The 72,089-nt window shown below is 39.9% G+C and overlaps 2 protein-coding genes across 4 annotated transcripts; both read left to right on the top strand.

The window, feature by feature from the left end:
• The first annotated feature begins 20,296 nt into the window (after positions 1–20,296).
• Positions 20,297–40,244, top strand: Snrk (SNF related kinase). Its single transcript, XM_071595306.1, has 9 exons — positions 20,297–20,594; positions 22,352–22,531; positions 28,269–28,491; positions 29,336–29,477; positions 31,583–31,816; positions 35,389–35,721; positions 36,361–36,487; positions 38,262–39,216; positions 39,259–40,244. Exons 1-9 carry the CDS (start codon positions 20,325–20,327, stop codon positions 40,242–40,244), a joined length of 3,450 nt encoding a protein of 1,149 aa, XP_071451407.1. The 5' UTR covers positions 20,297–20,324.
• Positions 40,245–47,670: 7,426 nt separating this feature from the next.
• Positions 47,671–50,060, top strand: LOC139696290 (uncharacterized). Of its 3 annotated transcripts, none has more exons than XM_071594988.1 (3): positions 47,671–47,882; positions 48,326–48,396; positions 48,479–50,060. In XM_071594988.1, exon 3 carries the CDS (start codon positions 48,500–48,502, stop codon positions 49,538–49,540), a length of 1,041 nt encoding a protein of 346 aa, XP_071451089.1. In that variant the 5' UTR covers positions 47,671–47,882; positions 48,326–48,396; positions 48,479–48,499; the 3' UTR covers positions 49,541–50,060. The 3 variants fall into 3 exon arrangements, with proteins under 3 accessions (XP_071451089.1, XP_071451090.1, XP_071451091.1); XM_071594989.1 differs by lacking the exon at positions 47,671–47,882 and adding an exon at positions 48,031–48,221; XM_071594990.1 differs by lacking the exon at positions 47,671–47,882 and adding an exon at positions 48,035–48,151.
• The last annotated feature ends 22,029 nt before the right edge of the window (positions 50,061–72,089 follow it).

Raw genomic sequence — 72,089 nt, 5'->3', positions numbered from 1 at the left:
TAAGATGAATGTTAATATTTTTAAAGTTTTTCTTTTACTCTTTAAATGGAGAAAACTTATTGGCTGGCACACCTTACGAGTGCGTCGTCCAAACGAAACTGTTGCCCTAAGAACCCTCTTGTCTATCAATTGTGTCAGCCTTGAATGTTTCTCTTAAATGTTGATAAATGGTTCATATTTTTAATGAATTACAATTTATTTTATCAATATTGGTCCATCGATGCCTGAGCAAAGACCTCCGGTAACGATTTTGTTGCTTCATTTTACTCTAAAATTTACGTTTTCGCGACGGGTAACGGATGTTGAGTGAAATACGGGTGTAAAAAAATGTTGTAAAAATCGTAAATATCCTTCCGGTATTTCACAAATAAAATTTGGAATATTTTTTTGTTAAACAGTTGTGGGTTATTGTACATAAAGCATTTGGTGCCCAGAAATGCATTCCTCAAATGGAGGTTGATTTAAGTGAAGTGCGACCGATAAAAAATGGAAAATTGGCCGCGAAGCTCAGTTAACCTCTGCCCTCTCGGATTCTAATCTCCGCATTCGAAATGCACAGATAGTCTTTTGTTTTCCTCGCCTTCCCTCCGCGGTGCGAATAGAGTGTTCTTGTTTTTTTTTCTTTTAAATCCCCGAGATCCTTTAATCCGATCGTTCGTGTTCCCCTCGCTTTCGGCGCGCGAGCGTCCATTGTTTCTCCCCGCCACTCCCTCTTTTTTAGTCTGGCCCGCGTCGACCTCGCGATCGGCGATAACCCATATTTCCATGCCCCCTCCTTCGCCCGCCCCCTCCTACTCCTCCTCCCCGCCCCCTCGCCGTTTAAAGCGAGCAGCACGGCAGGCTGTCTTCCCCCGCCCCCTTCGCCCCCGCCCACTTCTTCCCTCCCGTGGAATAAATCGCCATTGCAGCCTCGGATTCCGATGCCTCTGCTTCCCGAGGCCGCCGCCCGGAGGCGCTGACTGCTGTGGACGGGTTAAGTGTTTGGTCGGTTCCGATGCGATTCCTGATTGGTTGCACCATTGCGAAGTGGACCCGCAAGTGAGTCAATTTCGATTGGCGAATGGATACACGAATCACTTACGAATACCATTTTGGAAACTAGGGCATTCATCATGCGTGGAAAATTCGAGACCTATCCTGAAAGTAACTTGCGTTTTGAATTAAAATATGAACTTACATCTACTTAAGACCCTGCAAGCCGCCGCAAGGGCGTGTGGCGGGGGGTATTAGGGCACCACCCTTAATTAAGAAAAAAAACCGCTTGCAAAAGCCACAAATTTATGCAATCCACAAACAAAACATGGCATGCATTCATGCAAAAACCCATACAACCCACACACATGCAAACACTCAGACTACCAACTTACATCCGCATACACCTACAAATACAACTGATGTCTCTGTAATGTTTAATTTTGTCCCGACTTGAAAATTCAATGTTTTTAATATTCCTAAAGTGATTTCGGTTTCTTACTATTATGATTCCTGATTGTTCGGGGAAAGAATGAGTATTTGTTTCTATCTGTACTGGAATCTATCTCCCTTATTTTATCTTTGTGGTCTGATCTACCTAAGTAGTGTGGGGCCATTATAATTCCTTTAGTGTCATCGTTAAACTCGTTTGTTCTGAACCTTTGCAAAAGTCTAAGCCTCGCTTTTCCCAGCCTAAATCCACTAAGACACCTGTCACACTTGTATTCTTATCATAACAATTTTTAACGAATCTGGCGGATTTTCTTTGGCCTTTATCTACTTCTTTTTGCCATATTTTCTCCCAGGAATCCCAAATACTTGCGACCTAACGTAGTGGCAAGATCAGGTTTCTTTGTGTACCTATGAAAGGGACATTTTTAAGCTTTTTTTCTACATACGAGGGTCATCCGGAAAGTAGTACCCGTTCGTGAAATAAAGACACAAAAGTAAATATTAACAAACATAAAAAATTTTATTTGAAAGAGGATACTTTAAACTACTTCTCAACATAATCTCCAAGCAAATTAAGGCATTTGTCATAACGTGTGACAAGTTTCTGTATTCCTGCTGCATAGTCCTTCGCCGCCAGCTCATTGAGATACGCGAGGGACCCATCTTGCACAAATTTTTGCATAATGCAGATGGTGTTTAACAATTTCATGAACAATTGTTCGAGAAACATTGGGAAAATGCTCACAGATGTCATCAATTGTGACGCGCCGATCGTTCCTCACGAATTCGTCAACTGAGCTCACCAGTTGGTCTGTAATGACAGACGGTCTCTCCGAACGCTCATCGTCGTGTGTGTTCCCCCTCCCCATGTTGAAGTTGCGACACCACCGCCGAACAGACGACTCGTCCATTACATTGTCTCCATACACCTCCTTTAATTGGCGATGAATATCACATGGGCGAACGTTTCTTGCATTGAGGAATTTAATCACTGCCCTCACTTCACAACTGGCGGCGTTCTCAATTTTTTTAAACATTGTAAACAATCACAGAAACAACACAGGCAATGCTAGCGTCACGCAACTTGGCTCAGAGAAGGCAGACAAGCCACTGAAGCTATCTGACCTCGTCCAGCGGCTACTCGCGTCGTCAGCACTTCATGCGGCACGAACGGGTACTACTTTCCGGATGACCCTCGTAGTTGCCATTCAAATTGAGGCATTAATCATTCAGATACGCTAGCGTTTCAATTCCGCCTCTGAAGAAATCGGTCTGCGGTCTACCGCATACGATCAGTTCATCTGCCGCACACGGCTAGGTCGATCATCCCCGGTTCTCGTTTTCAGTGAGCAAAGTTGAAGATCCACAGTCTACACGATACTACCACTTTAGGATGCGTGCACTGAGTGGTAGGGACGTTTAGACATCAAGATGGTGGCACTAGCACTACCCACCGCCACGCTAGGCCGAAACATAAGTTACTTTCTGAACAGCTGTCGTAATAAAAATAAATGTTTCGATTTTCACCAGCAATAAAAGTATTCCTCTTAACCTGTCTGTAGGTTTATGGCCGTTCGTTCGATGTGTGCGTATTTACGGATGGAGTAAGGGCCTGGCCCCCCTATTAATGGCCCATTGGTGTTTGGATTTCACACGCCATATAACGTATACGGGGTGAGCTCAACCTCACCAGTAAAACCGTCCTAGAGCCGATGACTGTTTTTTCGGAATGGCATGTCCTTTAGGGACTCATAGAAGCGGCTCTTGAGAAGGATGATTGGTTTACAGCCTGATCCATGAATTAAACGAAAATATCTATTTGAGGAATAGCAATAGTATACATCATTATTGATGGATTAATATGTACTTTCCAAGCGAGGCTTTCGCGGTGCCGAGGATGGCCTTTTGCTTCCGGGTATTTCTCGGTGCCCATACCGCTCGGCAAAATTTCTCATGACTACGTGGTCTGTACAATTAATGCGCGAACTGGTGCAATCTGGTGGCTATGACGTGGAATATATCCCCGCCCACCCCAGCGGCGCTAGTTGCCTGAGACCCAATGAGCCGTCGGAGCTTGGCGGATCGTCGAGCTGTGCGTATGGTGCCAGTTATGTTAATTTCTGTTGTCCTTGTTTTTACTGTTCATCGAAAATGGAAATTGAAGAAATCACGGAGCAATCATCATTAAGTTTTTTGTGAAGTGCGGTAAAAATTATCGAGAAATTACTGAAATGTTGACAGCTGTTTACGGTGATAATGCTCAGAAGAAAACATGCGTTTTAAAGTGGATTAGGTGTTTTAAATATGGCCGTCAAGACGCCACGGATGATGCAAGGCTGGGACAACGTTCAACCACATGCGTTGATGACAACATTGATCGTGTGCGGTCCATTGTCCTTACCGATCGTCGAACAACTGTTTGAATGATAGCTGATGAACTGAATTTAGGAAAATCAACAGTGCACACTATTTCAGCCGAACATATGGGATTTTAAAACATGTGTGCAAAGATCTTGCCCAAACTGCATTGATTGTTCTCCAGTTTCTGGCAAAAAATTCAATCACCATCCTCCTTATTCGGCAGATCGTGCTCCCTGCGACTTCCTCCTATTCCTCAAAATGCCAAAATGTGATGAGGGGACATCACTGGGAAGATGTGGAAGACACAATAAAGCAAGAAACGAGGAGAAAACTATAAAGCCTAATCGCCGAGGACTTCCAAGGGTGCTTTAATCAGTGGAAAAGAAGATGGAATAAGTGCATACCCTATGAATGGAGAGTACTTCGATTGGGACAAAATCGATGTAGACTAAATTTCGCTAAATTAAGTTTTTATGGCCTCGGTTCGCGTATTTATTGGACAGAGCAGCATGTTTATGACGTAGCATGGGGTGGGTTAGAGGTGCATGGGAAGGGTGAAGGGCTTGAAGGGTTGGATTTTTTGTTTGCTCCCTCTAGATTAGTTTCTCGGAAAAGAGTGAGGGGAGGGTTGCGGATACCGTTGCTCGTTACAAAGGATCGTTTTTGGGTCTGCCAAGTTCCTTCTTATCTCGATTTGCTCGAGGGCGTCGATTTTTAATCCTTTCGGGAGGATGTGCAGGGTAAAAATTGCTCTTGTTGCAGTATTCTATGGGGTGATGTTCAAAATGGAAGTTGGAATTCTGATTTTTGTGGCACCTGGCGTGTTTTTAGGTTACCCACCCGCATGTCAGGCCATAGCCAGGGTGGAACCGCCTCTTCCCCTACACCTAGTATCACTCCGACCACCTCCTTCCCCCCATCCATAGCAACCCACCCTTCCCTCTTCCCCAAGCGCAAATATTCCAGTGCTGTGTGTAAATTAAAATTTTGTCTGATGATGCCACGTCGGTGAACCGCGTTCTATCTTAAATATAATGTCTGTGGAAAAGTACAAAATGTTATAATGTATCGAATATCTCACCCACAACGCATCCGTCTAGTTCCGCGCCAACATGGTGCGCAATCACAAAACAGGCCAACGTGAAAGCTCGTGATTGCAAATTAAGACCAACGTGTGTCCGAACGCATAATTCGGCCAAACGGTTCTTGTTATTAATGCTGTTAAAGCGGTAAGAATTAGAAAATACGTTTGATGTTATCTCGGTCACCGTTATACATGGTTTGCATGAAGGGTATCGGGAACATTTTCGGAAAAATAGATTTATTTCAGATATTCCTGCAATGCCTCGAAGTTCTTCATTCTGTACATCCCTTTGATCGTCGACGCACTTTTGCCAGCGGCTTCTCCACAACTCGAAGGCTCCCTGGTGGGCGGATTCCGGAAGGTCCTTAAGGGTTCGCGTACAAGGTTCTTTGACGGCACTTAGGTAGGGTCCCACGGTGGTGTCCATTGAGGTAGGATTCCATTCTGCTCTTTTGGTCGCCCGTCCAAAGGCATTCTAGACGAGTTAAGCGCAGATCGTCGTTCGTATCATGAATAACTGATCGTAGCACTTTTCCACTGGATAAAATTTATTTTACGACCGGGTCTCGATCTATTACAATGACGATGTTAGTTATGTCAGTTATTCATTGGTAGATGTCAGTTATTCATCGCGATGATCTGAATGCAGCATTTCACGCACGAGTCTGGAGAATATTTTTACCGATACTTATCATGAAAGCCTTGTAAGCTTACCGGACCGAGAATTTTTCCCGAGTTAAACCTAGGTAAAGCAATAACAAAAGCAACCTATCCTTACGCCGACAATGGCGTCTCGCTCTCGATTGTGGCGTGCTTGGACCGGTGGAAAGAACATGGCCGACACGCGCAACGGAGGAGCAGCCCCCTCGAGGGTGTGCGAAGAGATGGCGTGCTTGGCTTGTGATGGATCGGTGGTTTAGGTGTGTGTGTGTGTGCCCTCTGGTCCCCGTTGTCGTGTTTACTTACGACTGTGTGTGTGTGTGTGTATTTGAGAAGCTAGATGGCGGGCGAGACTTTTAAAATATTCAGAGCCGCAGCAGCGCCTCGAGCTGTATCTGCGGTTGACGGCGTCGCGTCTCCTTTCCACGCCGTCAAACCTCTATTCGCCCTCTTCGCTTCCGGCGAGGCACGCTCCGGTGATTCCGGAGCCGTCCCACTGTGTTTGCCGGGAGGAAGGGCTTGGAAGTGTGCGGGAAAGGCCTGTCGCCAGGAATTATAAGGGGAATGTTGCATTCTGCGTGCCAATTATTCATAGATTTCATTGACGCTGGAAATGTACGTATTTGGGACGTGCGTGCTTGTGTTGGTGGAGAAGAATGGAGGAAATGAATGGGAGAGAAAGGAAAACAAACGAAGAAATGTTTGGCCTATTAAGGGGGAAGAGGTGGTCGTCGGGTGACATTCGTAGAAAGTGGATGGAGGACTTATAGAGCGGTAAAAACCTTGGTATAGACGGGATGGGAGACGAGGTGGAGGGAGAAACCCTGAATTGACATTTTATAAGGGATGAAGAAAGGTGGAATTTATGTGGATGAAAATACCAATAGTGATTTGTAGTTATAAAGTATATAAGGCCGTTTAAGGCGAATCTTAAGACGTATTGCTGTTCTAATTCAACGAATCCATCAAAATCTACCCTTGATCGAGATACAGCAGATATCAATAATAATACGAGTAGATGCTTGAATAGCCTCGACTGGACCGATAATGGCCATCGGAAGAGCTTGGAGTAGTCTGTGGAAACTCTTCTTCCTTTGAAAAGAACTTGTGCGGGCCATTTCGGTATTTTCATTTCAGCTTAAGAAACGGCGGCGTAAGTGGGGATCGAGATATCGCCGAAAAATATTCAACATCGGCGGTTTTGAACTCGGGTCCTCTGGGTGGGAAGCCAGTACGATAGCCACCGCAACATCTCGATTCACATAAAAAATAAATAAGTAAATACATAACTATATGTATATATACTTTCCAACTTGAGAGGCGTTCTCAGAGGGACGATCTGAATACTTATGGGTCCGATTACAAAGTGATGTTGCCTTCGTCATTACCGTGTGTAATAAAAAGTAATTTTCGTGCAACAATTTCTGAGTGTAAAAATCATTCGCGTAAAAATCATTCGCCTTGACTATTGATATTCATTGGAGAAAGTCTCATGAAAAACACTTATAGTAAAAAAAACATAAGCATAAAAAACCAATTCAAGAAGTTCTCTTGGGTTTCCCACCGGGTCAGGTTGCAGTACACCGACGTTTCGAAGGCTGACTCTGCCATCGTCTTCAGGGTGAAGTGACTTCACCCTGAAGACGATGGCAGAGTCAGCCTTCGAAACGTCGGTGTACTGCAACCTGACCCGGTGGGAAACCCAAGAGAACTTCTTGAATACCATACGCCAGGAAAACCTGAGATCCTTCATAAAAAACCAATGTATTTTACCGTTAATTTTTTCACTAGGTACAATGGTCGATGTGTCGGCGTCATCGTCAGTTCCTGAGGATGACGCCGATGCGTCGAAACTAGTTGTGCCGAATAAAAAAAATAGTGGAATGTATTGGTATTTTCCAATTCAATGACAATTGTTTTCCCCAAAGTTAAGCCTGGAAACGTCGAATATAACAGTAATCAACCCGAAGGTCGGTTTAGTAAGTGATGGTAGAGTTCACCCAGTACTAAGCCCTATACGGCGTGTGAAATTCACTGGTCAGGATATTAAAGGGGGGGCAGTTACATATTCCCTGCGCTGGCTATGGTTTCCCAGGAAGATCTGGTACACAAAAAAATCACTCAGCTGGGGTGAAGATGATGTTTGAAGGAGCCCAACACTGACCCTCGGTCCAACGCTCTACCACTTGACTACACCATCCCTATGAGCTCTATTATTTTTCATTTAAAAGTCCCCATTAATGTAATACTTTTTCAAAACCTGGTTAGGTATTTTGCTTTAGGGAGCATGTAGGCATCTTTGAGGCATTGATGTGGAACAAAAAAGGTCAGGGAACACTTTAAGTTCATAAATGGTGGATATATTTGAGTCTGCGTGCGGTCACTTTACGCCGAGTGTTGTTGGCCAGACCGATGAGCAAGGCCGCCAGGGTAATTTTCAAGTTAAGTGCCGTTGTCATGGTGACTGGGATGGCTGTGTTCATTTCTGTGAATCATGACTCATTTCGTAAGAAATGAGCCATATTTATTACGAAATAAGTCATTTATTAGGAAATGAGTCAAATTAATTATGAAATGAGCCATATTTATTGTAACATCACCCATATTTATTACGAAATGTGCCATATTTATTACGAAATGAGTCATATATTACCAAATGAGTCGTATATTACAAAATGAGTCGCATTAATTATTAAATGAGCCATATTTATTACGAAATGAGTCATTTATTAGGAAATGAGCCATATTTATAACGAAATCACCTATATTTATTACGAAATGAGTCATATTTATCACGAAATGAGTATTATTAATTATGAAATCAGCCATATTTATTACTAAATCACCAGTATTTATTACGAAATGAGTCCTCTTTATCATGAAATGAGTCATTCATTACGAAATGAGCTACAACGTAACAATGTCAGAATGTAAAAATTCTTTCGCCTTGATCTCGGTCAAGGCGAATGACTTTTGCACTCTGAAAGTGTTGCATTGTAATGAATATTTGGGGATGACTTCATCAGAAGTCACTGTCGCGGCATCTCCCGCAGTTTCTTGGAATACGAAATGAGCCATATTTCACAGAAATAGTCTAAGAAATAATCATTTGCGATGGATTGTATCATCAGCACCATCAGGAAGCGGTAAAGGGGTATTTCATCGATGACCGCATGCCTTACTCAATAAATACGCGAGTACTGAACGTACTTCGGCGGTTTCACAGTTTCAATTCCTAAAATTCCTATCTTCTCTGATGGATTTCGCTAATATTAATTGCTCATGCACCTCTTTAGGTCACGTGTTTTTGCGGCGGTGCGCTTATTAATCACGGAGAGGTATGCGAGTGATGCTGATCGAACAGAAGAACAACGCAACCCGGATTATCCTCCCCCCTCCTCCCTTCCACTCTTATTTTGCTTTCTCCGGTGCGCTCCCATTCATTCGCGTATGTGCGCTTCCATGACTTCAGAACGCTCTCCATTAGCGTCCCACGAAGAACTGCGCGTATCCCCCGTCCTCTTTTTTTATTTCTTTCCCGCCTTTTGTGTCCAACCGCGAGGGAAGTTCTGATCAAATAACCCCCCCCCCCTTCGCCGCTTCACTTCTTTTGTCTCTCTCGTTTCGCTTTTCATCCGCCAGAGGCGCACGGGGTGGTGACATTTCCGATCTGCGCTCTTTTTTTTCCACCGCTCCTTCCGCGTCTTTTGTTCCGCTGACGCCACCGGATCGTGTTTTGTCTTCTGAACGGAAGGAATAAAAGGGAGGAATTTCTCGACTGGCGCTCGCGAATAACCGCCGACCTTCGCCTTGAAACAAGAGAATCGCGTAGTGACTGGAAGAGAGGAGGCTGCGAAAATGTGTGGCGGGGGGGGGGTTTGAGGTATTGTAGTATGTGTCTCTTTCGTGAGGGCGCCATTTCGTGTGCTCCCACGTGACGCGTGAGCGGAGCTGTGATTGGCCTTCTAAGGATGGACACGTGCAGCCGTTTCGAGTGTCCGTTGAAGTAGGAGAGCGTATGTGATGTCGAGATGATGGGTCTACGGACCCACATACGTGCTTCGGAATGTCGCTGCGCGGTAAGGTTTCCTTTTGTTTTTTCGCTTCACCGTACCACGGTCTAATAGACTTAAACTGAATGGAACGGCATTTGACTTGAAGAGAAGAAAGGAAGAATAATTATAACTAGGAAACGAAATACTGACTGGAAAGTGGTTTCAAAGGCAACCGTCACAGTTCCATTTGCTTCCACATAATTTCCCGATAGGCTTCCTCAGTGGTGTACGGCGGTGGGTGCTACGCGCGTAATTATAGGGATAACCCTTTAATGGGGAGTTTGGCATTAATTTGGGTGTGCGTCACTCTCTAGAAACTCGTGTAAAAGTGAAAAGCCTATACGGACTTCAGGCGTTTTATTTAAAAAAAATATTAAATGATATCAAGTTTCCTCCCATCCTCTGTACGGTAATCCAACAAACTGAGCCGAAGAAATTGTGTAAATGTGGAAGGTATAATATCACTATCAAAATATTCTCCACCTTTCTGACATGTCTTACGAACCGATGTGGTTATGTACTATATGTTATGTTGATTGGAATTTTTCCTGTGTTGATAGATAGATGGAACTGTAGTTTTAGTAAAACATTGAGAGTAGCAAATTTACCTATGTACAAAGTAAGTTTGTCAAAGTGTAGAAAAACGATTTAAATGGGTATTTTATAATAATAATTCAGTTTCTGCTCCCGGGATAATTATTAGTTTTCTCATCGTCTTTTTCGAATAAAAATGCGTTATCCGTAAATAGTTTCTACCTAAGGGGGAGGCGAATGAACTGTAAGTTTTTCGCGTAAGTCTTCGAAAGTCTGCGGAGAAGAGTGCAACACATCATGAATGAGATCTTTGCAAAATGGAGGCTATGATACCATGACAACGTATCGTCCCACGCCACCTTCCTCGTGACCAAATACCCGGCCAAGGCCAAGGTGGCAACGCTGCCCCAGCCGATCTACATCCCCGATGTGGCACCGTTGGTTTTCTTTTTGTTTTCAAGAATAAAAAGGAGCTTGAAAGGTGACCATTTTGGAACGCTGGATAACGTCAAATAGGCCGTGACGAGGTACCTTAATGAAGTTCCCGTCGACACCTTCCAAGAAGCGTACCGCGACTGGCTGAGGCGCTGGGACCAGCGTGATCGATGCACAAGGGTGCCATTTTGAAGAATTTTAGTAATTTGTACATTAATCTGCGATAGATGTTCGTCCGGGATTTATTTTGCCAATTTTTGGGACAGACCACGTAATTTGAGTCCTACCCATCCGAGGTGAAATTTTTATTTTGATAACGACTACTGATAATTTGCCTCAAGTTTTGAGGTTAGGGTATATGAGCCGTCGAAATGTCGTATTAATTGTGTTCGTTCGTCACTTGAACAATGTGGCCATCGTAGCAACAACCAAATGACACATGTCTCTATCCTCTCATCGCATTTTAATCAGCTCATTTCGTCTACTTCAAATCGTCCGCGTTCATAGTATATTGGAGGGCATCTGGGAACGCGGAAAGAATGCAGGCGAAGGGATTTTAGTGAGCCAATCTACATTTACGTGCGATTGCAGACGCGTCGCCTACTGTATGTGCATCATTCCTTCGATTTTATGCGAAACAACGGGATTTTTCTGAATCATAGCTTTCATCAAGAAGTCGCGTTGAGCACCGTTGTAAGTAGACAATGAAAATGGAGCAGCACCGTGTAAATGTGCGCTAAAATTTGAAGAAATGCGAGAAAGTAGCTGCAGGCATTCGAGAGTTGTGAAACTGCTTTGCGATGGTGCTATATCCCAAATTATTCAATTAACATTTTCGATTTTTTCCTAAGGATGAGGCGTATTGACGATAAATTTGAAGAAATATTGCATATACTGCACTGAACTCTAATATGAATTAATAATTAACTCATACGTGATTTAACAATGGCGGCACTTTTATGCGAAAAATGTGGATAAACATTTCTCGTGTTAAGTTGTGTATATATTTAATCACATTTTCGAAGATATACATAAACCCTTATCACCGTCACATTTCAATTAAGTCCACTTTCATAGGCAAGCAATCACATGTTACGAAATACAGTGAAATTGTACTTTCGGGGAAGTTCATAATTTTTGAAATTCTATTTTCACAAACACGGAAATTACGGCACTGTTCGAGTTTCGTCCAGTTTCGTTCGGTCCTGAACTTTTAGTTCAGCCGACAGGTAGAATGATTGACGATGAAATGTTGAACAATTTGGTATTCCGCGATAACTCTTTCTCCGAAAGTATATATATATATAAATATATATATATATAAATATATATATATATATATATCTACATATATATATATATCTACATATATATATATATATCTACATATATATATATATATATCTACATATATATATATATATACATATATACACACACACGCACGCACACGCACATCCGAAATCGAAATGCTCCTTCTCCGCTGATCACATCCCACCTCAGCATCCCTGTTGACGTTGGACCTAGGGCAGACGTCCTTCAGTTCCTTCCTCCATTTCACTTATCTACTTTGCTACTACGAGATATCTTATTATTTTCGGATACATACTTTGGTTTGTCCACCAATTCATGTATTGATCTATTTTCCAAGTTGGTGAAGACACGAGACATTTATTTATTTCATCCTCTCCATAATATTTCTCTTTGTTTAATTTCGTCGTTTAAAAGTTGTTAACAATGTTAAGAGTTGATAATAAATCATTAAATTCTATGCAGCGCATTGTTCTGCGAATGATTGCTAAGTCTCTCTCTTTCTCAAATGCCCTCTTTCCATAGGTATCGATGCCCTCCCGAACGCCTCCTGCATCAGAAATGTCGACATGGAAAGTATGCGTAAGACTCCATTAAATACTTGGGCGCTACTCGCATTCGCCGTCTCTCCTTGGTGACACGTGGTCAGGGAAAATTTGGACAAGCTGACGGGAAAATGAGGATTGATTCGAAGATTATAGGAGAAATGTGACGAGAAGGTAAAAAAGAAATGTTATATTTCGCTGGTTAGGGCTCATTTTACGTACGAGAATATGTTTCTTAAATAAGGGATCCTCACGAAGTTCAATTGATTGCCGGATCGGATCGCGTGCAGCGAAGAGAAGTCAGATTTGTAAAACGTTACTATGATACACTTAGTAGCGTATAAGAAATATTAGAGGTGCTAGGCTGGGAATCGCTCACGTAGCGAAGGTTGAAGTGCAGATTAAATCTCTTGCACAAATTGGAAGGACATCTCTTAAGCAGTGATGTTGAAAATGTATTAGTACCCCCATCGTACTTACGGTAGGCGAGATCGTGTCTATAAAGTTAGAAAGATTAAGTGTAGAGTGGATAGATAGAAAGGATTCCGTGCTGTGTGTGCATGCACCGCTAGGGCGGCCTCTTCCCCAATACCCGAGTCCGAATTGACGGGCGATGCCCGAATTCCATTTCCGTGGGTGACATCCTTGACGGGCGATGATTTCCAATCGACCTTCGCGCTGATCGGGACGCCTCGCCGTGGCGGCGGACGGCGACGACGCACGCATTGTAGTGTGACGATTGCGATAATCTGCCATCATGCGTCGGTAATATGGCGGGGAAGAAGTCAGGGAGGGGATTATGTGTGAAAATAGTAGGAACAGTGTGATACCTATTGTAGTGCAATTATTAATTTTATTATGAAGTAATCTACCGGTTAAATAAGGTTTTTGGATGGACACAACTACCAAATAAATATTTTATTACTCCGAACAAAACACAAAATCCAGCAACTTAATCTACATCAGCTCCCTCTTCATCTCTGGGTACTTTCTTCCTCCCTTCATCCCGTCCCTCATCCCTATCTTGTTCCTTCCCTTTCCTCTTTTGCCCAACATTCTACCCTCTATCACAGTCTTCAACATCCCACTGCCGGTCAATACCCCCTTCATCCACTTTTCCTGCCTCCATAGGATTTCTCCCAACAAACCCCTCTCTTCGCCCACCATACCAAGTACTTCCTCATTTGTTTTCTTCTCTGTCCATTTCACCTTCTCCATTCTTCTCCACACCCACATTTCAAAAGCCTCCAGTCTACGTCTATCCTCCTGCTTCAATGACTACGTTTCCGCACCGTACATAGCTACGCTCCATTTCAAAGTTTTTAAGAGTCTTTTCTTAACAAGCTTACTCAACGTCCCTGTCATCAACTCCCTCCTCCTTGTGAAAGCCTCTTTGCCTAATTGCGCAACTCTTCTCCTTACATATCTACCACCTTGACCGTGCTGGTCCAAAACACTTCTGAGGTACTTTCAACTGTTCTACCTGCTTTAGTTTTTCCCCTCCGTGTAGTGCAATAACGGTTGGAATTTGAGATTCCAAATTTTTTCCCTTTAGGTGGGTCATTTTAATGTATTCCGCCTACTAATTGATATACTACAATCATTTCTCCCCATCGCATGCGATAACTAAATGAATATGTGATGTTTTTAGAACTGTTTGCTTTACATTAGGCATGATTGTGATTTCGATGATATAATAGGTTTACATGGTCATGGAAGATATTTCTGGCTGAGTTGGTTGATATTTTGGAATATGTTTTCCATTGATTAAAAGGTAAGAAGTCTAGTCTCATATAAGAAATTCAACTGTAATTTTTGCTCATAGATACATACGTACATGTGGTAGCAATTATTTGAAAAATTTTTAAAGAAGCACAAACCTACGAGGGTCATCCGGAAAGTAGTACCCGTTCGTGCCGCATGAAGTGCTGACGACGCGAGTAGCCGCTGGACGAGGTCAGATAGCTTCAGTGGCTTGTCTGCCTTCTCTGAGCCAAGTTGCGTGACGCTAGCATTGCCTGTGTTGTTTCTGTGATTGTTTACAATGTTTAAAAAAATTGAGAACGCCGCCAGTTGTGAAGTGAGGGCAGTGATTAAATTCCTCAATGCAAGAAACGTTCGCCCATGTGATATTCATCGCCAATTAAAGGAGGTGTATGGAGACAATGTAATGGACGAGTCGTCTGTTCGGCGGTGGTGTCGCAACTTCAACATGGGGAGGGGGAACACACACGACGATGAGCGTTCGGGGAGACCGTCTGCCATTACAGACCAACTGGTGAGCTCAGTTGACGAATTCGTGAGGAACGATCGGCGCGTCACAATTGATGACATCTGTGAGCATTTTCCCAATGTTTCTCGAACAATTGTTCATGAAATTGTTAAACACCATCTGCATTATGCAAAAATTTGTGCAAGATGGGTCCCTCGCGTATCTCAATGAGCTGGCGGCGAAGGACTATGCAGCAGGAATACAGAAACTTGTCACACGTTATGACAAATGCCTTAATTTGCTTGGAGATTATGTTGAGAAGTAGTTTAAAGTATCCTCTTTCAAATAAAATTTTTTATGTTTGTTAATATTTACTTTTGTGTCTTTATTTCACGAACGGGTACTACTTTCCGGATGACCCTCGTATTTGTTATTATCCGCAAAACTTATTGAATGATTACATTCATTTGGTCGCATTATTGCGTCATAAAATGCTGGCTGGGCCTTGTCCTACCTCTTGATAACTTATCTGTGCTTCTAAACGCGTTGTAATACAATGTAAGATTTTTTCTGTAGGACTAGTGAGACATCCCTGTGGAAAATTACTAATTCAGTTACTTCGCGCGATTCTTTTCCAAAGATTGCAACCTTACAACTTAATATTTTTGTGTAATTACCGCAGTCTTTTGCTCGCTCGAATTTGTTTGAGCGTGTCGAAATGCGTTCCAGTTCCAATAAACGCTTTTATCGTATTATTCTGTAAAACTCGCTGTGCGAAGGATGAAAAAAATGGGCTGTTACCTTAAAAATATTTTCCGTGAGGATTTCGAGTTTCACGTAAATGCCGGGAAAATAGTTGATTTTAGTTTTTTCGTGCCATTGTTGCGTGGGTGCACCACAACAGGTGGCTTCGAGCATTGACGTTCGGATGGAACGTGCGCGTAGCTCGGATTAATTCTGAAATAAAATCAAGTGCTCCATTTTCCAAGCCGTATTTTCTATTTAAAAGATTCGGACTCTTAACATTCATCGCTTGGTTATTCAAGATGGTGGAAAAAATTCGTTTAATACGAGTTGTTTGGAACTCGTTATTGTTTGGGCTCGGCCGCCATTGGCACTGTCGCTCGCCACGTGACTCCCTTTGTCGCTACTGACGTAACAATCCTCTTCTGCCTCCCCTACTCTCTCTCTCCCTCCCTCTACTCATCCTTTTCCCGCGTCTTTGTTCTTGTTCGTATGTGCTCTTGAGGTTTAATCTGCGAATTAACGACAGCCACGGCACCTAATCTGCGTGCTCGGGGCGTGTGCAAGCATAATCCGTTTAATTGCGTATAATGATGGTGATGATGCTCGCCTTATCTAGCGGTTCAATTCTCCACGCCCGATTGCTGGTAGGTTCGCGGGGAAATTAATCCTTCGCGTTAAAGACGATGCGTGTCGTAGGCATGTTACTGTCGCCGTCATCCTGGACAGCACACTCATTTGCAGGTAGAATGTTCGTCCAAATAGATGAGTCAAGGTTGTAACATGGATAGAAGCTATATTTCGTCCAGTCTGACCTAATGTTTTTTAAAATTCCATTCCATAGTCTTAGGAGTTGCCAATTTAAAAAGAGTGTTAGTTGACGCGAAATATCGGGATTTATATATGTTTATAACATTCTGTTAGCATCTCCCTGGCGAAATTTTCAGTTTGAGGAATTTGAAAATTTGGCACATGAAATGGAACGACGAAATTCCTCGCAGTTTCCGTTGTCTGATTTCTATTTTTTTACTGAATGATATTAAAATAATGTTTTCTCTGTATTATTTGTGATTGCTGATCAAAAATTTGAATCTTTAAATACTCCCCAACACTGAGATCCAGTCTGGCCTCGGATATTTCCTCAAATTGCCAAAGGAAGTATCTTTCAGCAACTAATATCGTGAATAAACGAACGCTTTTACATCCAATATGCACGCAATCCCATGACTTATGCTATTGGTAAGTCCTTGAGACTTAAGGGAGGATTAAGGGAGAGTAGAGGTGATCCCCAAGTATTAGCAGTAAGAAATATGAAAGAAATAAGCAGAAAGAGGTACATATGTTTCGGAAATGTCGAGGAGAAGTATCACATGGAGTATCGTCGAAATATATTTTATTACATGTGGAAAAGGGCATTATTAATTGCTACGAATCGAAAGATGGACAAAAAAACTTAAGCGCGCTTACTCTTAAGACAAATGTTGGAATATTGAACTTTTCAAAGCTTGTTACTGTGAAAAGGAAATGAAAAGCCCTCTACGGCGTGTGAAATTCACACATTAGGGTAGGGGGGCCAGTTCCTTTCCCTGTGCCAACTATGGTTTCCCAGGAAGATCTGGTTCCCGAAAAATCACATAGCTTGGGTGGAACTGCAGGTGACCAGAGTGCCTTGCCCGGGACTCGAACCCGGTCCCCTCTGGTCAGCAGTGGCTCTGGACTACCGTGACCCACATATTTTATACATATATATATATGCATTCAGTATATATATATATATATATATATATATATATATATATATATATATATATATAGATGCATTCAGTGGGCTTGGTTCAGCCCGCCCGGGCTGAACCAAGCCCACTGAATGCATCAATTGGCTGCCTACATATCCCCCCCACCCCCTTGTTCATTTCCTATTGGTCCCTTTACCTCTCCCTCCCCCACCTCTCCCCCGCACATCCTCTCCGCTCTTCCCCGAGAACGCCATTCTGAAGACGACAGCCGTGCTGTCGAAACGTCAAATAACAAATTGTGAGTGTCCTTTCTTTGTGTTTCTATAATCTAATAATCTAAATCTGTTTTTTAAATATTTGTGCGTCGCCGAAGAGCGTTCCATTTCGAAGATATTATATATATATATATATATATATATATATATATATATATATATATATATATATACAGAAACATATATAAGGAAAAGGGATAGGAACACGTATAAAGGACGAACACAATAGAGGTGGGGAAGGCGGAATCGAACGGATCACAAGAGTAAAAATATTTCCTCAACCGGGACTCGAACACCGGATCTTTCCACTTGCCGGGCGGATGCTCTTAACCACTTGAGCTATCGAGGATATGTAATTTACCCTGAGATCCGTGGGTCTTATATGTCGCCAAGCGCCCCGATTCTTTAGCCAAGAGATGGCGTCAGGGGGCTGTTTCACCCACCAAAGGAGAAAATAGACAATACACAAGAGGAAAGGAGTAGTGGTTAGAATTCATACAACATCATACAGGAAAAGAACAGTGCGTTTCGTGGCACGCATAGCCAGAAGAAAGAGATGAGCCACATTGGCCAAATACACATTCAAACACGAAATCCCGCCAAACGGCGAATAAATACTCATGTATACAGAAACATATATAAGGAAAAGGGATAGGAACACGTATAAAGGACGAACACAATAGAGGTGGGGAAGGCGGAATCGAACGGATCACAAGAGTAAAAATATTTCCTCAACCGGGACTCGAACACCGGATCTTTCCACTTGCCGGGCGGATGCTCTTAACCATATACGGGCGACATATAAGACCCACGGATCTCAGGGTAAATTACATATCCTCGATAGCTCAAGTGGTTAAGAGCATCCGCCCGGCAAGTGGAAAGATCCGGTGTTCGAGTCCCGGTTGAGGAAATATTTTTACTCTTGTGATCCGTTCGATTCCGCCTTCCCCACCTCTATTGTGTTCGTCCTTTATACGTGTTCCTATCCCTTTTCCTTATATATGTTTCTGTATACATGAGTATTTATTCGCCGTTTGGCGGGATTTCGTGTTTGAATGTGTATATATATATATATATATATATATATATATATATATATATATAAACGCACATGCATGGATATGTAAATACACATACATACATGGAAAATTCCAGGTGACTCAGAAAGGTATCAGTTTATATTATGTTATGGTAAGGCATAGGTTTAGGAACGGTGTGATAAATTCTTGCGGCGGGTTAGGAAATTGAATGTAGAAGAATTAACTGAATTGACAAGAAAGGTGTATCAGCCGGGAGCAGAGGAAATCATCGATGAGGTTAAAGAGCTTAGTACTATCGAGGAAAAATGGGAATGTATCTAGAAAGGGATATCGAAAGCCGCGGAGGAAACTATAGGACCCGTTAATGGGTAATGGACAAGGAAACCATGGATCACGGATGAGAGAAGAAGGTGGAAGAATGTAAACGCGGAGTTGGGCAGAAGGAAGTACAAAGGGTTAAATAATAAATTGAGACGATATAATAAATTGGAAATGTACAAGAAGTTCAGTATTCAGCTTCCGCCTTACCTTCTGTAAATATTTGCGACACAACCATTCAAATCGGAAAATTCATCATTTGGAGATTAAACGTACACTTTTTCCTTTTTGCATTTCCAAACCTGTCGTAAGTTCTTCCTTACGTTGTTGCAGTCGGCAATCTTCACGTCCAAATGTCTCTAAACACTCCTGTTTTGCAACTTTTACTTAATATGCATTATGCCGCGACGATTCCGGCCATTTATTTCTTATTACATGCGTGTCGTGTGTTGTTGTCAATCCTCAAGTTCACCTTAATTTTCAAATTAGAAGCGTGCTACTGTCCATTCACACAACGGCAGTAATTTGCCAAAATTGCTCGGAGAATTTCACTGAGTTATTTAATATTTTCCCATAGTAAATACTTCTGCACTCCACATTATTTATTCTATTTTAGAAAGAAGTTGTGAAAATTGTTAAGCACTATTTTCTAAGTCAATTGCATGCGATGTGATGTTGGATATCATTAGTGAATATTATCCTATTAAGGCCAATACACCATTCTTCAGTTGTGAACCCTTTTACAAAATATTTGAAATTTTACGATTGCCAAGCAGAAATCATTCAGGCAAAAATAGGCGATGTAATGTTTATTCGATTCCCATCGCTACAAAAATAAGATCAAGGATTAGGACAAGTATACTTCGGGAAACGCATAGAAATATACCTACATGCGCGGTTGTGTTCTTCATCAAACCCTGTCGCAGATGGTAAACAGCATCAATTGTGGGAGTACTTCCGTTATCACCTTCTTAAACTTACCCATCCCCTTAACATGACGTTCGTATTAATTTTACTACCAATCGCAGCGAATGAAAAGCATTAAAATTCCGGTCTGCTTACTCGAGAAATCACCCTTCTGATTCCCCTCGTACGTTGCCATTACATGAGCTGATGTGAAGTGGCTTTAACAAATAAGTGCACCCGAGTCCCGCCAATTGCTCCCGAGTGTATCTATGAAAAACAATGGAAATACGGTTTGCGCCCTGTCTTAGTTTTGCTTTTGTTTCTCTCTCTTTAGGGCGGAGAGGGGCGAGGGCGGTGGGGAGGGCGGGAGGGGCAGGCGGCGGAGGGCCGGGGAGGGGATGCCTCGCGGAGGGCCCACGACGACCATGGGGGCCTCCGGGACCCCCGGGGGCGGCGGTAGCGGGACTCCCGCGGCTCCCATGGGAGGCGGCGGCGGCCACCACCACCTGCACCACCTGCTGCACCGCCACCTCGCGGCCCCCCCCGCGCTTGGGACCTCCGGGGCCCCCAGGGGCGGCGGCGGAAGCGGTGGCGGGGCTCCCGCGACCCCCGTGGGAGGCGGAGGTCACCACCACCATCACCTGCACCACCTGCTTCACCGCCACCTCGCGGGGCCCCCCGCCATGGGGGGCCACAGGGGAGGGCCCCAACCGCCGCACGGGGCCACCGCGGCGACGGTGGCCCCCGGGGGTCCGGGCGGTGGAGGTAGTGGGGGCCTCATAGCGTCGTACGACGGCAAGATAGCGGGTCTCTATGACCTGGAGGAAACTCTGGGGCGCGGTCACTTCGCGGTGGTCAAGCTGGCGCGGCACGTGTTCACGGGGGAGAAGGTGGCCGTGAAGGTGATTGACAAGGGGAAGCTGGACGAGGTGTCCAGGGCGCATCTATTCCAGGTGAGTGGCAGGGGTTGGCGGTCGCTGGATGGATCTTGTCGTCCATTCGCCTCACCTCCCCTTTGCTAAGCAGCCAAGTCACTAACTACTGTAGTAATAACACGCTGTTTACAGGAACATAAAATAGGATTAATGTTCCAACTGAATGTCTTCTTGGGGATCGGGATGGTGCGGTGGCTAATGAACAGGCTTCCCACCAAGGGTCCAAATACTTGGAGACAATAAATATTTTTCCAGTGGTATCCCGATCCCTACTCGAGGTGCTTTGTGGAGAGCACTTTGAGTGAGTACACCATCCATCGGAAGGGACTTTAAACTGTGCACCCCTTGGCGCCTTTCGTAAAGAGTAGGCTAATGCCGACGCCAGGTTTCTCTCCACCCCTCATTTCCCAACCATCTCTAATGGCGCAAATGACCTTAGCTGTCGGTTGCCTCCCACAAAAACAACTACCACTGAATGTCTTCATCTTTGATCTTGTCCTTTGTTGTGAATAGCGAAAGTGGTCTAAGATGGACAGGGGAGCAACATATGCCATCATCATTGTTTTGATGTGATGAAACATGACTTTGTCTGGTTGCTTGGTTGTCTTGATTACTTCTATCCTAGTTATTTAATATGTCATTTGAATGGATAATATTATTGGTAGGGCCCCCAAAAAATACCACACCATGATCATGACTTAAATGGAGTCGGCCTTGGCCTTGTGAAAAGTAATAATCCATCTGGTCTCTTTCATGTAAAGATAACACGTGGGGATGGGAGTAATGGCGAAAATAATGATTCTGTTTCTCTAATGAAATGGCCTCCGTCAGTTGCACATAAATTGTGCTTACAAATTGGACATTCACCCGAGATCTGAAAACAACCACGGTGATATTTCAAAACTCATTAATGCTAGCGTCATGTGCTTTTTGAACAAACTGCTGCACCGTTCAACTGGCCCCCTTCTCCTTTCCAATCAGTGGATTCTCACTTTTTGAGTGCTTACTCAGTGTGTTTACTAGTATTTCCCATAAATTCAGCCCAATTCAAGGACATTTTTACTAATAATGGCAGGATCAAAAGATATTGTGCCCCGATTCAGCCAAATTGACGCACCTCTTTGTTGACTGACTAAACCCCGTCACACTCTCACCACTTACGTAATAGTGAAAATATTGTTGGCTGTCAGTTAACTCCCTTGACATGTTCCCCTATTAAAACTGCTCTATTGCTTATCGGAGAAATTTATAAGTTCATGAAACAAAAATTTGCTGAATTTTTGACGAGTTATAGTTATTAATGTTAAATGTCTATTTTTCTGATTGATTGGGTGAATAACTTTGTATTATCATTAACTAATGCTTATTATGGTAACCCATGAAGGTTTGCCCTTATTTTTATCTAGTGACATATTGAAATGCCCATCTTTTTAATTTCCAAAATTGGTTTAATCAAGATTGAATTCAATTCGTAAGAGAATTTATTCCTGGAAAATTTCAATGCAATTTTTAAAAATGCTGTTAATATTTATTGTTATGTTATTTTTGTTCTGTGATTCCTGTATACCGCAAATATGACTGATAATTGATCGAATTCAAAGCGTAAAAAATCATTCACCTTGAGGCTATCGCTCTTTTTGCATGTTGAAATTGATGAATTTTAGTGTGTGCATTAGTGGTTGATTCCATCAAAGCAGAGTCATCCGCTAATCTGAGCATATCCTGCCATTCTTTGAACATGTCTGTTAATTTTCTTTTCTGTGTTTTGATTCCAGGAGGTTCGCTGCATGAAGTTGGTTCAACATCCAAATGTGGTTCGACTGTATGAAGTGATTGACACGCAGACCAAGTTGTATTTGGTGCTTGAGTTGGCCGATGGTGGGGACCTGTACGACCTGATTATGCGACATGATGGAGGACTGCCCGACCATGTAGCGAGGGAACATTTCAGACAAGTATGCATCCCTGACAGGAAAAGTCATAAAAGCCTGATCCTATGAATTATTTGCTGCATTTTTGCTCACATTTGTTCTCGAAACCATAATTGCCCAACTCTTTTCGTACATTCCATTTCAATTTCCATCTGCAGATTCATTCCAAGCAATATCTCCGCACTCATTCCGTATCACATTCATTCCTTTGCCCCATTTCTTGCGTCCAATTAAAAAGACTGTTATTTCCTTAAAAATAATTTCGATATTTTTATTTGCTCCTATTATTCATTTTCTTTCCTTTCTTTCAATTGCATTATTATTGTTTTAATTCATTTCTTCTGTGTAATCAATATTTTATGTCTTCCGAGATTCCTTACCTTTAGCTGCAATCATCATCTTACCTGCATTTCTTTGCATTGACAGAATCATTTCCTTGTTCATTCCAACAGAAAGCATCTTTCATTCTTTCACTCACACTTTCAGCCACCGTTCTTTTAAAATCACCTCATGTATTTTCTGTTTTAAATATGCCAGTATGTCCTTGAATTCTGCTCACATTTACTTTTGAAATATTGAAATGTAATTTTCCTTGCGACTGGATGATTCCCAAAATGTACTTTTGAAATTACCTGATGGTGGTCTCTTCCTTATTCAATATATTTAATGATTCTCATATTTGCTATGTTCTACAGCAAGCTCAGTAATGATCCTAGGAACACGCTTTTGTCTAAACTGTAAATAGAGACAAGCAAACCTTTTCCATGTGGATGTCAGCATGTGTTCTTAATAATTAATTGCTTGGGGAGTTCTCCAAAATACCCACAAACCTTTCTGAGGCATCCCTTAGAGCACCAACCCCAACAATACAGGTATATAGTATGTCTCATTATGCTGTTATCCTTTTGCCAGGTTGACACTCATTCAAAACTTCCCTCAGTTTGACTCTAAACTCATTTCCTTTCACTCTTATTATCCACTGGTATTTAACAAGCTCCAATAACCACCCCTTGAGCCTAGATCGATTTCAGGGTCAAATTTTAATAGCCAACATAATGAGCTAACTTTTAAGTGCAATCAATCTAAGAGTCACTAATGTATAGTTTCGTACATGAATCTTAGCCTTCTCATTCAGAAACAAGCCAACATCCTGACTAGCTTGTATGCATTATCTTCAACTCATGACTAAAGTGCTTTACCATTCCCATGAATATTGGGAAAAAAACCTTGAATGCTTTGTTTTGCATGCACATAGGACAGCGCTGGGCTCTTCGTTTTCATGATTAAATAAAAATTGCCTTCTGTTATCACCTGTAGTGTTGTTTGAGTGTTTGAGGTGTGGTCAAAATGGATCCACCCTTGTGCTCACCCGAAGGATCTTTTGCCATCAGTTTTCTTAGTGTGTAACTGTAATGTTTTGGCTGAATTGAATGTTTTCAGGAATCAATTGATTGTAAAATTCTAAGACTGCCTCTATTGCTATTTTATTATCATTAAGATTAATCTGTCTCCTGGTTAAGGTGGCGTTTCCATAGATTCAGAAATTAAGCTCTGCTGCAGTTGTAAGTATCAGCTGACACAGCACTAAATGAATAGTTACTCTTAATTACAATAAATCATTCTTCTTCTCCATTTACCTCCTTGCCTTCGTTCCGTCCAACATGCATATGTTTTCCCCATCTATACTGCTTTGCTTGCTGTAGAAATAAATGTAGTTTAAATTTCTTAATCACATACAGCTTATTTTGGATGAATTAAAAAAAAAACAAATGTTAATAAAAGAATGAATAAGTAATAGATATTTAAGCACATGTTAACATAACAATAGTTGTTAGTTTAAATCCAAAATAGTCTTACAAACTCTCTGTAGCATCATATTTCATATTTTCTATGCTGACCCAATATTCTCCCATCTGTTTCACGGTTTTAAAAATCCTATCTGCCCTCAACATGTCATGTGTCGTTTCCCATGTCTTATTTTCAATTTCTACCGACAATATTCTCCTTCTCTTTGACTTGTTTTTCGTTCTGTCGATATCACCATTTCTATCCTTCTCAACAACCATATCTCCAAAGCTTCCAATTTGTGTTCATCGCTTAAGTTTCTGGACATTTAACATGCTTGATGTTCACTGTTCTTTTCTTTACAACTTCACTCAAGTTTCCTGTAAATAATACTCTCCTCTTTCAGGAAGCTTCTACTCTGATTGCAATTCTCCTTTTAATGGCCTTTTCACTTTTGTCCAAAATGCATGAAATTCTCTACTTGCTTTAACTTTGGCCCCAAAACTACAAGGCTTATCTCAGTCTTTCTGTTTCCTGAGGGCATTATTACTCTTGTTTGCATTTCATTGACTCATTTCATACCTTTTTACGCTGGTTCTGCTATGTGCTTAGCAATAATTGCAATCACTTGATTGACTGGCTAACTCAAACTTGATCATCCTGCAAATGTGACTATCTGCTTCTCATCTACTTTCATTACTGCATCTAACTTCTTTATTCTCTCTTGTGATTTCTTCGATGTATATGTTGAAAATCGTCGGTAATGGCTACTTGCCTTTCCCCAACCCAAAGCTGACCATCCCGATTCTCCATTCAATACCCACACCTGTGCAGTCTGAGACATGAGCGATTTTCTGATAAGTTGTTTATCCCTATAATGTAGCCCTGTCTTTTGCAATAGATTATTTATATGTACCCAATTTACTTTGGCAAATACCTCAAAATTCTCAGAGTAAACAAAATTTTCTATCTAATATTATTGGCTAAATGTATTTACCATCTAGTATTTCCATTCATTCTTTCTCTCTCTTCTCTGAAACTCCTCTTCTTTGATTTGTACCTTGCTTGTTGTACCTGTGACATTGCAAATGAATTTTGCTGTCTTACTTTCTGGCAGTACTTTCACTTTCTTAAATAACTCAGCCATATTAATTTTTTTGCCGTAGTTTGTAATGTATGTTGTTCTACTTTCATCTGCTTATTTTCGTTTCAATCTTTCCATTTCCTTCTCTTACTTAATTTCCATAATAATCTGTAATCCCTGGCTTCCTAATCTATTTCTTATTTATTGTTCCCAGCTTTCATTTAGTCAATTTTTTAAATGCCTTTCTCCAATTATATCCAACCCCTGCCTTTGTCTAGGATTTTATCAATGACTTTCTAGTTTTCCGTCGAATGAAATAGAGAACACGCTTTTCCATAGAATTTGTGGAAATTCTGTGAAAAAGTACATTCTCTTGCTCTCATTTGATGCTCATTTGGTTGATGGTAAGGTTTTTTATGGCATTCCTCCCTTCTCCCATCTGTTAAAGCTTTTAACGCTTCCATTTTCTCGTCTTCCTCATTTTATCATCTTGAATTCCACTTTGTAAGCACCAAATTTTTATGTGGATCTGTATCCATTCCCAGGAAACTGTGAATTGATTATGCTGTTCCTAAGTCCTGCCATTTGTGTTTCTATGTCTAACCATAAAATAATCTAATTACATATCTTATGAGCCATTTCTCCTGCGGAGCCCTTATTTTCTTCCTGCAGTCATTCTTTATTCCTTAATCACACTCTCTGACCTCATGTCATTTCTCCCTCCATTTGTTAGCACATTCCAATTGCCCATCATTACACAGTGTTTCTTCTCAGGAACACCTGCAATCACTTCCTTGAGTTGATCATATCTTCTTCCTTTTCATAACTATTTGGCATTTAGATCATAAATTCTCTACTTGCTTTAACTTTGGCCCCAGAACTACAAGGCTTATCTCAGTCTTTCTGTTTCTTGGGGACATTATTACTCTTGTTTGCATTTCATTGGCTCATTTCATACCTTTTTACGCTGGTTCTGCTATGTGCTTAGCAATAATTGCAATCACTTGATGGGCTGGCTAACTCAAACTTGATCATCCTGCAAATGTGACTACCTGCTTCTCATCTACTTTCATTACTGCATTTAACTTCTTTATTCTCTGTTGTGATTTCTTAGAAAGTTAGAGCCAAGTTCAATGGTCCAGCCTGTACCTTTTCTAATAATATTCAATGACTCTCTAGGTCTATGTTTACCAATCCTCTTCCTAAATTTTTGTTCATTGCCACTTCCATCCCTCACTGCTTCTCCTACCCTTCCACTATCTTTATGTCTAACAATTTGTGCATGGTGAAAGTTATGATTGATCACATTATCATGTAATCATATCCCTTACTTTCATTTTAATATTGCATGACTTATTTTAGTACTTAATCTGTCATTTAGGGCATCTCAGTATATTATTTTTCAACAGAAAACAATTATTTCCCTCTAACTCTAATGCAGTGATGTGTAATGATTCCTTGTTATAATGACTTTCAGACACTTTTGGTCTTTTTTTTTTTGGAAGGTTTCACTAGTTTTAAAGTCAAAGAGTCTTCAGTTATTGGAATAGGTAAGAATGTGCTGATTTTTAGGAGAGTTTTTGTCATATTGCGATGCAGAAAGACCTAATGTGTGTGTATGTATGCGCTGAAGTTGCCCGTGAAACGTCATCAAAATGTTATGACATAGCAGGAACCTGAATTAAGAGTGGGATCTGTATTTCAAGCAAGCATGGCTTTAAAATTGGAAATGTGGATATTGAAATGCCTGGTTTAATTTACAAACAACCAGGGCCACTAGTACTTTTCATGGCAATTTCAAAGCAACACAGCTAGTCTCTCCCTCGCATTGAATCTTTATTTTTTTATAATAATGTGCAAATGTGCAATGAGTCAGCCATGTTTGGTTGTTTTACGTTACATCAATACAGAGGACAATATGTTACAAACTTATCTAACAGGGTCAATTTTTAAGTGGTTTTTGTTTAGAATAAGGCGATCATTATGCAATATTTTTTCCATATTTCTGACTCTAGGTTTCAACCTCTTGCAGATTCTGCCTTTGACAGATTTTACTGTATTTTGAATGATCTATGTAGCATTTTCTTCTAAGTACAGAAGAATATAACAGGAAATTACAAATAACATTAAGACAGTCTCAATTTTTTTTCAACAAATTTGGCCGGCAATAAGTGGTAATTTTATATATAAATAAGTACCATTATTTTTGAGAATATTGATTAACTAAGACAAATGTATTATTTTCCCCAGTTCTTAAAAATATCGCCTTTTTAAAAATTTTTTATTTTGAGAATGTTTGCACACTGATAGTTGGGTCAGGGTTTGTTCTGGGTGAAAATACTAATGTTAGCACCCTCAGCTTCGCCCAATCGATGCAATAATTTGGGTGCCAGATCTTCCTGGGAAATCACAGTTGGTGCAGGAAGGAAGGAACTGGCTCCCCTCCTTAACCCACGTTAATGTTTGAATTTTACATGTCGGATAGGGTTAAATATTAATTGAGTGCTACTCTCAACTGCCAAATCACCCGTGGTGATTACTCTGTAATACGTATGTTTCTGTTGTAATAGGTAGTGTAAATCGCACCAACTTCAGTCTTCAAGATCAGGAAGAGTTCACCCCAGCCGTACTCTTATAAATGGGCAAAGGATGGGTGGGGGATATTGGAGAAAATAGAAACAGTAAATCGATAAAAATTATAAAAGAGTACGGCTGGGGTGAACTCTTCCCATTATATTTATACGGCCGTAGTTACCGTTCGCTTTGTATATAACTTCAAGATCAGTTATGCATTTTATCTAATTTTCTATCGGTTCTTGTTGATGAATGATCATATATTATTTCTGAATGCCAAATGGAGCTTATGCACTTTCAATTTTTTTAATCTTTCAGATTGTACGTGCAATTTCGTACTGTCACCAGCTTCATGTTGTGCATCGCGATCTCAAACCAGAAAATGTTGTCTTCTTTGAGAAGCTTGGTGTGGTCAAATTGACAGATTTTGGCTTCAGCAATCGCTTCTGCCCTGGACAGAAGCTGGAGACATCTTGTGGTTCTCTGGCGTACTCAGCCCCGGAAATTCTCCTCGGTGATTCCTATGATGCTCCAGCTGTTGGTATGTGCTCCTGGAAGCTCAAGTGCATTGATGTTGTTCATGCCCACATTGTCATCCCTTAGCATCTCAGCATAGCTGTACTCCTAATGACCTTTTCTAGTGATTGGAGTCACTCTTTTCAGGCAGTGCCCCTCTTGAATTAGAGAGTGTTGTCATTTCAGAAGTGCTGTGATTTGAGACTCTAAAAACCTTGTGCTAAAGAATCTAAAACTTATCTCTAAAATATAGAGAATATTAAAAAACTAATCTATGATTGTAGAAATACCATGTTCACTGTATAGGAACACGTTTATATGGATGTATGATTATCTCTGCATCATTCATTTTATATCCCTTGAAATTCATAAAATTCATAGTTGTTGTGAATGAAATTCGACAAGTTAAAAAGGAATGAAAAAGTTATGAAATCAGTGAAGAGTGATTTTAACCCTTTTAGTGCAATGGGCCAATATATTGGCTTTTGCATCTCAGGCAAAAGGTGCAATGGGACGATATATATCGACTCAAATGTAAGCTATTTTTTCACGGGTAGTAGACTAAAGCAATTGCAATTATTTTGTAAAATGGTGTAAAATTCATTCATAAATATTACCTAGTTCCGTTAATATACAATTGAAAAAACTGCATATGGATATCTTTAAAAAATTACTTTAAAATATTGTTTCTCTCACAAGATACATTTGATTAAATTATCCTCAGCACTTTTCGCTTGTACCCCTGGCAGTACACAGCACGAAGAGGGTTAAGCAATTCTTCAGTTTGACATAATTTCTATTGATGATATGTTATCATGCCACTTCTTGGACTTTTTCCCTTTTAACGGCACTCTCTCTCTTGCTCACAGACGTGTGGTCGTTGGGTGTGATCCTGTACATGCTGGTTTGCGGCACTGCTCCCTTCCAAGAAGCAAATGACAGTGAGACCCTCACAATGATTATGGACTGCAAGTTCACCGTCCCCAACCACGTCTCATTGCCCTGCAAGCGGTAGGCATTGTAGCATTGAGATGACAAAGCTTAAATGATGATGGTTGATGATTGGTGTTAATAAACTTTTGTACTCTTGGGTCTGATTTGGGAAATATGATAACTTTCCCAGCTTAATGTGCCCCCAATGCGTGATCACCCCCATCCGGTTTTTTACCATCAGCATTATCAACAGAGTTAAATCAAAGTGCAGTAAACTCTGGAATATTTGTACATTATGCAGATTATCCATACTCTTCTCTCTTCCCAGAACCACAAAATTTTAACAAATTTACAAAGTTTAAGATGATTACATGCTTTTGAAACTGTGATATGCTTTTTAAGAAATACACGTTTTGAAATGCATAGACTTTCTTAAAATTTTGTCATTTCACAAAATCAACATTTATTAATAGTATTTAATGTTCTAATTTAAATATCTTTGTATTATCTGTACTTACCCATTATTGATTCCAACGCATTCATTAAGGTACGCCAATGCATGGCTTTACTGTGCCGCAAATAAGTCATTTACTATCTTTGCTGCATTATTTTAATTGGTATCATATAATGAATATGAATCCATACCAGTGAAACATTTTTTTAAATGCATCCTTTGCCATTCATTGGTTTTTTCCTGGCTACAAAAATGGTTTCTGTGGACAATATGTTCTGCTATTCACAAGATGGTAGTTCTGTGTATTGAAAACCTATAATTCTACCCTAATAAAAATGGCAGAAGAACTGAAAAAAATGTAATCTCCACAGCTAAAAAACATGACTTAATCACAAGGAATTACTTGGGAGAGTCTCCGTACATTTCCGTTTATATCACAATCATATTTTACACGTATTTTGGATGTCGATGTTTTTTGGTTATCCGTGGTTTGTCGTGCATCCTTTGGCGAATGGATAGTCAAGTGTGCACCATAAGTTCACGTTGCTTATTGTGCCTACTTATATATTTTGGCCACACATGAGTTCTAAGCTGTAGTTTGGAGAGTCGATTAAAGGGATAATTTGTTTGTCACCTTTCATTTACATTTTGGAAGCAACTTTGAAACCTGGAATAAAATCATCAACATTGTAAATTATAGTCTTCAAAAACAAATTGTGTAAAAACAATTGTAGTGTCCATAATTTGATTTTATTTAAACTGTCCAGCAAATTCATTCGCCCGACCCAAATACCCAACACATTTAATGCTTTCCACCATTTTCAAGGAACAAGCATTTTTCATGGTACTGTATTTATACCTTCTGGAAAAGGTGTACCTTTGTAATTTATGGAAATAACTTCCATTTGTATTATATTGAATATAATTTATACCAAGTGAAAGTGTTTTACACTATTCAGTAGCATATTCACGTGCAAAATCATTAAAATAACTGTGAGAAATAGCACATTTGATGTTTAAAATGGTTTCACAAAGTCATGCTTGTCTCCATTAAACAATCTCCACCCAACAAGGTCAACTTTCTGCCGTGCAAGCAAAAACTGTATATGTGTTTCTTAACTGTCCATTCCTTGGTACTATTAAACAATTGTCTTAATTCCACAAATATGGTCACCAAATCGGCAGTGAACATCTGTAGCAAGACAGCCATAAACATGCATTAGTGGCTCTATTTCACGTTCCAGCGTAACTAGTGTACATTATGGTGATTCTGATGGTGGTACGCTGGTTAACCCAATCTCATGATACTGATGTATTTTTATCCTTTTGAATTACTCTTTGATTTTTCAAAATAATGCTGGTCGTATGCAATGCGGTATTGATTCTCTCATAGTAATTCTTTCAAAACGCGATATAAGCTCTTATTACTGCACAATTGTTGTGTCAAAACTTAGCTTCTTAGGAGGAGACGTCCCAGCAGGTGTGCAATGACTGATCCTCAGTCCTTCACGTAAGGAATAAGAGTGGGTGTATTCCTCGACAGTTGTAGTGTGCTAGGTGATTTTAAAAATGGCTAGGAGGATATGAACTGTCCCCTTCACACCATAGTTGGTGACCTGATGATGATCTTTGGAGTGACGTATAGCGTGCTCACAGTGACAATTTGTTTGAATTTGTGTTCTATGCTAAGTGTGGCCTTGGTGCCTTTCCCCCTCCGGTCGTGTGACAGGTTGATCCAGAGAATGCTGATCCGGGAGCCCGAGAGGCGGGCGACGCTGGAGGAGATAGCCTCGGACCCATGGCTGTGCGAGGGGGACGTGGAGGGGGGTGGGGATGGCAGTGGCACAGCGGCAGCCGACTTCCTGCCACTCATCTCGAGAGAGCATGTCTCGGAGGAGGACCATGCCCTCATCATACAGAAGATGGTCAACGGGAAGATTGCCGCCAAGGAGGAGATACTCGAGTAAGTGCCGACCGATTTCTAGTCAAAAGCAGTTTACCATCTTTACGATTTAATGATCCAATTCCAAAATCTGAATCACACATTTGATGAGGTTTTCACATGGCCAAAGAATCTTTGATCAGAATAATTATGCTTTGGCCACCATAAGCAATGGTTTAACATGTACAAAATCAGCACCTTCAGTCATTATTATCATGTTTCAACGATAAGAACTGATAAAAGTTTGTTTCAAGTAATACAGAACTTTATGGACCGTGAAAATTTGGTGGTTATTAAAGGCATTTATAGTTCACTTCAACCATAAAAGTTTGTGTTTGTATGCCAGTTGCAACAGTCAGTGAATATGAAGTTAGTTTAATTCCTAAAGCCAATAATAAGAAACTTAGAAGGCCTCAATGACATTATTTTGGTCAGCCGATGACTATCAACGGGGAGAGTAAAGAGATATACAGTGAGGAGACTCTTTGGTGTCAAGCGTCGTTGGCTAAAGGAATTAACCTAACTTAACGTTCACAGCCAATAGCTCACACATCTTCTTTCAGTCAATAAATAATTTATCTTGGAGCTGTCCTAGTATGAACAAAATAAAGATATGAAAAGTACCAACAGAACCACCACACAGTGCCATTCTAACAGTTTTACTTTGCTGTGCATGTGATCAGAATATGAGTTATGATTGGTTAATTCCATTCCATGAATAGCATTATATATCCATCAAATTTATGAGCAATACTCTGAATGAGAGAGCTCCGAAAGAAATTTGAAAACCATTTTGAGTCATTACAAGTTGGGCAAGGCCACAGCGATGACATCAGCTGGTTCAAGCCTCATGCGATATATTTTTGAAGTGAAATTTGAAGAAAGAGTTGACATAATGAAAGGGGGATTACTCTTAAATGTAGGGAAGCATTCTGATGCATTCCTAAATAATTGAATTTGTATGGAATCATCATGGTAGAATAAGAAAGTATAAACATACTCAAATAAATTCTACCATTCTGTATTCTGTTTCATTGATTTATTCATCACAATTTACGTATGCACAGCTTACACATTCACTTAATATGGATTGAAAACTGGTTTGTTATTGAAAGGTACCCGAGTTCAAACTCAATAAACCCAAGGGTATCAACAAATCATTCTGCTACAGCATAGGCAATACCAGGTCTTGCTTTATCATATTTTATTATTTGCCTGATATTTGATAAAAATTCCTATCCTAAGTTCTCCAAAGTGGAATGTTCAGTAGCCAGGTAACACCTACATTGTGTTCACGAGTAGTGCTATGCTGTGAATTATGAGAAAAATTTCTGATTTAAGGTTGGAAAAAATGTCATAATACAATACATATTGCCTAGATTCTTCATGTGGGCAGTTTTTGAACTGGGCTTTATATTAATCAGTTAGTTCCCTTTCATCCCAGCTAATGGTGAGGCTGCTGTACCTATATCTCATTGTGACACAAAATTTTATCTTTGATGCAAAAATCTGGTCCCTAATTGTTCATTCGTAGTCAGATCGTCTGAGAGTTCCAAGTTGCATTGAGTATTTTTAGGGAAATGATGAGCAATCACTGTGCTTATGTCTCATTTCAATTGGTGGCTCCTCACAGTTAGAAGAAATGTTTTGTAAAAGTTGTTGGGCACATTCCAATGGATAAAGCTTCTATGTGCATAGTAGCACATGACCAATAGGTAGGTGACTTTTGATCTATATCTCTAAATTCAAATATAAAATTTGTTGGAGTCTATTCTCTCTCACTCATTCATTATTTCAGTTTATTGAATTAGGAAAAAAAATCTCCTGAAGGTCATCTCGGAAATAAGAGGAACCACTTTCCATCCATTTAGTTGCCTTGGCATAACAACAGTCTAGTAAAAATGTGGGAAACAGACTGTCGGTTAAACGTCTCTTCAAGAGGTATCATGAAACCTGATATAAATATAGAGATTGTATGTATAAATTTGTGATAGTACTTGAAACTTATGTATAACTCATGAGTGGGTCGCGGTAGTCTAAGGGGTAGAGTGTTACACTACTGACCGGGGGGTCACGGGTTCAATTCCTGGGCAATTTTCTCTGGGCACCTGCAGCTCCACCAAACCTATGTGATGTTTTGGTTACCAGATCTTCCTGGGAAACCATAACCAGCACAGGGAAAGGAACTGGCCCCCCTACCCTGATGTGTGAATTTCACACGCTGTCGGGCTTAGTCCTGGGTGAACTCTAACATCACCTACTAAACAGACCTTCGGGTTGATTACTGTGTTTATGGTTTATATAATATTATATATATATATATATATATATATATATATATATATATATATATATATATATACACACACATATATATATATACACACATATATATATATATACACACATATATATATATACACACATATATATATATACACACATATATATATATACACACACATATATATATATACACACATATATATATATACACACATATATATATATACACACATATATATATACACACATATATATATACACACATATATATATATACACACATATATATATATATATATATACACACATATATATATATACACACATATATATATACACACATATATATATATATATACACACATATATATATACACACATATATATATACACACATATATATATACACACATATATATAGACACACATATATATAGACACACATATATATATACACACACATATATATATACACACACATATATATATACACACACATATATATATATACACACACACACACACACATATATATATATATATATATATATATATATATATATATATATATATATATATATATATATATATATATATATATATTGATGGTTGATTATACATGTACATAAACACACATACCAACACTCCCCCTGCCATACACCCTAACGGTGGCTTGCAGGGTACAAAAAAATACTTATGAGTGCACTTCCTTGTAACAAACATTTGTCAACCTCTCCAACTGGGTGGTCCATATTTTGATCACAGCCCATTGCTAAAATTTGGGCCCAATGACTTCGCAAAGAACATTATGCAAAGCGAAATAACTGGATGGTTCACCATGTAAGTCCAATACGTAGAACAATAAAAGATGGATAATATGAAGGAGGCCTATTGGGCTGATCTAAAACCAAGGCTGAACGAGTAAGAATACGTATAGGGCTGTAGTTTACCCATGCAAGGACAAACTAATGAACTGTATGTATGACTTTTAATAAGCTGGTAATTTCGTAGAAGATTATTGTGCTTTTGCTTGCCATAATAACTGGTGATACTTGGTTGCTTGTCCATTCACTAGAACTATCAGGACTGAGAAACTGAGAACCAAATCAGCCCTGAAAGCAATACAAAGTGGAGTGGTCCCATCTATAGTTGAATACATATACATTAACATTAAAATAGAATTCATATATTTGAAATTGGATTTGGTTGTGAACAAACAATATATTCAGAAAAGTGTAATTGATATAATGCCTGTCAGTTTAGATCTTTTTTTCACCTCATTTGTTTGTTTTCTTCCATTCCTCCAGGGCCCTGGATAAGAATGAATACAACCACGTGACGGCCACGTATTTCCTCCTGGCTGAGCGCAAGCTGAGGGCACACCGCCAGGAGCAGCAGAGGCTGCAGCAAGGGGGCGTGGCACCCTTTGCACCAAACAAGAGGGCACCACAGTTCCACCATCACCAGGGAAACCAGGGCACGGGAGTGGTGGTTTCAGCGACGGCACCAGGGGGGCAAAACCGTGTTCACCACTTTGGAACCCCACACCCGCCACGTCCCGTCTCAGCTGGGTACACGCAGGGCACCCCACGGCCCGCCCCTCGCCTTTCGCCTCACCTCCCATCCCTCATCGTCTCAGGGTACGTCCAATGCTGTCGTTGAGGGTCATAGCATCCCAAATTTATGCTATAATTAGACGTATTGTGATTTTTTCATAGTCAGGATTGGCATCCATATAAAGGTCATTTTTGCTCAACATAATATTCTCGATATTCTTGCTAGTAAATCCATTTCCTTCCAATACATTACTGAGATGTGTGAACTGTTCCCATGTTCAACTAATTCTTGTGAATCAGATAGAGTCAATTTGTTCATAATTTTATTTTATTGTGTTGTCCTTTTTACTGGACCTCTCAAAAATTTGAATATGTGGATATACTTGAATTGGCCTTCTACCCACTTATTTCACCCAAAATGCCGAGGGAACATGAGGCTCAAGTGAATTCATCAATGATGAATGGGATCAAATGATAACATCATGTACACCTGATGAGAAGTAAATAAGTAAAACTCATGATGAAAAGTCACCTTATAGTATACAAGGCAAGAACTAAGTAATAGTCATTTTATACAGCCTAAGGATCAATAGTATTGTTTTAAATTAATTATTGCTAGTAATGAGTTGATCATAATGAAAAAATCTTCCATTCTTCTGAAAATGTTATGAAGGAAAAGTATAAGCTTTGTCAATTGATTTTTATTTATTATTGTGTCTTCAGGAAAACGTATGGGAATGAAGGTTTGGAGAGTTCCCTGATTGAAGACAAAGCTGAAGAAGACAATACAACTTTAAAAGTGAGCCAGACACACCTGAGTGTCCCACGGACTCCACTTGAAGTCCCCCAGGTGAGTGAGTCCCTTTTGATCCTGAAAACACAACATTTAGCAACTTACACAGAATATTCTCTCAGTGCTTATCATAAGTCATGGAATTCTTTGATTGACTGTTTTAAATTACTGAATGAAAAAGATTTACGTGGAAAAAACATCCCTGGATGGTGCGGTGGCTAACATACCGCCTTCTCACCCAGAGGGACCGGGTTCGAATCCTGGAGGTGGACGATAATTTTCAGTGGTATCCCGATCCCTGCTTGAGGTGCTTTGTGGAGGGCTTTTGAGTGAGTACGATGTCCATCGGATGGGGGGTTAAGCTGCAGACCCCTTGGCGCCTTTCGTCAAGAGTAGGCTAATGCCCATGCTTGCATTCTCACCACCCTTCATCATTTCCCAACCATCTCTAATGGCCTTAATGACCTCTGCTGTCAGTCGCCTCCCCTAAATGCTACTACCACTAAAAACATCCGACAGGGGTAGGCTCTGGAAGGGCAGCTGCACCTTATATCATTTACAAACAAGGGAGTCCGCGGGAAGCGCAAGGTGAACACTTACCTGTTTAGGGCTTCACGAAAGTGAAGATTGGTGGAAAGCAAATGGTAGCAGATGATGGCTGATAAATGTATAAGCATGATGAAATATATCTTCCCTTAGAAACATTGGTCCTGGGCATGTTGACCCAGTAGATAGAGGGCCGACTAACAGCTTTGGATTAAAATTATTTGTGTCTCAGCAGCCCTCCTTTAAAATTGGTTTTTGTCGGCAGGGATCATGAGATGGAAAAGGTAATTAATGCCAGTTATATCGGCCATGTAATTGGGCCTATGAATTCAGTGAATGCTGAGTGATCTTGGTGAGAGAGAGAGAGAACGTTTGATTGACCAACTAGAGTGGGTCATAGAAAAAGTATACTTGAATTGGTTGTCAAATTCTGAACCCCAATCCAAAGAGGATATTTAAGAAATAATGTATGTGATTATTATGCAATTGAATCGATGAAAATGGAATGTTTTACTACTGCTTTTCAGTTGAAACACTCACTGGATTGTCTGTCACTGACTGGTGGATGTGGAGGTTAATTGAAATGTTGGGAAAGAATATTCCACCATCTACCCTCAGGCCTATACATATGTACAGTGAAATCCTGTATTTGCACCTTTCTAGGAACCCCAGGAAAAAATTTTAAAATTTGGGAAAATGCAAATAGTGGGGGAAAGGAGAATTTTCACTAATGAAAATGTTTTTTTTTTGCCTTGTCTTAGCATTTTCAAGCAAGATGATATTTACGCTCCTGAGTAAGTGTAGAAAACTTAACACATGAGAATCTGATCTGCCATGTTGTTCAACTAATCCAAACAGTTGCCCTACTTGAAAAGTTTTTGAAGAAAATTTAATTATTTTTGATTTAATGTAGGTTTGATGCATTAAAGTAAGTTTCAGTACTTTTCAACATTATTCTGGAGCCGATCGCTGTTTTAACTGTTGCATTGAGGCAGTGCAAATGATCCCAGTGTTGTCAGTCACCAGTCCTTGCATTTTTCAAGCCTCATCATGTTTGGGTCAAAAGGGAAGACTAAAACTTCCAATTTTGAGAAATTCCTGAGGTCTGGTTGATGAACACTCCCAGCATTAGTACTGCAAGCTTTGGCTTTGCTCGTGCATGATTGCAATGGAGTCATAATGGCCTCGAGTGATGGGTGCCCCCTGGGGAATTGATAACTCATGTCGATAAGTTGGTCAGGATTAGCGTGGTCGCTTGACAGTAGCTCTCCCTTTGTATCTGCAGAGCTACCGCGCCCGCAAGTGCAGCATAGTGCAAGAGGAGGAGGACGAGGATGACATCAGCAGCCCCGGACGCGACGACGGCCATGGCAACCACGGGGGCGCCGGGGGCAGCGGCTCCCTCAACCGCCGGGGCAGCCGCTCCGAAGGGCGACTCAACGTGGCCGTCCAGGAGAGGCTCGCCATGGCCCCCCCGCCACCCGCCCCCAGCACCACAAGCACCACCAGCAGCACCACCAGCGCCTCGCCCGCCAGTCGGAAGCAGGGCGAGGGGGCCAAGGCGTCGTACGCCCCCTGCAAGCCGCAGTCACCGTGCCCCCAGAAGAGGCCCCTGGTGGAGCCCCCGAGGCCCACCCGTCCACGGGTCCTCTCGCCCACCACCACCACCACGGTACTTACGGCATCCTCCACCGTGGCCATCCCTCCTCGGCCCGTGAGTGCCGCGCCTCCCGCACCCAGGTACCGCTCCCTCCCTTCCCCCACGCGCCCCCTGCACGCCGTCTGCAGCTCCCCCCAACTGACGCTCAACGAGATCTTCGAGGAGGGGTCGGAGCAGGTCCAGGGGGGCGGAGGAGGTCCCCGACCACCCCCGCCACCTCCCGTGCAGAGGAGCTACCATCGTCCCGGGGGGGCGAAGCTGGGGCCCTCCCAACAGCAGAGGCACGCTTCTCCTGAGGCGCGGGGGGCTCCGGCGGCGACGGACGTAGGCCGCGGGAGTGGCTTCGAGCGACGGCAGAGGATGCATAAGGCGCGGACGGCAAGCTGCAGTTCATCGGACGCGAGTGACGAAGACAGCGAGTCGCGCAAGAAGCGGGCGCACAAACTCAAGTCACTGCCCCCCAAGAGGGACTCCCACGACGACTCGAGTGACTCCCAGGACCCCGGTGGCGGCGGCGGTGGGACCGGGGGTGGAGGGAACAGCAACGGAGGCGGTGGGGACGAGGGTGGCGGTGGAGGAGGTGGGGGAGGTGGGGGGGGTGGCGGGAGAGGCGACGGTGAAGGGGGTGGGAGGAGCGGCCCCGACCCCCCCGGGGGCCACCACCACGACGGTTCCGGCGGCGGGGGCAGGAGGCACAACTCCTCCGGGGGCCACCATCACCCTTTCCGGAGGCGCTCGGCTGGGGGAGGAGCGGGTGAGACGCGGCTACGGGAGAGCCAGTCTCTGAACCGCATCACGGAGGTGCAGGAGGGAGCCGAATCGGTGACGCCCCCGCCCGTATCGAGGGCTGCGGCCCTGACGGCTGCTGCCCCCCCTGAGGGTGGAGGAGCCAACCCTGACGACTCGCCCCGCTCGAGGTCCACGAGCATCGGCGTGCGGCTCTTCGGGGGCTGGCGACGGCCGCAGTCATCGGGCGCGGCCATCGGTGCCTCGGAGACGGACGAGGGGCGAAACGCCGCCCCGGCGGCGGGAGTGGGCTCCCAGGCGGGGGGCGGGGAGAAGAGCGTGTTGGTGGTTCCGTCCCCGGCCGAGAGGGGCGTCATCGCGGGCGATGGCACCTGTCGGCCCCCGGTGAGGAAGTCGGGGGAGGGCGAGGAGGAGGGCGAGGGCAAGGAGAACAGGAGGGTGCGGAACTCGTGGTCGGCGGGAGGCGGGGGCGAGTACGGTGGCAAGGCGAGGCTGGCACGGTACTTTCGCCTGCACCGCAAACTGTGGCTCCCCGGTCTCCTGAGGGGGCGCCTGTACAAGGCTCAGTCCTGTGGGTCCATCCGGGACAGGGTCCGTTCGGCCCCGCCTCCCGCTGGAGTGGTGGGCGCATCGGAGAAACATTGTCGGGTAATGAACGGGGGTTCTGCCACCCTGGGCAAGGCCAAGAAGGCTGCGTCATCAGAGGCTGTGGATGGGACGGTGCAGCCCTGCTCGGACATCAATCGGAACATGGGGAAGGGTGGGAAGGTGGGGGTGGTATCGGGGCCGGTGGGGCTGGCTGTGGCCCTCCCTTGCCCATGCCACGGCCTCGACTCATCCGAATGTTGTAGTCTCTGCTGACATAGAGGTCATTAGAGGTGTCGACACCTCTCATTCTCACCGGGGAATACTCTAGTTTTATTTTTAAGAAAGAAAAAGAAATTCATGCTCTCCTCACACCATGGGCACATTAACTTATTGTCGCTGTTAATCCAAGCTTTTTAATGCAATGCTTTGTAAGCGACAGTGACATTTATTTTTATGTTAGATGGGTGAAAAAGCTAGCGTTGATCATTTTTTCGGAAATGTTATTACTGGAAGCACGAGGGCATGACTACATATGTTAGGATTGTGATGCAAATTGGTGGTGTCACAGTACCTTCTTTGCATGGCCTTTTAGTCAAAGTAGGCGTGGTCATTGCATGCAGTTGAGGAGAGAGCTGCAAAGGCAGCAGAGTCAGAGGTGTTTAGTCCTCTTGAGCACTATTTTCCTATCACGGACACGTACGTACGCTTTCGTTGGAAAGCTCCATCCAAGTTAGGGTCCCCATGTGAGTGGATTCAATGACTAAATGTAAGGGAAGTGGCTGTTGATTTTTTTGTTGAATATAAATGATGAAAGTGTTTAATTGTGAGGGAAAGACTTTATATGCCAGTAATTGGTCATAATGCCTCCTTTAAGAGTCAAAGTGTGTTTCTACTAAATGAGAAGGAAATCAGTGCATATGTTGAGATGATGTTAAGGGCCGCTATGTCATGAAAATCTTGTGCAGTTGAGATCACAACAAATTGAAAGACTTCTTCAGTCAACCAATGATACAGAATGATATCAGAAAGTGGGTACTATAGATGCATAATGCTTTACATTCATCTATAACACAACTATGCTTTGTACTTTTATAACACATTCAATAGCAAAATAATGTATTTATCTATGAAAGTAATGCTTGCCAATGGCCAGTGACCATCATAGTCATTTTATTTGATGAATTCAATTCATTAAGCCTAGGATATTCAGCCATATGTATATGTGACCATGTTGTAGCAGATGATTTAGTTTCAAGCACTCCACAAAGGGAAACGCATATTAATACTGTTTTGGTTTCTTCCACAATATCCACTCACTCCCCCGAGTAAGTCTTTAATGCTCTCCACTGCCGCCTTGTAATCCATTGAACAATTGCATATTCCCACCACCCAGATAAACGTTTTTGAGGGATCATTACCCGTGAGTGTATGTCTAAGAAATGTAAACATCATGTACGGCACTTGAAAAAAAAATCGCAACATTGTCTCCAGCATTTACTGAGGAAAGTGTTGTGACATATGTTCACATTAACAGTCCCCGTATTCTCTTTTGGTCTTCCATTGATCCCAATGCCCTTAAGCTCATCTTCTATTTGGTGCACAAACCATAATGTTCACGCTTGTCCGAGGATTATACACATACATACATGTACATATTAAGGCACTTTAATTGGTTAGGATACTTAAAAAAACTGAAGGAGGATTTGTATTAATGTGCATAAATGAATGATTAATACTTTTGAGGAGAGATTGTTCAGATAAATTTAGAACGATGTTTTGTTGAGCATAAATATTTAAATAAGCAATGTCCAAAAAAAAAATAATAATGGTTGTTGTTATTGTATGTTGATTTGTGGTCAAAATGATTGTAGATATTGTATTGTAATTTAGGTATAAATAGACCTCGATTGTAATTTATTTATTGTTTTGTAACTTGTTAAGTATTGTGTAAAGAAAAAAACAAAAATTTAATTTCCCATGATAACGTTAGGGTAAAATATTACTTTGTTGCTGTTGTGTGTGTAAGTAGTGGAGTTGATCAATCACATGATTTTTGTCATGTGTGAATAGAGGAATATTGTTGAACCATTTGCTTTCGATATTTATGTTCTTTGTGTGTGTGTGTGTGTGTGTGAGTGATTCATGTCTTGATGGGTGGGGGCTTATGAGAAAAGAGGCTCCATGCCTTGAACCCTGTTGTGTTTTTCAGTCATTTGGATTTCCAAACTGTGGTTTATGGAAAGAATGGGTACAATTGGACTTGTGTAAGTTTCGTTCTACTCTTGATGGTCATTTTTTTTTGAATCTTCTGTTTTGGAAAGTGAAGACCTAGTCAGTAGTCGAACTGCAATAACAAAGAAATCTACATTTATAATGAAAATATTTATAAAAGCTCATATGCATAGGGATAAACCAAAGTTTCAATGAATTTTATGATTATTATTGTTTATAATTCTTTTGTCGATAGTGTCCCCCAAACCTCTTCCCATGCAAACTAATTGATGGCGAGAATGGTTCAAATGATATTATGTGGAAAGAATGTCTCTGGTAAAACAAAATGTAATTATCATTGTTGTATGTCTAATCCAGAATATTGACCTAGTAATTTATGTGTCGACTGCAATGTCTCTAGTTATTTCCAAATTAGATCATGTTTGTTTTGTGCATGTAGAGCTCTCATCTGTGCTCACAGACCAAATTTTTTGTGTCCCATAGTAATGGGAGCCTGCGAAATGGGTATTAATGATGTGTTTAGGCATTTCAGATCACAAATCAAGTAGTATTTTCTATGAGAATGTTTTCAGATGTCTAGTAAATTTGGGAGACTTTGGTTTCTTGAGATGCATGTAGGTCATGTATTGCCATTTTTTTCCATTACTTGGTGCTCCGTCATCTGTAACAAGGACTGCTTACGAGAGACGTGGAGGAGGAGAGGGAAAAATTAAATCAGTCATTCAAAAAGTGCAGGTTCACTATATTTGATATATATATATATATATATATATATATATATATATATATATAAATATATATGTATATATTAATGAATGTCCAAGTTTTTAGTCACTCCTTGGAGACTGTGCATGACTTTTCAGATGGAAGTCACTTGTGGACTCTTTGTAATTTTAATAATAAATGAATTGTGGTCATGTGTACATTTGCTAAACACAGGTGTTTGTAATGTCATGGATCTTGATGTGTATGTGCTATGCACAGCTGAATGTAGCCTTTATGTTGGTACTCATTAAGTTGCCGGACAGGCTGCCTTGTTTAGCAGCCCTGTTTTATTATATTATTATTTGTATTCAAGGATAAATTTAGAAAAGAGATCCATACAGCTCAAACAATATGATTGTATTCATTCCTCATTTTTAAGCCCATTATAAAATGTGTTGACGTATTGTTACTACGCAGAACTCAGAAATATGTGTTTCTTTGGTGAATATTAATGAGTGAGGTGTGAAGAGAAAAATGGACTCGAGTGATGACTTAATTTCTAACAGATTCCCTATTCTTTGTGTGCATGTAATTTCCCAAAATAAGATGTTAATCTTCTTCCAAGCTGGTCTTGATAGTTTGTAAAATTGCTTTGTGTACATAATAATCTGTTTGAATGAAATGTTTAAAAAAATCCACATTTATTCATTTTCCAAATCCATTTGTATTTTATCCATTAGGATTCTGCTTTCCTTAAAATTCCTGGGAGGATAATGTAGGATTCAAAGTTATAATAAAGCAATGAATCGCGGACATATTCAATTTGCCAGGCTTAAGAGTCCGCTAGGCCTCCAAAAGTATATAAATGATTAATAATCATCAATTTGCCAGGCTCAAGAGTCCGCTAGGCCTCCAAAAGTATATAAATGATTAATAATCAAGTGAAGTCAGTGTGGATGTAAAATGAATTTTTTTGTTGTGTTTCTATTTAATATTCGTTCATTAATTTATGAATGAAATGCAGTTCAACATTCTTCCATGATGAAGTAATGCAGATAAATAGCTAGGATCCACAGGAATTCTATTGACCTTCAATGATCTACTTAGCCTGAAGAGTGAATATATATATATTTCCTATGGCAGTCTTAATTCATGGAGGTGTTCTTTACAAAAGTGTGTCAATAGTTTATGGGATGACTTTGTAAAATACTTAAAACTGGCATACTTCAACTGAAGGCTTCTTGCTAAAGTGCCCATAAATGATGACCTTTCTACCCACTTACTTGATTTCAATTGAAACGTGAAATCGAAGATAAACAACTTGGCTGTTCCACATAGAATGTGTTCTATGTGGAAAAGCCAAGATGTTTATTTTCAATTTCAATATGAAGATTTTCCACCAAGCGACACCAGAAACTGTTTTATTCAATTGAAACTTTGACAGCTCTACCATATTCTATGACAACAGTATGTTTTTTCAATTTGGGAGGAGTAATGAATTATTGAATATCGAAAATTTTATTAGTTGTTTAAAAACAATACATTTTGGGGAGTGCAGCAAAATTACTGAAACTTTAGTGGGTGCTCATTTTTCCCCCAAGGTCTTCAGAAATTGCATCTCTATGTAGAGGAAGACAAAGAGTATAATAATAATATTATTTCCCCAATTGACAAGTACATAGTATGGAATAGAATATCATACAATTATGTAATCGTATAGGGTACGTCATGAAGTACAGTAACTGGATTACTAGCCAGAGAAAAGAAAAATAAATTACACCTGCATACATAATTAAGAATTTACACAATATACAATTCAGAATTACCCAGAACTGAAGTAGTCATTCACACTGTAAAAACATTTTTCATTTAAGTACATAAATAACTTATTTTTTTAAATAGAGTTTGATTTCTCATTTTTTAAACTAATGGGAAGCCTGTTGAATATTTTGATGCACAGAGAACGAGGTCCCTTGGACATCATTGTCATGCCAGCAGACACTACACACAGATGATTTCTTGTCCTAGTTCCTTAGGCATGTGTGCCATTATTTGATGGGAATAGATGCATGTTCTTTTTTGCAAAAATTATCGAATTATAAATAAAAACATTAGGGACTGTTAAGATGCCAAGGCTTTGAAAGAGAGGTCTGCAGTGGGCTCTATAGGGTTTATTGCACATGAACCTAAGCAATTTCTTTTGAATAATAAATATTTTATTTAACTTAGTTGATGACCCACTTCCCCAGATTATGATACCGTATGATACAAGAGAATAAAATAGACCATAGTAGAGTGTTTTTAAAACATCCCTACTAACAGTATGTTTCAGAATTGAAAGAAGATAGTTCACAGAATTTAATTTTTTACTTAGATTGGGATGTGCAGGTCCCATTTCAGGTATTTATCAAAATATATTCCCAAAAATTTATACTCGTTAATAATTTTACAGTTATTTGACATAGGCTGAGAAGTACTTTTATCAGAATGGCAGGTTTTTGCAGAGAAAATCATGGCCTAAGTTTTTGTTTAATGGAGAATAAGGTTATTCCCATAGCACCACATACCCATGTCTTGAATAATGGTTTTACCTAGAGTCATCAAATCTTCAAAGGATTTCTGATGCAGCACAAAGCTCACATCATCTGCAAATAAGACACAGTTACCGAGAGGATTTACACGTAATTTTTTGGGTAGGTCATTTATATAAATGAGAAATAAAGTTGGACCCAACACTGACCCTTAAGGAACAGCTTTTTCAACACCTAATGGTGAAGAGAAGAAGGTATTCCCATTCTTCTGGACAGCTACCCTTTGTTGACGATTTTTGAGGTATGTTCCCAACCATTGCTGTGCTTTGCCTCTAATACCCATTTGGTCACATTTGAACAAGAGTTTATCATGCTCAACCATATCAAATGCTCTGGACAAGCCAAAGAATACACCCATTACTTTCTGCTTGGAGTTAATTTGTTGTATGATGGTGTCAACTGCATTGAAAATTGCCTGCTCTGTTGACTTCCCTTTTCTGAATCCAAATTGTTTTGGGGATAGCAGGTTATTGCCTTCAAGGAACTCCATTAGCCTTTTATTAAACACATACCCAAATATTTTTCCTAGCTGGGGGCCAATAATAGATATGGGCCAATAATTTCCCACATCATTTTTTTCCCCTTTGTTTTCATAAATTGGTATCATCTTGGATACTTTGAGGGCATCAGGATATATGCTTCTCTCAGACTCTGATTTACAAGTAAGAGTAAGGGACTTAAAATTTCATCTATACAAGAATTATTTTTTCAGATATACCATTTATATCAGTTGAGGCTTTCTTTCTAACATTGGTAATGTGTGAGCAAATCTCTGAAATGCTGCATGGTTTAAGAAAAATAGACTTGTAAGACGTAGCAAAGGAGATATTGATATCATGAGGAGGATCTTGTACATTAACCATCGGTAGCTTTAAGAAGGAACTATTGAATTCGTTTGCCAGTTTTATTGGATCCGCTGGTTTATTTTTATCATTCCTAAATTGGTCTGGTAACTCCATTGCATTAGATCTAGAATTTTGTTTAATAATATGCCATGCTATTTTTGTGTTATTGGTTGCATTTAAGATTAGTTTATCATTATATTCTTTCTTTGATTTCTTTATCATAATACAGTACAGCTTTTTTAAGTTAGAATATTCATGGTGCAGTGTGTAATCTGCAGACGACATATTATACTGTGATTTTATCCTTAATACCCTGGACAAATGCCTAATTTCTGGTGTGATCCAGTTTTTTTATACATCGTTTCAGTTCAGTTTCAGTTTTTTTAATATAGTTTATCCATCTTGAACAAAAGGCTAAGGCCAGCAATCTTAGGTCCTCAATTGATTTTATAGTGGTACTGACAACAACTGCTCTCATTAATCAAAAATGCTGAAGGCAATATGCTCACTTCCATGGCCAAAGTTGCTAAATGGCACCATAACCCAGCTTCGAGAAATTGTCTCAGAAAGGAGAATTGAGGATTAATTGTATCAATTCCAGGCATAGTTAGGTAATTCTTAAAAGTGTTCTTCAAGTAGTTGTGCTTTTATTGTGTGAATATCAGTCTTGAAAGTTGATTGCATCGCAAACTTACCTCTTTCAAAACAACATTTGCGTTGTACACTGAAGAAATGCTACGTTCTGTAACCAGTGCACTGGGCTTGTATTTTCCATTACTTACCTGTTTGTTTTTGTTTATCTTGCACTATATCGATAAACTGTAATGACTACACGATTGAGGTAAATTAAAAAAAAAACATCTCCATGTTTTTAGGGCCTGTAGATATTAAATTACCTGAAGGGATTTTATATTTCTGGATAATCATGTTTTTAACAGACATTTCCTTCCTGTAATTTTAACTAAAAGATTGCATTTTGGTTCCTTTATCTATGTTTCTCTCAGAAGAAAGTGCTAGATTTTATTGTTTTCCGCATTTTTCGATTTTGTTTAGTCAATAAAGAATAAAATGCATCAATATAATCAACTCGAAATCAAACAAGCACAATCAAATTCCCGCTATTAGTCAGGAAAAATTTAAATAGTTAGTATATAATTTGATTAATAGCATGATAATAATTTTATAAAATTTTCAAAAGGTTTCCTATGCACTATATATCAATTTTGTTTAAGTGTTTAAAAACAAAGTATCTCGAATGACTGGAGTGAAGACTATAAATAAATTTCGATGCTCATTTTTGCAGCTGATCGAAGAATAAATGAATTGCACGTATGTGTTGTTCAATATGCCGTTCCGATTGCCTTGGGTTTCATCCAATAATTCATTTGAATAGAAAATCAACATCATAAATCCAAAATTAATTCTGATATTCACCTACGTAAACATTACGCCTCGAGGCATTCATTTGTCGATTGCCTCATCCTGGTGCGTTGTAGACATTGGAGGGTGACGTCATGTTGAGGAAATCCGTTTGTCTTGTAAGTAAATTATTTTTTTTGTTGAATAAATCGAAAATTGTTTATTGTTAAGTGCTGCATGTTTTAGTTTTAAGCCAGTATAATAATTTGCCTTCTTTCTGATGGCTATCTACTTTTCGCGGTAAAGTTCGTATTTTTTTGTAAACAAAATATGTTCGTGCAGTGCCATTATGTGAAAGCGATCGTCACTTATTAAACGTGTAATTTCAACATTTATTTGATAAATCGAATGAGTATAATGGGAAGTAATGCCTACCAAAAAAGAAACGGTATGCTCTTTTCTAATTATTTTTCGTACGGAGGGAATGTGAACAACTGATTGGCTTATAGTGGTTCAAGGTGAATGTGCCATAGTGTGCCTGACATATTAATGTTGTTCTCAATTTCTCGACAGGGAAGTTTATTTCTACCAGAAAATTATAAAATATTTTCATTTATTACAGGTTATTCGATGAAATACTTTGTTGGAGATAAATCTTTGTTGTCGTTGCTTAAGTGGGACAGTTATTTCATAGTAAGTACCTCTTCCCTTACAATGTTGTTTCTTACTTTGTTGAATCCGAATGATTCTATTGTGCTTTAATTCCACATTTTAGCGCCTAAGTTGCCAGTAACCCATGGAGAAAATGCCTGAAGTGGCAGAATCGATAGTGGACAGCTCAACTGAATCAGCATTTGAGAAGCTAACCTTTTCGGGGGAAGACTGCCTCAGAATGTCATGCAAATGTAATGGTAATGAGGGTGGGAAAACAAAATGTGGCCGTCGGTTGACACCAAAATGCTCCCGAACGGACGGCTGGCACCACAGGAAAATAGCCAGCCATGCTTCCAAATCCCAGCCTTTTACATTTCGTCGAAGTAAGCTCACGTTCATACATTCTACCTGTCTTAGCTCTGGTAGGCCTGTCCTTCGAAGTCCAGTTCTGAAACTAAGAGACGCAGTGAAATCCAGCTCCTCACCCAATTTAATACCTCTTACACCTCCCGTGACACCACTACGCTCACCGAACACCGTATCATCCCAGAGGAAGCCATTGAGAGACATCCCCAATTCGTTGTTGCCAGTCCTTCCAGTTCCAAATTCAATATCTTCCAGTGTCAAGTGTTGTTCGTTAGGCCTCTCAGACTATGGAGCGAGGCAGGAAGAAGATTTCAAGTCGCTCGCGGCCTCAGCCAGAGTTCCCCTGACTGCCTCCCCGTCCTCTGCTGAGACCATGGCCCCCAGCAAGAAGGAGGGCGGGGTCGCTGCGGGCAGAGGGACGTCCTCATTCAAAGATCCCAATTACAGAGTGTTCCGACTGAGGGGGAAGAAGTCGAAAAAGAGGACTCCGGCCCCCAGTGCGGGGCCACCAATCAAGCCGCTCTCTGACGACGAAGATTCGAGGGAACTGAGCAAAGTGAGTGAGATCCTGGAGAACACGTCCCTGACGAGCGGCCTCTCCGCCGGCGGGGCGCTGCCGCCAGCCGCCACCACTACCACCGCCGCCGCCGCTTCCTCCTCGGTCGCCTCTTCGTCCACCTCCTGCTCGCAACAGGCCAGGATGTCACCCTCCGCACCGCTCACCGACATCACCATCAACGAACTGGCCGGCTACTTCGACACTTTCGTCCATATACCGAAGAAGATGTCTCAGATGGCGGAGATGATGTACACGTAAAAGAAATATTGTACCCAATGGTTTTTTTTTCGAAGTGCTGTGAGTTTTCATTGTTTCTTTTTTTCTACCCAATTTTTTAAATAGCCATTTTTCCTAAGTGAAAATTGGCCAGTACTTTTCAGTAGTGCCTACAACGTTTAACTGTGGATTGTCACTTAAAGGTGTATTCTTCTCAAATCATTTTTCTATTAAGTATATATACTTTGTCGTTAATGTCTGAGAAATTTTGAAGTGATACTTTTGTCATGAGAGATATTTTTGCTTTCTGCTATTTACTGCTGGTAATAATTACTCGTGTCCATTAAATATTTAAGAGTAACTACTCCATCTTTGCAAATTGTTAGCTCTTTTAATTTCTAACATTTTTGTATATCTTTAGTCACATAATAAGAAATTAATTACTTATGAAACTCATATTTAATTGAACATATGTTAAAGAAACCTCTGTGATTAAAACTGATAATGAGTTTCGAGTACTTCTGTAACATTGTTATTTTTCAATTAAAATTCTTGAAGATCATTGTTATTTTAATTGATGATTCTAACAATTAATTGTTTAATGTCCTTGTTTTATTAGTAATTGGAGTATAAAGGGATTTTGGCTTCCTAGCTTAACATTTTGGCAACCCAACCATTATTACGTGGGAGTTTGTTGTATAACAGAAAGAGAGGATGTAATTGAGTTTAACAATGCCCTGCCCTGATGGCATTGAGCAGTTCATTAAAGAATGTATTCTGCTTAAATTAAAAATAGTGATTAACAAAATAGTTGTTTGGTTTACCCAATGAATTATGATGAGTTATGGCTTCCTTCAGATTGTAGGTATTAAAAACACTAACTCTTGGTTTTTAAGTCTCATGAAAGTAGGTTTTAGGTGCTCCTCAACAACTATTGCATATTGCCCATGCTGCTTTTAGCTTAAGCTAGCTAGTCTTGCATAATTTTCATATTAAGTTTTTTGCACTTATTATCATTATTCTTGTCATGCAATAGGCCAATTATCTTCTCAACTTACATAGAATTCTTCCATGTTGTAGCCTTTGACATTTAACTACCTCCTTCTGTTCTTCTCCTGCATTGAATTTATCCCAACAACCATCCCCCACTTTAGACTAGTCCTTTGTTCTTTCTCCTTTCCATCAATTGAATTCTGTCCATTCTCCCCCACACCCATATCTTGTAAGTATTCAGTCTACACGTATCCTCTCTCCTAAAAAACCCAAGTTTTGGGCTCTTATGTAAAAGGTTACCCTAATTTTCTTTCTATCTTTAATCAAGGGTCCTTCAAGAAACTCTACACTACTCTTTGCCACTGCCTCTTTTACTATCTCATTTTTTTTCTCCTAATGCCCCTCCCGCTGCATGAACTTTTCTCCAAAATACCTAAATAAGAGAATGTTCTATTTTCTCAGTTTATTCCTCTCTTTAATTTTAGACTTGCTTAGAAACTTTCGGGTTGCTTGAGAAAAGAAGTGCTCTAATGTTTATTACAATCTTACATCCTATACCTTACTCATTGGTCCTGTGATGCACCCTTTAGTAACTACAATCCCTTGCTGTCTGACTAACTAATTCCACGAATCTGAATCACTTATGGGCAGTTGCGTACAACTTCTACTGTGAATTTCATTGTTGTGAGTTCCATAAAGTTAGAAACTATTAACTTATTATGAGGCACTGTTGGAAAGTTTATGAACACAACTAAAAAGTCACATTCTCCAATCAACTCTTTTATGTTCAGTAGTTCTTCAATTAATGTTTTATACTCTTATTGTTAACCACCTTAAAATCCACACAAAGTCATGTTTTTAAATCGAATTGTGCTGCATCTAAAATTTTACTTCCGGTTCTCAAATCATAAATTGGGCACTCTTGTTTTTCCCTTTATTGAATATTTAATTATGGTTGAACGAACCAAATCTGGCCAAACTCCTCCCACACTGGTCATAAATCCGTACAAATGCTTCCCTAAACCCTGGTGTTATTCTGTTTAGGCTTTATCTGTATAAATGTCTTGTTTGCATTCTTTAGTGCAATCATTCTTTTTATCTGGTTCCTTAGATCTATTCTTAAAGGATAATTAATACTATGCATATAAAATTACTGCCCTATAATCTGTTTACCATAAAGCTCTCCTCTGAATCTCTTTCAGTTACATTAATACCTTTCCTGTCTTATCTTCAGTTCTCAGAATAGTTTTTCCTATGTAAAATCTATTCGGCTATTCTTTTGAATTTCTATTTGGCACATCAGCATTTCCTTCATACTGGAATATCACCAATGTACGAGGGTGGTCCCAGAAGTACCCGACCCAACAAAGAAAAAACAACAATTTTGGAAAAAAATGTATATATTCTTCAAGATAATCTCCTTTCACCTCTATGCACTTTTCCCAGCAATGTTTAATAAGTTTGATACCCTATTTATAGTGAGAAATGTCTTGCTCCTCAAAATAGCCATCTACTGCCGACGTCATTTCTTCACGGTTGGAAAATATTTGACCACCGAGCCATATTTTAAGTTTGCGAACTGAAAATAATCCGAATGGGCTAAATCTGGCGAATAGGGTGCTTGAGGTAGCAATTCAAACTTAAATTCATGAATTTTGGCCATTGCAATAATTAATTTGTGAGCTGGTGCATTGTCTTGATGAAACAACACTTTCTTCTTAGCCAAATGTGGTCGCTTTTGATTGATTTCTTCACTCAAACATTGCCATAAGTTTGCACAATTCTTGCCGTTGATAGTATTTCCTTTTTCAAGATATTCAATGAAAGTTGTCTAACGTGCATCCCAAAAAACCAATGCCATGACCTTGCCTGCAGATTAAACGGTCTTTGACTTCCTTGGAGCCGGTTCTCCCTTTTGAATCCATTGTTTTGATTGTTCCTTTGTCTTGGGTGTGAAGTAATTGGCCCATGTTTCATCCATGGTTATGAAATGGTGCAAAAATTCTTTTTTGTTGCTTTGAAACTTTGCTGAAGACTCAATTGAAACGTCTTCACAACACTGGTTTTGCTCGAGTGTGAGCAAAAATTTGGGCAGCCATTTTGCCCACTGCTTTTTCATGTCCAAATTTTCAGCTTGTAATATGCGATGTACTGCACTTTTTGAAATGCCTACTATGTCTGCTAGCTCGGGAACTTTCAGTCGAAGATCATCCAGTATCACTTAGTGGATTTTCTTCACAGTTTCTGGAGTCGTCACCTCATTTGGTCGACAGATTCAATGCTCGTCTTGACAGCTCATACGGCCTCGTTTAAACTCTGCTCCCCAGTATTTTACTGTCGTAAACGAAGGAGCAGACTCACCCAGAGTAGAATCCAGTTTAGCTTTTATATCGGATGGGCTGAGGCCTTTCAAACAAAAGTATTGTATTACATAACGATGAACAATTTTCTCCATTTTCACAAATTCATTGAAAACGTTCACTATTGATGGCTGCCAAACGAATACTAAACAAAGTGGCATCTTCAAACTTGAAACATATGCTTTACAGATATCGCACTTTCTAATACAGTGATATTTTTAAACAAATACTGCCATCTCTTGGTCAGGCCATTAACTTATGGTACCACCCTCGTATATATATAAAAAATTGCTGCCCTAATCTGTTTACCGTAAAGCTCTAACTATTCTTTCCTCCTCTGAATCTCTTTCAGTTACATTAATACCTTTTCTGTCTTATCTCCTGTTCTCAGTATAGTTGTTCCTTTGTAAAATCCTGGTTATTCTTTCAACTTCTATTTAGCCCATCAGCATTTACCTAATACTGGAATATTACCAATCTACTGATCTGCTCTTTCAGCCCTATTTGGTGGCATTGTGCATTTCCTCAACTTCCACCCTCCTAATCCTCTCTGCCTTGGCCAATGGCTTCCCGATGCCCTCATTGTTTCCCTACAGCTATTGGTCAGTCTGCATTGCCCGTACGTTTCCCTTCCCTTTGTCCTCGCCCAGTTATCGTGGCATTCCTCCTGTTATTTATTCAAATTCATCTTGCATATCCTCCTTCCCCCTCCATTCTTTGTGAATTTCAAAATTCATTTTGTAAACACCAAGTTATCATCTGAATCTGTATCCAGCCCTATGAAACTATGTGAATTGATGTTCCTGGCCTCACATGTGTGTCAAAAAATGAATGTAATGTGATGACTGGTACTCTCCTTACCACGGACGCTTGGTCGGGGAACTTGGGAAAAAAGTCAGGGATTGCTTACTCAATTTCTAAGAAAAAATAGGAACTACTTATTCAAAAAAGAGGAATATTAAGTGTATTAAGATAATGTAACTTCAAAGGCTGTAAAAATTAAAAATACCCAGTTTGCTTTAATGAAATCTATGCGTACGCACTTGCAACAAGATTTGCAGAGAGTTTCACCTCACGCCAGGTGTGGATTAATTTCCCTTTAAACCAAAATGTGAATGCGACGAGTGTTTTCTTTCCTCAATGGTGTCTCCAAAAACCTTATGGGGAAAACGGTTAATTCATGTCTGACTGACATTGGGTTTGGTATGTGCGCTGCAATTGGATGCAATGTGTGATCACAACATTGGTAGGGCATGAGAAATTGTTATGTGTGGGTGTCAGTTTCAAGCGTACAAGTATTTCTTTGTAATGGTGGTATCCGTGGAGTGAGGGGAAAAGTCTCCGCATATCTCTTTCGTAAGGCCATAGATATTGATTTCATTTAAGCTTCCATGTTGTTTTAAATTACTAAAGCCTTTGGAGTCACACTTCTGCATCTATTAAGGCCTTGGAGCACCCATCTCAGTCTTGATGATGTGGTAATTGGGAAGTTTTCATGAGATAATGTTCATTATATGTAGTTATTAGAGTATTTCAATCTTGGTGTTGCATTGCATGCTGTAGGTCATTGCACATGCTGACCCCAGCCAAAACTGATACTATTTTGGCCCTGAGTTTGATGACGGTAATGTCACAGTATTGAGGTTTGATTCACATATAGTGCCATTCAGGTCCAAAACATTTGGGAGAAAAATATTGTAAATGTATGCATATATGTTGAGAAACCTCAGAATAGGAGTCTGTGAAATGAATGGCCCACCTGCTGATACATAGGACCGTCCATTAAATGAAGAACACAAATGTATTTTTCCACTGTTCTTTATTTTGGTACTACTAGTTTCAATGCTTAGGCATCATCGCCAGGTACAAATTAGTCAAGTGGTGGTCCGTTGATATAGCATTCATGTGGGAGGGAAGGAGTAAGTGATAGAGGGGTAGGGATGGAGAGGGGGAGGGAAGGGAAAGAGGTGGGGTTGTGATTGGTGTTGATGGGAAGGAGGAAAGGGTGTTAAGTGTCAGGAAAGGCGATTGGTAGGGGTCCACAGTGGGGGGGGGGGTTGGGAGAGGTAGTCAGGTCTTTCCGTAAAGTAAAGGGATGCTTCCAGGATTGGGTAGAGGTATTCAAACAATATATCATTGACCAAATGACCCATTTTCAAATTCTTCCTGATTTCCAGCTCTTCTCTCTTGTCTCTCCACCTTCCGTTGTCCATTTGGTGTATCAGTTCAGGATTTAAATTGCTCCTGGACCGTAGTGCTATCTAGATAGGCCAAACGGGGAGGTCATTGAAAACACAAGTGGAGGAGGATAAACGCTGTTTTAGAAACTGTGACCTCATGCAATCTCCCTTCACCAAGCATCTTTGGGAAGAACACCATGGGAGCGATTTCAATGCGGAACTGATGCACCAAATGGACAAAGGGAGGAGGATGGACAAGTAAGAAGAGCTGGAAATCACGAAGAATTTGAAAATGGGTCATTAGATTATCAATTTATTGTTTGCATACCTCTCCCCAATCCTGAAAGCATCTCTTTACTTCCCGGGAAGACCAAACTACCCATCCCCTCTCCCCGCTGTGAACCCCACCAATTGCTTTTCCTGATGCTTAGAACACCCTCCCCTTTCCCCTCCCTGCCCCCTCTCCCTCCTCCATCACCCACCCCTTCCCCCTCATGAATGGTATATAAATGGACCGTCATTGACTAATTTGTACCTGATGATGACGCCTAAGCATTGAAACAAGTAGTACCAAAATAAAGAACAGTAGAAAAATACATTGTGTTCTTCATTTAATGAACATGAACTTCCACGAAGTTGAGCCAGAAACAATCGAATACAGATAGGACCGTTTCTCCTGGCATGTGGGGATTGGGATAGTGGGGTGGATATCATACTGGCTGCTCACCCAGAGGGCTTGGGTTCAAATACTGGAGGTAGCAGATCTTTTCCAGTGATATCTTGATCCCTGCTTGAGATGATTTGTGAAGAGCACTTGTGAGTCCACCGTCCATTGGATGGGATATTAAACTGCGGACCCCTTAGCACCTTTCATTAAGAGTAGGCTAATGTGGACGCTGGGTTTCTATCGACCCTTCCTCCATTCCCATCCATCCCTAATGCCACAATTGGCCTAAGCTCTCATTTGCCTCCCCTTTTGCTACTTCTACTCCAGGCATTTTCCTTGTGGTCTCCCTTTTCCCCAACCCCCCCGTATAATTCTCATGCACGAACCTTTCCACATCAGTACGAGCTACCCTGTGTCGCCACCCAGCTTATTTCCTTGTGATATTTTAATTTATTACCTCAAACATTATATTTCATTCATGACCCATATAGTTTCATGCTTCCCTTAATGGAAGCTTTATTTATCTTTAGCAGAGGAAAGGATGACATCTTTCGACAGAATTTTTATTGGTACATTCTTTTGGCCTTCCATCCTGTCACTACCTAAGCAAGATGGGAGAGCATCTTGGTGTAAACCATAGTTATTGATCCCTAGGTCAATTTTGATAGTTGAGGATAAAGCGAGCTCTCGTAGTGCTAAGCCCAATGGCATGTGAAGCTCACATGTAAACAGGGTAAATGGACCTGAACCTTTCACTGTGAATCCTGTTGTTTCTCAGCAAGTTCTGTTACCCGAAAAATCACACAGCTCAGGTGAAACTGATCATGTCCAGAGGCATCCATGGCAATTGAACTCAGGTCCTCTGATCATCGTTCCAACTTAATGATTTTTCAATTACCGGAACTTCTTAGGAGACCATAGGTGGTACAGTGAAAGATTCTGCCTCCCATACGTTGATGTACAAATGTCACATGCCATTGGGCTTAATATTGGATGAACTCCACCAACACCAACCCAAAGGACCTTTGGGCCGGTTTGGAAGGTGTCAGCCGAGTTCTGGTCTACTAGTACTGTAATTATGGTTTATACGATGCAGGTTCATAAAGTACGGGCGGTTTCGTCACAGGAAAAATATACTCATATGAACACATTTCATTGGCACTTTTAGTTAACTACAAATCTACTTCACTTATCAACATAATCGCCATTCACTTCTAAGCATTTTTTGTACCGCTGCACCAGCTTCTTTAACCCCTCTGCATAGAAGCTCACCGCCTTAGAGAGTTGAACCAATTGATAGCGCCGTTCTTGAGTTCCTCTAGGGTTTCGAAACGTTGTCCAGCGAGCCACTGTTTCAAGTGCAAGAAGAGGAAGTAGTCGCTAGGTGCAAGGTCGGGACTGTATGGGGGGGGGGGGGGCCAAAAACACTCATCCAGTGGACATTCTTTGCTCATTGTGGTGGTCGGTGAGCATTTTCAGTACCCACCTTGCACACAATTTGTGGTATCCGAGGTTTTCCGTGACAATATTGTAGACAGTAGTGCGTCCAAGTTGAGGAAATTGTTCAGCCAGGCCATTAATCGTCAATCGACGATCGCATCGCAGTTTTTGCTCCGATTGCGAAACAATTTCATCGGTCAGAATACTGGGCCTGCCACTTCGCTCTTCGTCATGGACATTTGTTCATCCATTTTTAAAATCACCATTGTCTAACCTTTCCTTCGCTCATAACTGTAGGTCCATAAACTAGGCATAACTCCCGATGAATTTCAGCAGCCGAAAATCCTTTTGCATACAAGAATCGTATGACAGAACAACGCACTTCACAGCTGGCGGGATGAACGATTGTCGCGGACATTGTTGTTTGCATGTACGGACAAGCAAACTGCTTCTGAAACAAAACAAATGCTTCTATAGCTTCTTAATGAATTAGTAGATGGTGCTGCAGGAATAAAACTGTCTTCTGAATCGCCAATATTTAAATATAAGCAAACGGGCCTTACTTTATGAATATGCCTCGTATAACGTGAGGCATATGGGCAGGTTGAGTCATTTCTCCTCAAAGTAAGTCATTCATCAAAGGCATCAGCAACGATATGGCGGGCAGAGAGATTGCAGGAAGTTCATCATTAACCAAGCAATATTCATAAATTCTTATACATTTGGTTGATAATCATGCATCCAAGTTTCTAGCTCCAAGGGGTTTCATCCGGAGACGCTGAATATTTAAATGTAACTCAGAAATCCTATTCTCAGAGTTCCATTTCTTATTTGAACAAGCAGTTGGTGGCTAACAGATTAGTAGAGAAGGTAACTCTTTCGTAGTGTCCGAGTTTATTCCTTTTGAATTTACTCACATTCTGCTGAATTTCCCTTTTTTAGGGTGGGTGCTAACAACTGATCTGATGAAATTTACCTGCCTAATTCCTTCCTCATAAATACTGAAAATTAAACCCCTAAAACTTTTCCTCCCACATTTTCCTAAACCCAGTTGCTAATATAAAATAGTAATATTCTAATTATTACATGTAATTTATTACATGTTTTTTGTGAGTCTTTGATGCTAATTATGTAATGGTTCCTGTTTTGCAGATTTGGTCATGAGTGGATACTTTTGGACCTAGGGCAGCAATGCCCATTGTGTATTTTGAATTAAACTGGGACATTGCAGCTGTCCATGGGTGCCCTATCAGCATTTCAATTTTTTTCACTGTTGAATGATGTAAAGTAAGGTTGAGCATATCATATTTTTGGGAAGGATGCTTCTATGAATTGTTGAGAAGGCAGGTTATTAAAAAATGACTGATTAATCAGTAAACATTCAATATATCATTTCAGAGATATGAATAAAAAATGATTATAATTCCTTACAGTGCAGAGTCAAATTAAATAGCTACATATATGCACTCACGTTTGCCTAAAGATTCCATTGAAAATATATTTCTTGTACTACTTTTATTTTTACCACTTATACCAATTATTTTCACCTTGATGACCAATGTAATTTTTGCTTAAAAAATAATGAATAATGTTGAAACAAAACTTTGTAACTCCAATTGAAAGATAGGCTTTATTGAGACCTAGGTTTCACTGCGGTGCATCATCTTCAGGCAAAACTAGGTCTCAATAGAGCTTATTTTTCGTATGGAGTTAAAAGTTATGTTTTAACATAATTCATTATGGAACAATTCCACAAAGTTACACCTGAAACGCATTAAAAAATTATGGTTAAGTGGTGGAGAAGAAGGCATTTTGAATGGCACAAAGGGAATAGGTAAGTGACCATGGTGAGGAGGGAGGTGATGGCATGTGAATGATGTTTATACTGATCAAGAATGTGAAACACAAAACTATAGGAACCCGTGTCGGTGATAATTTATTTTCTGGTGAACATATAATTGTAGTCTATGTATGCAAACAATGTTGTAGTTTACCTAGTATTGACACAGCCGAGGGAGTGTGAGAGGGGGGAGTGGAATAAAGAGGCTCCAGTGGGGAAGGCATTGAGAAATGAAAGATTTTAGATTACATAGAGGAGACCCAGTAGTTCTATGGGTATCGTGTTGGGTTGCTCAACAGAGGGCCAGGGTTTGGTTGGGAGTGATGCTTCTGGGTGCCCTCAGTTTCACCCAAATCATAATATATATTTTGATTCATCCAAATCTGCTTGTGGAATAGCAGGTGGCACTGTGAATGAGTGATTGGTCACCCTTATTGTCATGTTAATGTGTAAATTCGACATGCGGGAATATGCTGGCCCAGTTTGTGTGTGGAGGATGAATGCATTGTATCCCTTACCTGTCCAATGTTAAGTGCAATTTGAAGACTTTGAGTGAGAAAATTTAGAAACTGGTAATCATGGCAATAGAATTGCTCCCCCAACCCACAATGCTTAATTTCCAATCTTACACTCCACTGGTCACTTCCTTCCATATTGATATCAAAGTCATGGACACCAGGTGGGTCACAGTAGTCCAGGGGTAGAGCATTGGACTACTGACTGGAGGGCCTGGGTTCAATTCCCGGGCCAGCTTCTCTGGGCACCTGTAACTTCACCCAAGCTATGTGATTTTTTGGATACCAGATCTTCCTGGGAAACCATAACCGGCCCAGGGAAAGGAACTTGCCCCCCCCTACCCTGATGTGTGAATATCACATGCTGTTGAGCTTAGTACTGGGTGAAATCTACCAAACTGACCTTTGGGTTGATTACTGTGTTTATGGTTTTTTATGGGCAACACTCTCACTTGCCATCTGCTCCTCCGATGTGCCCTCAATCACTCTCCAATATCTGCACAAACATGTTATTTTAATGTGATACTGACGATTTGAATTAAATGGTGGCACCGCTGTGGTGTGTTTTCTCAGAGATTTAGCATAAAACTAATTTGTTGAATGGAAAAGTGCTATTCTATTATATTCTGTATAATTAGGATATGTGTGCTGATAAGACTGGCCTTCTAGAAATTTCAAAAATGCAATCTCATAAATATCAGACGCTTCCACATTTTTGTCTGCAAAAACTCTTGATCCTGTAGTATCATAGGGGAAAAAATGCAAGAGAATGTGAATCTTGTGAAATAAATATGACATATTTTCATAATGTACAATTTCACTGATTTTTGGAAAAGAAACACGAAAAAGGCTTGTATGGTTACAAATGTATGAATGGAGGTGGACCCTTAATTTAAACAACTTATTGTATTCGTTGCAGGCATTCGACGACATAATATTTAATGTCTCTTCAGGGCATTTAATAATGAAAAAGCCCGTGATAATTGTAGGCACTGGTGTTTCTTCAATATGTCCTGCGTCTCTTTTGAAATTATAGATATATCTTCTTACGAAAGGTTACTGGACAGAGATAGGTGATGTTATTGGGCCCTCGTTACTAAACTAGGCCATGAGCATGGGGTAAGCAAAAGACTGCCGAAAGTATATGTGCTGCCTAGTGTGTATTGTAAAATTTAGAGAAAAAAATGTTCCGGTTTAGGAGATATTGTGAAGTTTTTTGTGTAAGATAACGACCCTGGTCACTATACTAAAGCATGAGCATGGGGGTAAGCGAAAGACTGCCGAAAGTATATGTTGTGCTTAGTGTTTATGGTAAAATTTAGAGAAAAAATGTTCCGGTTTAAGAGATATTTTGAAGTATTTCGTGTTTTTTTGTGTGTGATGACGACCCTTGTGACGTTATTGGGCCCTGGGTCCTAAACTAGGCCATTAGAATGGGGTAAGCGGATGACTGCCGAAAGTGTATGTGGTGCCTAGTGTGTATTGTAAAATTTAGAGAAAAAAATGTACTGGTTAAGGAGATATTTTGAAGTAATTTTTTTATTTTTGGTGTGAAAGTTCGACACTGGTGACGATTGTGGGCCCTTGGTCCTAAACTAGGCCATTAGAATGGGGTAAGCGAAAGGTTTCTGATAGAGGAAAGAGGGTTTAGTGTTTTTGCTATATTTTAGAATAAAACAATGTTCTAGTTTAGGAGATATTGTTAAGTACTTTCTTATTTTTTGTGTGAAAGGGCGACTCTGGTTACTGCACTGGGCCCTGGATGCTAAATTAGGCTATGGATGTAGGTTTTATGCCTACGTCGTGTAGGGAGTGCCGATTGTTATTGGTGATTTTCAAGAAAAGTACTTTTCTAATTGAGCAGATATTGTCGAAAACGTTTTCATTACGACCTCTTAGCTTTCGCTATAAAAGACGATCTCCCGCTTGGGCTAACTTCAGTGTAGTTGTCTTTGTAGGGCCGTATATTATATACTACATAACTCATCCCGGTCTTACAATTGCAAGTGATTACAGGGAGTATCACTGAGTATAATATGTCCGTTTTAGTGAGATTACTGCAATGGTTTATGGGATTTACTTAATTACTTTGTGCAAAAATATTTACGTTGGTTTGACTGAAAAATCCAGAGCTCCAACGGCCGGTAAATAGTCGTCGGCTAGCTCTCCGTGGGCCAAATTCAGTTAACTCTATTTCGACTTGTTTATTTTTATGAGAATCGATCAGTCTCCACTCATTGTATATTTTTTAAAATCTATATTACTTCTAGGAAAAAGGCCCTTCAACATGTGATACGTTTGTTCCTATTTGTGAACACAACCAGCATTTTAGGCATCACTACATTTATGAGAGGAAACGAATTACACAGTAGTCCGCTGTCTGCTCTAGTACGTAATCATGTGTCATCTCTTTCCACTGTGTAAATATGAATACGGTGTCAATATCTTTTTTATTTATGGTGTTGAGATTTTGCATTAGATATTATTATCTATTATAATAAGCCTTTCGTCTGTTCTCATATTTTCTCTCTTTTGAAAGGAACTATTTCTCTCAGTGAATAACATCGCTTTCTCAATTCGATTAATGCGCTCGACGAATTGGAGGCCGATTTGATGTGTCTCGTACAGGTGCCCCTCATTATTTTCAACCGTTTTATGTTTTTTACCAACTGTTAATCAAGATCATGTACGAACAATTAAACTGTTGCACAGCCATCGCCTACGTGTGTGACTAAATGCCATATGTTCCTGAAACCAGTGTTTTCAAATTCAGCGGGGTATTTTACATCTTCGAACGTTTTACAGCATTGCAAAGACCAAGATTTGGTGTGACAGATGAGGGTAGAACTCACCTAGTACTAAGTCTAGCGGCTTGCGATACTGAAAAATGAAGAATCACTCAGCTTGGGTGAAATTGAGGGTGCCCAGTGGTGTCACCCAGAATCAAACCTACCCACGACACCGTTCAAATCCCATGACAGGTAAGATAATTCACTTTCTTAACTTCTTCCTCCTCGAAAGCGTAATAATATATCGGAAGGCTTTCCTATTTATGGAGCATTCATTAAGGCGTAGGTGTGACCGAATGAACGGCTTCTGTACAAGATCGAAAGTAAGCCTTTCTCTCAAGGAGCTTTCGTCGCTGAATATGGTTGACTCCTCTGTCATAGCCGAGTAGCCATGGTAGCATAGTAAATATCGCGGTGTTGTTGCGCGCGTAGATCAAAAAGTAGTGGCATAGTAATGGTGGGAAGGCAGACGTCATCTGGAGAGAGGACTTGAGGAGAGGGAGCTTGTGGTCAAACTTGCTACAGGAAGCCTTAGCTTGCTGGAAAATGAAAACACAAACAGACACTGTGACTTCTTCGGCGAAAGTGCAGGCCTGAATGAAGATGGATAGCACTTTTAACAGCCACGGGCATTAACAGAGGTGAGTGAGAAAGTGCTGTCTTGCAAAAGTTTGCTACCTCTCATCTATGACGTTAGTATATAAATGTTAATAATATTATGATGTAATAAGGTAACAAAAGTTACCAATATATTTTATGATGGCTTTGACAAATCATCAGTCATTTTATGATCAAAAAAATGAGACATTAACTCTATTTGCGATTTGTACATCGCGCTTAGTGGCAGTTGAGATAGGCAGAAAAGAACATTGAAACTGTGAGGAAGATGCAATGGATGAAGGATATAAGGAAGAGGATGAAGGGGTCTAAAAGGCCCACAGGTAGTGGGCCTTATGGACCCCTTACCCATCTTTCTCATCTAGAGTTGGACATTGCTTCACCATTGCTGTTGTACGCGGAGGAAAACGTTGGTGATAGTGATGATTTCACTGTCATCATTGATTCTATATTGGAAAATGTGGCCCGTAATGGAGACATTCATCTTTAGCTCAAGGATGAATAGCTTATCTTAGTGTCTTTTTCGAAAGATGAGCTATTCTTCCTTCATGCCTCTTGTCCCTCCTGGTACCTCCCAATATTTTGGGTGGTTGTGGAGCATTACCTTGACCCACTCTGGATTGGATAACATGGACTTTCTGTGCCTGCACCTCAACTATGCCTTAATTAATTACTTACCTGTGCCTAATATACTCATGCTTGCTCTACAATTTCGCATCTGGAAAGAGTATGCATTTTTTTATAGTCAATGTTTGTCCTGTGTAACAATTTTGACCAGTATTTCCCTTCTTTAAATATTTTTTTGCCTTTATTTATTGTTAGTTTACTCGTATATATTTTGCATTTCACCATTACTTTTTTAAATAAATGTTAAATTTATTGGAATCTCCTGATTTTCATTTTACATTAGCATTGGATAAAATATGTTGAGATTATGTAGTATCAGCAGATTATATTATTTATAGATATCTAATTGCTTCACCAAAAGTAGTTACTTTATGCTTCCGATTTTACTTACACATTGAAGCAAATTGTTTTCTAACATTTTTAAATTAGAATAATGGGTAATAGAAAGGCTGTTTGGGGATATAATTGAAAGGTGCCTCCTAAAATTCATGAAATCAGATGAATAAATGGTAACATCCCATTCCACGTAACCTGTTCTCTCTCAACAAGTTTTTCTTGGTATTTGTTCTCCTCTGAACCAACCCATTGCATCATCCATTCCTACTTACTATTCACCCCTCACTCCACTTTCACCAGAATGCTTGCTTCTGGATATTAGTTGTCACATCTATAAGGATGGTTCATTATTGAATGAAAGTAAATGAGTTAAGGTATTTTGTAGCTTTAAAAATTATGTATTTAAAAATATGAGAATGAATTCTGATTAATTATTATTATAGGTAATCTCTTTGTTAAGGTGGGTTTTGGATGGAAATAAGGTGGGTGGAATTCTCTCCACTCTTCTCCACACCCACTTTTCAAAAACCTCCAATCCACATCTATCATCTTGCTTAAATGACCATGTTTCCGCACCTTGCATAGCATCAAAGTTTTTATGAGTATTTTCTTTATATCCTTCCTCGAAGTCCTTGTCATCAACTCCCTCCTCCTTGTGAAAGCCTCTTTGCCTAGTACAATTCTTCTCCTTACGTCCCTACTACTTGGGCCATTTTGGTTTAAAACACTTCCAAGATACATAAACTTTTCCACCCACTCCAGCTTTTGCCCTCTTATTTTCATGTTTAGCTTAGCCTTTTTATTTCATGGTCCCTAAGGGGGAACCTGCTCATACTCCATGCTGCCAGTGATCTAAGGGGGTATATGGAGAGGTTGCACCCTTCTTCGATACAAGATGCATCTGGGAATATTCACAGATCTTCTAGGAAAACTCATGGGACCACACAAAATGTGTGCAAAAAAGTGCACAACACTCCATCAACTGCCAAGTCAGAGGAGTTAACCACCAGCCAAACTTATCACGAAAGCCATTCAAGCCCCTGACATAGTCACCACCCCCAATGTGGCCAAACAAACAGGAAAGGACTCGGACTTAAATGTGTCGGTGAGGGTCACCTTCAATAGGAAAAAAACTCTGACATTGATATGGTTTAATATTATTATATATTATATAATATAATAATATTATGTAACATTATATAATATTGCTCAATGTGGTATAATTAAACTTGAATAGTTTTCGGAGAGAAAAACTGTTCTCCCAGGTGAATTAGTTAATCTGCTTTAGGAACCATTGATTATGCATTAAAAAAATTGATAGGGGCTCTTGAAAATAAGCTCTGCCTATTACTCACCATTTTGGACTTATATTCTACTTTTAATGAATTTGACGGTATCATTCTTAAGCAAAAATTACGGTGCCATGATTTTTGAGAAGCACAATTAAAATTTCAAGTATCTTATTTGCATGAACAAAAACATTTGGTACAGGTGAATGGTGAAGATTCGGAATTTTCCAATGGTAAGTATGTTATGTCACATGCCTCCGCTTCGTGGGTCCTTTCTCTTTCTGTTGATGATTAATGACATGTTGGTGAATGAAACCACCCACTGTGATCTCTATTCTGGTAACACAACATTCTGGTGTGGTTGTGCTAATTTCAGGGTGGCTGTAGATATGTCCCCTGTGACCCAAGTAGAAGCAGATGACTAATTTTCTATTTCTCATGCAATCTATTTATGAATCCATTTTTTATAGTAATTTTTCCCTTGCCCACTACAATCATGTGGCACTTGATGGTCAAACTACTTTTGTTTCATCTAATTAACTTAAAGTTGATGAATATAATTTATCTCTCTCACCTAATTAGGTTACTGCTATGACATCATGGTGTATGATATGATAGATATTACTTCAATAATCCCCACTATCCTTTCGTCTCACTTTTTACAGACCTAAAATATCTTTATTTCCTCTTCCCATTTCTCACTCTATACTTATTAATTTTCCTGCCCTCAACATCCTCCTAGCATTCCATTTCCTTATTCTAACTAACTCTGTTATCTTTGGTGTTGCTGCTGTCGGTTTTGCTTTGCAAGGATTTCATGAGATGATGATTTCCCAGTGCCCTGCCCCCCATACTGCTGGGCATGGCACAAAGCCGATTGGGCTGAGTCCTGTAGGTGCCAGGACTCATTTTCATTATGCTATCCATCATAAAAGTCTTGGGATTAATAATTAAGGTGGTTTCTCATTACCTTCCTCAAAAGAGTTTTTAACATGATAACATCACTCAATGGCTGCCCTGCTGGGGACAGATACCTTTGCAGCTGCCTCTCTGAGGAATAGATGCTGCACGGTCTACCTTTTGTCTGGCTCATTCCTTTTGACCTATCTGACGTGGGTGACACTATCAGGAGCAAATGCCAATGCTTCCACGGCACAGCTTTATGGGTCATCGGAATGCAAAGGCTCTTTCACCACGTTAAGGTTGTAGTCCATGGGGAATGAACATTCTAATATCTGTCCGAATTAGAATTAGATAAAATACATCCACCGGAACACATCTATCAGGCCATCAAAAAAATTCTTATTTGTTAGTAGCGAAAAGTGTAGTGTTTGGAATTTTTCATGACTTTAGCGTTGTATTTTGGCAGCATATTAAGCCAAAACTTCTTTTACAATCGCACTGATGAGGAATTGTGATGTGAGTCAGTCTGACTGATTTTCCAGATGCCAGGTTATGATTTTTCATAATAATAGTAAAAAATACTCATTAAAAAAATAAATTCAGATGTAAAGTGTCACTAAAGGCTCTTTGTAGGATCAATTATATCTTTAATGATGGTTGTTTTCATAATCATAGCATATATGATATTCTTTTTAAAATATGAGGGTCATTCAATAAGTAAAAAGACAAATGACTATAACTCAAAAATGGTTCATGGATTGTTACAAAATTTGGGCTATTTTTCGACATAATTGCTCTCAACATTAATGGACCTGTTTAATCTTTCTTATAGCTTAATAATTCATTTGGCTAAGAATTCTTTTGGTTGGCCCCGAAGCCACTTTTGCAGGGCTTCCTTGACTTCCTCGTTGTTGACTAATCTTTTTCCCCGTAAGACGTCTTTTAGTAGTCCAAACACCTAAAAATCAGATGGAGCAAGGTCTGGGCTTGATGCGGGATGAGTTAAGAATTTCGGACCCAATTATTGCAGCTTAACATGGGTCAGGTGGGAATGGAGGAGGGCTTTGTGCTGAAAAATGACCTCTTTTGACAAGAGTCAACGATTTAAGTTTGTGTTCCATCATCTCAAAGTAGTAATGACCATTGATAGTTTGCTGATATTTGAGGAAATTGCAGTAGACTGGATCCTGTTGACTCCCAAAGATGGTCAGTATCACTTTACCCATGGAGAGTTGAACCTTGAATTTTTTGCAAACAGGAGGGCTGATGTGTTTCAACTCCATACTCTTGTCTTTTGGTTTCAGGATCGTAGCGATGGATCCAGACCTCATGCAAGTCTCTATTCTTTCAAAAAAGCATTTTCTTCATCCAAACTCAATTGCTTTAAGTCTTACAAATGGGAACCCATCTCGCGCACATTTTTCCATACTTTAATGGTAATGAATGAAATCGTAAACAGTTCCAACACTTACTTGAACTTCCTTAGCTATCATGTCAACAGTAATTCTTCTGTTATTGTGAATAATTCCATCAATCCTCGATTCCAAGGAGGGAGCAGAAACTTCGACTGAACATCCTTTATGGAGTTTGTCACCCACACTTGTTTGACCCCTTAAAAACCGATCAGCCCTCTTTTAAAGATTCACACAAATCATACAACTATTCCCATATTGTATCAATGTTTTAGAAAGTATTACATTTAATTTTACACCTTGTGCGATTAAAAATCTAACGACAGAGCACTGCTCTTCAAAGGTGAATTAGTTTAGCATTTCAAAGGTGCATTACTTTAGTAGACTTACCATGGTGAACATTTTGAGAGGTTACATTTACACAATATAATCAAACAGCTGATTAGATTTCATCCCAAGGTTGAACACCCCTAAAAAAAACCAAATATTCATTAAACGGTTTTAAAATGATAGTATTTGTTGCGTTAATTATTGAATGACCCTTATATTGAAATGATTATTACATGGTAACTCTGGCATGTAAATTGCTTGGGACTAGTGACAAACATGACAGGAAGTAATGGAAGGGAGAGCCATTTCTTGGTATGTACCTTTCTGTACACAGCATTAGGGGAGGAGGTTGCTCGGCACAAATGCCTTTGGTGTTTACGCATGATAGTAGTTCATATGTAGTAGGTGCTACGTCAACGTGCATTATGAATGCATTGGAAATACTATTTCATTTACTTCCAATAACTTGTTGGTAATTGAGAAAAAATTGAAGTATGTTACTTTGTATTTGAAGCCTAAGCATGTTTTTTTATGGGGTTGAATATTTTTATAAATTTTTGGCAGAAAAACTCTTCATTCTTGTTATAAACCATTGCAAATTTCCTCCAGGCTCTCCTTTATGTATTTTTGCATTGTCTGTGTGTGATTGAGGTACACGTAGGTCACGGTTTCCAAAACAAACCCAAGTGACCCGGTGCGTGTTTCCCATTTTTCTCTTGACTTGTGACATTGTTTATACCTCCCCCCCCCCCTTAAACAAACCCGGTGCCAATCAAGTTTAAGGTTTCAGCTATTTCATTTTTTCACGACCGTATGTAAGTTCATTTTAAGTTTTCTCTGTGCTGTTTTTGAAATGATGCCCCTTTAAAGTGGAGGATGCGGCAACATAACTTCCTTATTTCCTATGCAAATTGAAGTATTTTAGGAAGTTATGTATTTGCACCATGTATAAATAGAATAGTCAAGCCATTCTCACTCCTATCTGGGTGGTGCCTGATTTTATTGCATGCACCAGGGTCTTGAAGGCTATTACTGTCCTTTGTTTGTAAACAAAGCTTCTGTATGAGACCCTGTAGTTGATATCTTTTATTTATTTATTTTATGCTATATATTTAACAACTTTTATTGGGGCGAGATTGAGACTTCATAGTCCTTTCTTCCATCTAACCCCTACAAATTACAATGAAGACAGTGATGAACATCCATGGCTATGTGGAGGAAAACCCACCTAAGCAGGACTTGAACCCATGACCACTGTATTAGCAGACGAGGGCTTTTACCCCACCACCACCAGGGCTGGTAAGTCGTCAGGCCATTGCGGGAGGGGCAGAACTCATTTGAGGCACATATGTGTGGTTGAGTAAAAAAGGAGTGGTAGAAAACACAGTTAGAGAAATTTTACATCCATAACTTGTAGTTTAGAGTGAAAATTATGCTCGATAAACTTTCACTATGTTGTACTAAACTTAAGCTTGACATTTGTTGCTGCATCAATGCAGTGCTGACCAAAATCATCCTCCTCTGGGAATCATCCTGAGATTTCTCTCATGCAAAGTAGAGAAGAACAGTCACCATGTATCTATTATGATTACATTGGATATGTAATGAAGACACATTCTTACCTCATGATCTTGTAGATTCATGACTGCATTAATATGTTTTAATTTTAAATGATATAGATGGAAGCTGTTTAAAAGGAGAGGAGGGTGAAATAAGAAAATTTGATCCAATGTAGGCTTTTATTACATACATATAGATTAAGTGAAACCTCAAATTTTGGTTTTTGAATGGATCAGTAAAGATTATGTAAAATAGAGGTTTGGGGAATATATTTTTTTACCATTACCATAATTTTTTGTTGTGATTTGTCACAGGATGGTAAAAAATTAATGTGGAAGAAATTTGCATAAAGAATCGGGTGAAAAACATGTAAATGAAGGCCCGATGCTAAAAAAAGTTGAATTAAGAGTGCTCACAAATGAAGATTTCCTAAATGCCCTAGAGTTTCCTATATTCACGTAGACTTCTGGCAAAATATCCAGCTTCTGCATGATTTTAAAATTTTTTATTTTGTTTCAACCGATTAAAGCATATTTGATTAATATTGAAATGAAGTAGCATGTAACTAAGATCAACCAGTATATGGGATGTTTGGTCATTGAACAAATAACCCCATCAGAAAAAAAAATGTTTTGACCAGTTCAGATCACCATGGTGGCAGATAACTAGTCATATAATCATTTAAAAACTGATTTCATATGCCATTCATTACCAAAAACTAATTTTGATGAATCAGTTTTAATTAATATCAACATAAAAACTTGCAGTTATGAACAGAACCTGGGAAAAAATACAATGAAAATCCACTCGTCATCTCTGTGTGGCAGTGAGATTTTACTTAAATTCCAGATTTCAGGAACATCAATTTTAGGTTTTTATTGCTCAGAAGTATCTGAAAAACTGGACCATTAAAGAATAATATAAATTTAAGGATTTTGTAAATTTAGGATTCCTAAATTCGAGGCTTCACCATATATTTTTCAAATATTTATTCAATTGAACATGTAATGATCACACCTTAAAATACATTTATTTTAAATTGAGCATGATTGATGCAGTTATGTTACATTGAAATTGTCCACAATTTCTCTTCATGTACTTGCAACCTTCATGCAGAAATTGTAACCTCCAATTAGAAATTCATTTTAACCAATACATCTGGAAGAAATACAGCACAATTTAATGCGACATAGTCTTAATAATATGACAGTGATTTGACCAATTAAACCAGCACAACATATATGACACACACAAATGCTAATGGTAAATTTTAACATCAATGCCATTACATCAAATGTGAAATAGATTAGTGTATAGGAACACTGGAATGAATACTGCCATTGAACTAATCACACACAGCACAGTCGTTTATGGGGATACATTCCTTGATTCATTTTCGCTGATACAACATTGCAATGAGCAATTTTCTTGTCTTAATACCCTGTGTTTGTGAGGAAAGTGGTTCATATATAATCTTAAGGAATTCGAAGGCCATGATTGTGAAATGTGTAAAATATGATAGGTATTTTTGTTTGATGGATGGTTTACTTTTTATGGGGGATAACATCTCCTGGAAATCTCATCACAAACACACATCTTCGTCGAGGAACTGATCTCATGAAAAAAGTGAGTGATTGAATTTTTATTACATTTATCCTTCAAAATTTGGTCAAATTATCGCATAGATCACATACCGCAGTGTACTGAATGAAAGTTGAAGCATTGTAAGTGAAGTATGAACTCAGGTCTTCTTCATTGCTGGGTTAGGATGAATATGACAAAATGTTGTGCAAATCAGGCCAAAATAATTAGAATGCAAATTTTCCTTTGAGGAAGGTGACTGACTGAGTCATGTTATTTCTAATTTTCTCAACATTTTTTTAGATTAATTCTCAAGTGGTCAACCAGAAGATTTGAACAATTGGTAGCTTTTGGGGCATCATCAAAGCTTTGGAAGGGCATACATATCTGACCCTGGTTGCTCCACAGGGTTAATTGATGGGTCACTTGTCTCCCTGACCCCTCCCTATTTCTTCCCATGCTGTATCTTCCTCCTCGCTCTCCGTCAGGGTATCATTATGGTCTCTAAGAAACCAAAGATTGTAAACTTGACAGATTCGAAGGGTAGATGGGTGTGCATGGGAGGTGGAAGTAGGAATGGAGATGATATTATAATGATGCATGAATTTTTTCATGCATTTCTTTCTTAATTACATGGATAAATAGTAATCAGAATTAGCCATTTGATATTTTGGAAGACTTACAAAGTTTTCAATACAATTTTGCAATGATTTTCTCCATTTAATTACTACAGTGGTATCACTGCCTGATGAGGTGGTACCACTGCTGGACCCTCTTTGGTGGCAATCAAGAATGAAGGTGGGCACGGAGGGAGAGTTCAAGAGAGTGATTCAAGTTTCAGTGTGTGGAGGAGGAAGGCCGTATTGATGTGCGGGTGAGGGAGGTGAAGCAGATGACAGCCAACTCTTATGGTGCGCAGTTTTAAACACCAATTTAGTAATGATTTAAATTTGATACTGCGTGGGTGTGTGTAAGTCTTCATAACTTTTGATGGAATTCATTATGACACAAATATACCAGACCTGGGATTCGTTGATTGTTTAACAGAGTAAGTGGATAATATATTGATCATGAGCAAGATGGGTCTTGTGGACCCTTATCCCTTCCCTCCTCTCACTCACAGTCCTCAGGTCTGAAGCTGCTATTTTTAA

This window comes from Hetaerina americana, unplaced genomic scaffold (assembly GCF_022747635.1).
Source record: "Hetaerina americana unplaced genomic scaffold, ioHetAmer1.1.p SCAF_7, whole genome shotgun sequence".
Classification (NCBI taxonomy): Eukaryota; Metazoa; Arthropoda; class Insecta; order Odonata; family Calopterygidae; genus Hetaerina; species Hetaerina americana.
Note: the sequence above shows the minus strand (reverse complement) of the source record. Positions and strands in the feature narration are given on the sequence as shown.

Coding starts and splice junctions, on each gene's coding strand:
- LOC139696290 (XM_071594988.1), top strand. CDS start 48,500: ATGGAGAAAATGCCTGAAGTGGCAGAATCGATAGTGGACAGCTCAACT.
- Snrk (XM_071595306.1), top strand. CDS start 20,325: ATGGGGGGCCACAGGGGAGGGCCCCAACCGCCGCACGGGGCCACCGCG. Junction 28,492..29,335: donor CTATGATGCTCCAGCTGTTG/GTATGTGCTCCT, acceptor TCTTGCTCACAG/ACGTGTGGTCGTTGGGTGTG. Junction 35,722..36,360: donor CCATCCCTCATCGTCTCAGG/GTACGTCCAATG, acceptor TTGTGTCTTCAG/GAAAACGTATGGGAATGAAG.